Source organism: Capricornis sumatraensis, chromosome 16 (assembly GCF_032405125.1).
Source record: "Capricornis sumatraensis isolate serow.1 chromosome 16, serow.2, whole genome shotgun sequence".
Classification (NCBI taxonomy): domain Eukaryota; kingdom Metazoa; phylum Chordata; class Mammalia; order Artiodactyla; family Bovidae; genus Capricornis; species Capricornis sumatraensis.
This window is the reverse complement of record NC_091084.1, coordinates 31,440,575-31,508,775: the sequence shown is the minus strand read 5'-3', so window position 1 is coordinate 31,508,775 and position 68,201 is coordinate 31,440,575. Positions and strand designations below refer to the sequence as shown.

Genomic DNA, 68,201 nt, shown 5'->3' with positions numbered 1-68,201 from the left:
GACTGCTTTATCTTTTTTGGAATATTTAATGTGTTGATTTTAGCTTCTTGGCCCACCAGTCTGCCTTGTCTCTTATGTGCGTGCTAGGCTGCTTCAGTCATGTCTGACTCTTTGTGACCCCATGGACTGTAGCCCACCAGGCTCCTCTGTCCATGGGATTCTCCAGGCAAGAGTACTGGAGTGGGTTGTCTCTTATAGGCTGTTCAATTTATCTTATTTATTTTTGAAGTCTTTATTGAATTTGTTACAATATTGCTTCTGTTTTATGGGGGTTTTTTTTGGCCCGGAGGCATGTGGGATCTTAGCTCCCCAACCAGGGATCCAACCCCCACCCGTGCCACCCGTATTGGAAAGGAAAGTCTTAACCATTGGTCCACCAGAAAAGTCCCTCAATTTGCTTCATCTATGTTTTTGCATTTATTCGTTTCTTTTTGGCTGTGCTAGGTCTTCATGCTGCACAGGCTTTTCTCTAGTTTCAGGAAGCGGGTGCTACTCCCTAGTTGCAGTGTGTGGGCTTCCCATTGCGGTGCTTCTTGGTGCAGAGCACAGGCTCTAGAGCACAGGCTCAACAACTGCGGCACACGGGCTTACTTGCTCCACAGCACGTGGGATCTTCCTGGATCAGGGACTGAACTTGTGTCTCCTGCTTTGACAGCCGGATTCTTTACCATTGAGCCACCAGGGAGGCCCTGTTTTACCTAAATTAAAAAAAAAATAATTTATTCTTATGGTGGTTTCTTCCCTAGAGTTTGCCCCCTTGAACTCATATTCCCCTAGGGATATTTGCTACTTTGGTGCGTGACTCGTGAGAAAGAGCAAGCATTCTGGTTGCTAGCACAGGCCCCTCCTGGTGAAGCAGGCTTGTATTCGGAGGAGGGTATGAGATGTGAAGGAGAGACGTTAAAATTATCCAGGGCAGTACAACTGCCTTTTGATGAGTTCTTTTCCTCACTTAGAATCATTCAGATTTTGAGGTAGTGAATTAAATGCTGCTGCTGCTGCTGCTAAGTCGCTTCAGTCGTGTCCGACTCTTTGCAACCCTAGAGATGGCAGCCCACCAGGCTCCCCTGTCCCTGGGATTCTCCAGGCAAGAATACTGGAGTGGATTGCCATTTCCTTCTCCAGGGATCTTCCTGAACCACGGATTGAAACAGGGTCTCCTGCACTGAAGGCAGATTCTTTACCATCTGAGCTATAGGGAAGTCCATTTCTTCAATGGTACTGTTTATCTGGGGTTTATTCTGTGTGGGGTTTGCAACAGATATCTAAATGGATTTTTTTCCTAAATAACTAAACAATAATCTTACACCATTAATTAATTAATTACCTCCCCCCAGTTGATTTATCATGGTTTAAATTATACATGTGAAGGCTGCTAGTACATCTTGTTCCTTTTTACTGTCTGGCTAGTGACTTCATTGGTGGTCCAGTGGTTAAGAATCCGCCTTCCAATGCAGAGGATGCTGGTTCAAACCCTGGTGGAGGAACTAAGATCCCACATGCCTCGGGGCAGCTAAGCCAGAGTGCCACAACTACTGAGCCCACAAGCAGGGAGAAGCCCGTGCACTGCAGTGAAGATCGCTGCACACCACAACTAGGAGCTGGCACGGCCAGATTAAAAAAAAAAAAAGGCCTGGCTATGCTCTACACCACATAATTACCATATCCTTATAATTGCTAATGTTTGGCAGTGGAAATTCTCCTCTTTACTCTTTAATTTGTCAAGTTTCTTACTCTGATTTTTTTATTCTCCCAGATGATCTCTAAAATAATTTTGCCCAGTTTCCAAGAAGTTTTACTGGGCATTTTGATTGGACTGAAATCACTTTTAAAACCTCAAATGAAGAGGAGTCTCTGATTGTGTAGCAGTTGGGACTTCGTACTTTCACTACTTGCATTCATTCCCTGGTCAGGGAACTAAGATCTTGCAAGCAGCATGGCCCCCCAAAAAGGAAACAAACAAACAAACAAAACGCCAAATGAATACAGAAAGGATTGATATTTTTGCTGTATCAAAATCAGGTTATTTTTTAGGCATATAGTATGATTTGCACTTATTCACACTAGGTTTTAGTATCTAGAGTTGGACTGTGAAGAAAGCTGAGCACCGAAGAACTAATGCGTTTGAACTGTGGTGTTGGAGAAGGCTCTTGAGAGTCCCTTGGACTGCAAGGAGATCCAACCAGTCCATTCTAAAGGAGATCAGTCTTGGGTGTTCTTTGGAAGGACTGATGCTAAAGCTGAAACTCCAATACTTTGGCCATCTCATGTGAAGAGTTGACTCATTGGAAAAGACTGATGCTGGGAGGGATTGTGGGCAGGAGGAGAAGAGGATGACAGAGGATGAGATGGCTGGATGGCATCACCGACTCAATGGACGTGAGTTTGGGTGAACTCCGGGAGTTTGTGATGGACAGGGAGGCCTGGCGTGCTGCAATTCAAGGGGTCGCAAAGAGTCGGACACGACTGAGTGACTGAACTGAACTGAAAACCTGCTTACTTTGGGGGGATGTCATCTTCTTATTTCCTTTCCTGACTTTTCTTGGGCTTCTCTTGTTGCAGAGCATGGGCTCTAGAGTACACAGGCTTAGTAGTTGGCTGGGTTTCCTCTTGGCATGTGCAAGAGGTCTTAGTTCCCTCATCAGAAATCCAACCCAGATCCCCTGCATTAGCAAGGAGGATTCTTAACTACTGGACCACCAGGGAATCCCCACAAGCTGATTCTTAGTTTTTTGTGTTTCACTCCACTCAGCTCAAAATTCTTAACTCTATAGAACATATTTATAATAGGAAAAAAAATCAAGATATAAAAGTATTTAGATGGTGTGGGCAACTGTTCATCTAGCAATTTACAGATTATGACAGTAGTGTTTTATATCAAATACTATCTGGGCACTGTGGTGAAGGGGCCATCGTCCATACTCAGGGAATTTATTTAGTTGGGGAGGCTAACAAGTAAATGGGCAATTTCAACTCAACAGGGAAAATTATAGGATTATATTTATATATGCCAAGGTATATATATGTATGTATATAGAAAAGAGTAAAAATAGAAACACTCAATTTTACATGACAATCATCAGCTAGTGTTTAAAACTTCTTTTTGGTGTTTTCCAAATTTGCTGTAAAGATAATGTATAACATGAAAAAAATTGAAAAGTTAAAAAGAAATGGGGCTCCCTCTGGCCAAATGTGGGACAATTTGACCATTAATAAAAATAATGGTGGACTTCCCCAGTGGCTCAGCAGTAAAGAATCCACCTACAGTGCAGGAGTCATAGGAAACATGGGTTCGATCCCTGGGTTAGGAAGATCCCCTTCAGGAGGGCATGGCAATCCACTTCAGTATTCTTGCCTGGAGAATCCCATGGACAGAGAAGCCTGGTGGGCTACAGTCCATGGGGTCCCAAAGAGTCAGATATGACTAAAGTGACTTGGTACCACATGGCATGACATAGATAATGGTAGCATGGAATATAATACAGCAAATACAAAAACCTAGGAATCCACATTGATCCTAATCTTTTCAAGGTTGGAGGAGGGGGACAAGGTCTTCACAGGAGACTGCTGCTGCTGCTGCTGCTAAGTCACTTCAGTCGTGTCTGACTCTGTGCGACCCCAGAGACGGCAGCCCACCAGGCTCCCCTGTCCCTGGGATTCTCCAGGCAAGAATACTGGAGTGGGTACTAACTCATAAATACAAAAAGAATGATAGAATGAGAAAACCTCCAATTTGCAACCACCCATCACTGCAGATGGTGACTGCAGCCATGAAATTAAAAGACGTTTACTCCTTGGAAGAAAAGTTATGACCAACCTAGATAGCATATTCAAAAGCAGAGATATTACTTTGCCAACTAAGGTCCGTCTAGTCAAGGCTATGGTTTTTCCAGTAGTCATGTATGGATGTGAGAGTTGGACTGTGAAGAAGGCTGAGCACTGAAGAATTGATGCTTTTGAACTGTGGTGTTGGAGAAGACTCTTGAGAGTCCCTTGGACTGCAAGGAGATCCAACCAGTCCATTCTGAAGGAGATCAGCCCTGGGATTTCTTTGAAAGGAATGATGCTAAAGCTGAAACTCCAGTACTTTGGCCACCTCATGCGAAGAGTTGACTCATTGGAAAAGATTCTGATGCTGGGAGGGATTGGGGGCAGGAGGAGAAGGGGACGACCGAGGATGAGATGGCTGGATGGCATCACCGACTCGATGGACGTGAGTCCGAGTGAACTCCGGGAGTTGGTGATGGACAGGGAGGTCTGGCGTGCTGCGATTCATGGGGTCACAGAGAGTCGGACACGACTGCACGACTGAAAAAAAAATGTTAATAAATGATTCAGGCAAGAATCATCAATGGATACTGAAACCACTGGGTGGAAAATTGTTGAAACAGGAGGATACATCTGTAGTATCAAAGTATGGTCCCATAGATGACTAATTACAAAGAGGAAAAGTTTCCTACAGTATAGAAATCAGGTGGGTGTCATCTTAACTATAAATGACCAAATTTATCACATGCCTCGTGATGTGTGGTCCACTGAGGACACATCACCATCTATACAGTACTTCTGCCAAAATTATTTAACATGGTCCTTATTGCAAAAACAAGCAGACAAATTCATAAGAGGGACATTCTTGCAAAACAACTGACCTAGACTTTTGAAAAATATTAAAGTCATGAAAATTTCTTTTTCTCTTTTTAAAAAACGTGTTTATTATATCTCCTTTTAGAAGTGGCATCTACATCCTGAACCTAAACTCAAATGGACTGAAACAGGTAATAAAGTGTTTTGAAACACTGGTTTTGTGTGCTTGCTTAGTCTGACTCTTTGTGACACGATGGCCTGCAGCCCACTAGTCTTCCCTGTCCATGGAATTTTCCAAGCAAGAATACCGGAGTGGGTTGCCATTTCCTACTCCATCTTTCTTTCCTTCTCTTCCTTTTCTTTCTTTAATGGGAAACTGATTTCTTTTATTTAGGCCTTAGGAAGAAAGTTAAATTTGGTCAGTAATATTATTTTTTTAAATACCCAGTTTTGGACTGCAGCACGCCAAGCTTCCCTGTCCTTCACTATTTCCCGGATTTTGCTTAAACTCATGTCCACTGAATCAGTGATGCCATCCAACCACCTTATCCTTTTAAATATCTAGTTTGGGGAAGAAAATTAAATTTGATCACTAATATTACTTTTAAAAATATCTAGTTTGGGGAGGTCTAGTGATTAGGATTCCAGGCTTTCCCTGCCGTGGCCTGGGTTCAATTCCTGTTAGAGGAACTAAGATCCCTCAAGCTCTGCAACACAGCCAATATGAAAAAGAAAAAAAAAAAAAGCTAGTTTTACATAGATAGGACCAAAGTATCAGAGAAATAATTTCTTATGTAAAAATTGGCCAAATTTTATAAAACATCTAACATACAATATAATTCAAATTATATAAAGCCTGCTTGGGATCATATCATTCTGAACATATGACAGTTGCAATGCCGTTCTATTAGCTGTGAAAATACTTGCTCTCCTGTGGCTTCGGTTCAAAAGACTAGAGTTGAATCTGCAAGAATAAACTTAATATCTATGGATGAAGAATGCTGTATCAGTAAACAAAGGATGTTGAAGTCATCAACCCCTCAGCCACTGCTGCCACCCCCAACTGGGCACCCTGAGAGAATTTTGTTGTTGTTCAGTTGCTCAGTTGTGTCCAACTCTTTGCAACCCCATGGACTGCAGCACGCCAAGCTTCCCTGTCCTTCACTATTTCCCGGAGTTTGCTTAAACTCATGTCCACTGAATCAGTGATGCCATCCAACCACCTTATCCTCTGTCAACCTTTCTCCTTCTGCCTTCAATCTTTCCAAGCATCAGGGTCTTATCCAATGAGTCGGTTCTTTGCATCAGGTGGCCAAAGTATTGGAGCTTCAGCTTCAGCATCAGTTCTTCCAATGAATATTCAGGATTGATTTCCTTTAGAATTGACTGGTTTGATCTCTTGCTGTCTAAGGCGATTTAGGGTGGAGTAAAATAGGATACTGGCCCAAATAGTTAATGTGCATAGGAAAGAAACGATTTCAATGAGCCCAGACTCTTCTTACAACTTCCCATACATAAGGAAGTGCTAAATTCATTAACTTGAGATATCTGTTTTTTCTTTAATTAACAGTAATCTTTTGATGTTCTGGACTACCTGTTTTTATTGCAAAGAACTCCTATATAGCCTGACTCCTTCTTCATCTCTTTGGGGCAGTCTCTCAGAGCTGCTCTGAGAGACTGTCTTCCAGGATTAAATCTTCAGCAAAGTTGGCCAAATGAAACACAATTCTCAGCTTTTAGGTTGTGCTTTTTTTTTTTTCTGTCGACATATTCAATCTTTTGCCAGCATTAATTTAGACTGTTATTAGTAGCAGAAACATCCATGATGAATAATTCTACTATAACAAAATATTAAAAAAGAATATTTATCATGAAGACATCACAGTATCAGATAAACTTTTAAAAATAATTTATTTTATTTGGTTTCTCCGGGTCTTTGTTGCGGTATGTGAAATCTAGTTTCCTGACCAGGGCTTGAACCCAGGCCCCCTGCATTGGGAGCTCAGACTCTCAGCCACTGGACCACCAGGGAAGTCCCAGATGAACTTTTTATAAGAGAAAAGTATGAAGGAACAAAAAAATATAAATCAGCTTCTACAAACAAAAAATTAGTGTCTTCTCCCAAACTCCATAACTCTATTTGAAGGGATAGAAAAGTGCGATTGATGATGCTAATAAGAAAGGAAATTGAGTATTGTACTTATTTCTTATTTTGTGCAATGCTTACTCTTTACAACAGTGTTTACAGTCACACCCGTAACAGTGTGACCAAAGGCATCTGAAAGAAAAGTCTTTATAGTTATTTTAAAAGGACTTTTAAAATTAGAATACAAAGCTCTCTGCTTTTTGAGCAGTCTTCCACTGTGCATTGTAATGGTAAGGCTTACTTTTATTTATTTTTAAAAACTCATTTATTTTCGCTGGATCTTTGGGCTTCCCTGGTGGCTCAGTTGGTAAGGAATTCGACTGCAATGCAGGAGACCCCGGTTCGATTCCTAGGTCAGGAAGATCCCTTGGAGAAGGGATAGACTACCCACTCCAGTATTCTTGGGTTTCCCTTGTGGCTTAGCTGGTAAAGAATTCGCCTGCAATCCAGGAGACCTGGGTTTAATCCCTCGGTTAGGAAAATCCTCTGGAGAAGGGAAAGGCTACCCACTCCAGTATTCTGGCCTGGAGAATTCCATGGACTGTATAGGCTATGGGGTTGCAAAGAGTCGGACACAAATGAGCGACGTTCACTTTCTGGATCTTTGTTGCTGCACACGGGCTTTCTCTAGTTGCAGTGTGCATGCTTCCCAGTGCAGTGCCTTCTCTTACGCAAGGGGCGTTAGCGCTTGCAGGCTTCAATAGTTTTGGTGCATGAGCCTAGTTGCCCCTCAGCATGTGGAATCCTCCCAAACTAGGACATGAACCTGTGTCCTCTGCATTGGCAGGCAGACTCTACCACTGGACCAACAGGGAAGTCCTACTTTTAATACAAAGACTAAGTGTTTGGGAGTTTTGAATGACTGAATTTAACAAACATCATTTTATAGTTGCTTTAAGCATCTCTTTTGTTTTGAGGATTCTTCGTTTCATTGAGGCTATCAGTAGCTTGGAGTTCTTCACCACATTCTTGTTTGTCTGACTGTGAGTCACTTTCAGAATCATCTGGACTTTCAGAGTCAGGAGAATCCTCCTCCTCATCATTACCACAATTATCTCCAGTCACATTGCCTTCTCCATCATGATTTTCTACTTCACTGTGGAAGGCAAGTCCACAATGTTGTTGATATCTTCCAGATAATTTACTGTCCATACTTCGCTAATACTAAGACTCCAGTCAGTCAATTCAGTTGCTCAGTCATGTCTGAATCTTTGCGACCCCATGGACTGCAGCACGCCAGGCTTTCCTGTCCATTACCAACTCCTGGAGCTTGGTCAAACTCATGTCCATCGAATCAGTGATGCCATCCAACCATCTCATCCTCTGTCATCCCCTTCTCCTCCTGCTTTCAGTCTTTCCCAGCATCAGGGTCTTTTCCAATGAGTCAGTTCTTTGCATCAGGTGGCCAAAGTACTGGAGTTTCAGCTTCAGTATCAGTCCTTCCAATGAATATTCAGGACTTATTTCCTTTAGGATGGACTGGTTTGATCTCCTGGCTGTCCAAGGGGCTCTCAAGAGTCTTCTCCAACACCACAGTTCGAAAGCATTAATTCTTTGGTACTCAACTTTCTTTATGGTCCAACCCTTATATCCATACATGACTACTGGAAAAACCATAGCTTTGACTAGATGGATGTTTACTGGCAAAGTAATATCTCTGCTTTTGAATGTACTATCTAGGTTGGTCATAGCTTTTCTTCCAAGGAGCAAGCATCTTTTAATTTCATGGTTGCAGTCACCATCTGCAGTGATTTTGGAGACCCCCAAGATGAAGTCTGTCACTGTTTCCCCATCTATTTTCCATGGACTGATGGGACCGGATGCCATGATCTTAGTTTTCTGAATGTTGAGTTTTAAGCCAGTTTTTTCACTCTCCTCTTTCACTTTCATCAAGAGGCTGTTTAGTTCCTCTTCATTTTCTGCCATAAGGGTGGTATCACCTGCATATCTCAGACTGCTGATATTTCTCCCAGCAATATTGACTTCAGCTTGTGCTTCATCCAGTCTGGAATTTTGCATGATACTCCTTGACATACTCCTTTCCCAACTTGGAACCAGTTCATTGTTCCATGCCCAGTTCTAACTGTTGCTTCTTGACCTGCATATAGACTTCTCAGGAGGCAGGTCAGGTGGTCTGCTATTCCCATCTCTTGAAGAATTTCCCACAGTTTATTATGATCCACACAGACAAAGGCTTTAGCGCAGTCAATGAAGCAGAAGTAGATGTTTTTCTGGAATTCTCTTGCTTATAATGGATGTTGACAATTTGATCTCTGGTTCCTCTGCCTTTTCTAAATCCAGCTTGAACATCTGGAAGTTCTCAATTCACATACTGTTGAAGCCTGGCTTGGAGAATTTTGAGCATTATTTTGCTAGCATGTGAGATGAGTGCAATTGGGTGGTAATTTGAACATTCTTTGGCATTGCCTTTCTTTGGGATTGGAATGAAAACTGAACTTTTCCAGTCCTGTGGCCACTGCTGAGTTTTCCAAATTTACTGACATATTGAGTGGAGCACTTTCACAGCATCATCTTTTAGGATTTGAAATAGCTCAACTGGAATTCCATCACCTCCACTAGCTTTGTTCATGGTGATGCTTCCTAAGGCCCGCTTGACTTCACATTCCAGGATGTCTGGCTCTAGGTGAGTGATCACACTATTGTGGTTATCTGGGTCATTAAGATCTTTTTTGTACAGTTCTTCTGTGTACCTTGCCACCTCTTCTTACTATCTTCTGCTTCTATTGGTCCATACCATTTCTGTCCTTTATTGTACCCATCTTTGCATGAAATGTTCCTTTGGGATCTGTAATTTTCTTGAAGAGGTCGCTAGTCTTTCCCATCCTATTGTTTTCCTCTATTCTTTGCATTGATCACTTAGGAAGGCTTTCTTATCTCTCCTTGCTATTCAAAGCTAGTGGAGGTGATGGAATTCCAGTTGAGCTATTTCAAATCCTAAAAGATGATGCTCTGACAGTGCTGCACTCAATATGTCAGTAAATTTGGAAAACTCAGCAGTGGCCAAAGAACTGGAAAAGGTCAGTCTTCATTCCAATCGCGAAGAAAGGCAATGCCAAAGAATGCTCAAACTACCGCACAATTGCACTCATCTCACATGCTAGCAAAATAATGCTCAAAATTCTCCAAACCAGGCTTCAACAGTATGTGAACCGTGAACTTCCAGATGTTTAAGTTGGATTTAGAAAAGGCAGAGGAACCAGAGATCAAATTGCCAACATCTGTTAGATCATCAAAAAAGCAAGAGAGTTCCAGAGAAACATCTACTTCTGCTTTATTGACTATGCCAAAGCCTTTGTGCGGATCACAACAAACTGGAAAATTCTTCAAGAGATGGGAATAGCAGACCACCTGACATGCCTCCTGAGAAATCTGTATGCAGGTCAAGAAGCACAGTTAGAACTGGAGATGAAACAACAGACTGGTTCCAAATCGGGAAAGGAGTATGTCAAGGTTGTATATTGTCACCCTGCTTATTTAACTTATATGCAGAGTACATCATGCAAAATCCCAGCCTGGATGAAGCACAAGCTGGAATCAAGATTGCTGGGAGAAATATCAATAATCTCAGATATGCAGATGACACCACCCTTACGGCAGAAAGCGAAGAACTGAAGAGCCTCTTGATGAAAGTGAAAGACTGGAGTGAAAAAGTTGGGTTAAAACTCAACGTTCAGAAAACTAAGATCATGGCATCCGGTCCCATCAGTTCATGGCAAATAGATGGGGAAACAGTAACAGGCTTCATTTTAGGGGGCTCCAAAATCACTGCTGATGGTGACTAAAGCCATGAAATTAAAAGATGATTACTCCTTGGAAGAAAAGCTATGATCAACCTAGACAGCATATTAAAAAGCAGAGACATTATTTTGGCAACAAAAGTCTGTATAGTCAAAGCTATGGTTTTTCCAGTAGTCATGTATGGATGTGAGAGTTGGACTGTAAAAAAAGATGAGTGTTGAAGAATTAATGCTTTCAAACTGTGGTGTTGGAGAAGACTCTTGAGAGCCCCTCGGACAGCCAGGAGATCAAACCAGTCCATCCTAAAGGAAATCAGTCCTGAATATTCATTGGAAGGACTGATGCTGAAGCTGAAACTCCAGTACTTTGGCCACCTGATGCTAAGAATTGACTTATTGGAAAAGACCCTGATGCTGGGAAAGACTGAAAACAGGAGGAGAAGGGGATGAAAGAGGATGAGATGGTTGGACAGCATCACCAATTCAATGGACATGAGTTTGAGTAAACTCTGGGAGTTGGTGATGGACAGGGAGGCCTGGCGTGCTCCAGTCCATAGGATTGAAAAGAGTCAGACATGACTGAGTGACTGGACTGACTGACTGACATGCAACAATATAATCCTTGATTGGATTCTGGATTTTGAAAAAGCTCTAAAAGACATCTTTGGAAAAATTGGAGACATTTAAATATGGACTATATATTAACAAAAACTTTTTTTTGAATGTGAGAATTATAGTTAGTTATATAAGAGAATGCTCTTGTTCTTAGGGCAATACAGGCTAAAATATAGAGGGGTGAAAGTTCACAATGCCTTCAACTAACTTTCAAATGATTCAACAACAAACACATGTATAGTTATACAGAGATTTTCAAAACATAGCAAAAAATTTAACATTTGAGAGGTGAAGGGTATTCTTGCAATTTTTCTATTGGTTTGAACATTTCCAAAATAAAGTGATAGGAAAGTTAACTTAATCTAAGCAGTAGTTATAAGGGCATTAACGTATGTTTTTAAAAAACAAAACATTGAGCTGTACACTTGAGATTTGCACTTTTTTTTTTCATACCTTTTGTATTTTATACCTTAACAATAAGTGAGGGGCGAACAATGGCTCCCTGTCTTCTAGGTGAAATACGGATTCTGATATGGCTTGGTTTTGGAGAGAATCGTTTTCCTGGCCCTGGGCTCTACCTCATGAAAGCACAGTGCCTGATACACACTAGGCCCTGGCTCAGTAGATATCTGTTCAGTTAATCAAGTTCAGCCACCAATTGTCCCATCTTATCTTGCCTCTCCTCCACCTCCTCCCTTTCCTGATCATTTTTCTGCTGTTAAAAAACAAAATTCAACTGAGTAAATTCTAAAGATCTTATTGACTTCATTCAACAATTTATAAATCAGGACACATCCAGTCTAGCACTTGGAAAGGCACTCTGAGGAGCTGTAAAAAATGAAAGGCTTTTATAGGTAGAAGGAACAAGAAATTAAACTAGGCAAAAGGCAGATTGGTTATTACCAGGTTACTTTCCTTTAGGGAACGGTAGAGGATCTGTCAGGTAGATGACATAACTAGTACTGATCAGGCAACTCCTGATTAACTTATTTAAGATCTCATTTCTGGGAGAGGCAAAACTGTAATGAAGTCTCCCTCTGGTGATGTGGGGCTTAGCTAAGCAACTCAATTTTGGACCTGCTGCTGTGTTTTTAACATCACTCTAAAAGAGCTTTACTCTTGGGACTTCCCTAGTGGTCTAGTGGTTAAGAATCCACCTGCCAGTGCAGGGGACACAGATTCGACCCCTGGTCCAGGCAGATCCCACACGTCATGGAGCAACCTGTGTGCGCCACAACTACTGAATCCATGCACCCTAGAGCCCATGCTTAGCAACAAGCAAAGCCACGGCAATGAGAAGCGGCACACCAAAATGAGAGAGCAGACCCCGCTCACCACAACTAGAGAAAGCCCACAGCAACTGAAGACCCAGAGCAGCCAAAAAATAGATAATAGATTAAAAAAACAAAACAAAACACAACTTTACTCTCAACTTTGAAGCACTTAAAATAATTTCAGCAATTCTTTTATATACTCGGTGAAAGCAATTATCTAAATTTTCGGAGTTCTAAATCTGTTCAACCCTCACAATCACCCTATGAGGTTGGTAAGAAACTGGGGCTCATACAGATTATTAATTACCCAGGGACACGCTGATCCAAGTAGTGGGTCCGGAATTCGAATTTAAGCTTTACTCAGGGTCCACACTTTAAACACTCCAGCTATTTTAACTATGTCCCCAACAATCTGACCACAAGATAAATCTTCAAATTGTGCTTACTGAGGCCTGCACTAATTTTTACAGAAAACACAAGACATCTCCCAGACTGTGAAAACAGTGACTGGTAGCCGGAGGCACTTACTAAAAAATGGTTTCTCGAACCCGATCAGTTAAGAAGGGAACATACGACTCCAGCCCCTAAGCGGCGCTGTCCTCATCCGAGGACCAGGGTGACCCGCAAGATTAAACCTAAACCATTAGAGCAGGATCGACTCAGGACTGGAAGTCGCAGGCGGAGGCCCCGCCCCATTCAGGGCGCGCGCATGCGCCCGACAGGCCCGGCCGGCCCCGCCCCTTGCTACTCCGGCTCCCACCTCCGTTCAGGTAGGGGGCGGTGTGCGGGCGAGGGGCGTCTCCTGAGGGCGGGACTGGAGCGCGAGTCTCAGGTGTTGCGGCTCTTTCGTCGGAGGCCCAGCTTTCTACCCCGCCCGGAGCTGTTTCTGCGGCTGCCGGTTCAGGGGTGGGGGCACTCGCTGGGTCGAGGGGCCGCCAAAGCGCTGTCTGGGACCAGTCCGCGCCGGCTCCTTTGTGTTACACGAGTCCTGGGGTCTCCGCACCACTCCAGCCCCTGCACTCGGGCCCTCGTCCATTCCCAGCCGGAGTCGGGTGTCCTAGGTAGCTTGAGGACACGGGGCTGGGCAGGTGCCGAGAGCACGCCGCCTCTCTCCCTCCTTCTCCTTCTTACCGCTCGGTTCCACCCGGTCAGGCCGAGCCACTAGGCCCCCGAAGCGAGGGGCCTCTGGGGCCTCCGAGCGGCCAACTGCTCCGCTTGCGCCCACGCCTTCTGCTCCGGTTGCTTTCCCCACCGAGCCGAAAAGCCGGGGACGTATTGCCGGGGCCCTGGGAAGCGGGGCGCTTGGGCACTGCGCCGGGAGCCCGCCGCTGCACCTTCCCGCCTACGGGCTGTCCAGTCACGGTCCCTGAAGCCCCAGCCTACCAGACCGGAGCCCATACTGACGTCAAGGGTAAAGGCGATCAGACCTCAGCCCCTAGCAGGGCTTTCGATGTGACACTGTGTGTCTTGAGCTGGGGAGTTTCTCCTGCCTCCCCTTGCTTACAGTTCTGCAACTATCAATAAACAGTTACGCCCCACCGTGTGCCAAGAAGCATCGGGAGTTAAGGGCTTGAAGTCAGCTGTGGAAGACTTGGAAGAGAGGTTGTTTGGAGTTCGTGTCTGATTGAATGTGTATGTGTAGAAACTAACCCAGCACCTAGTGCAGTGCCTCGCAACCAGTAATCCCTCAATAAACTTTCCCTGAATGAATGAGGTAAGTGGCTGAGGAAGCCGGCTGGATCATCCCACCCCTGCCTCCCCTGGGCGCAAGGAGACAAAAGTAATTAGGCTAAGTCTTTAATCACCGCTGGTCTCATAGGCTCGCGGAGGCGGAAGCGCCGTGAAAGAAATCCTGGGGACACCGGGTGCTGGCCCAGGTCAGGGACACTGCCTTCCCTCCTGAACCCCCTCCAGCCCCTACAGCTTGGACGTCAGTAATCTCCTATTTTCTTGTCTCCCTCAGGACACCGGGTTCCCTAGGAGCCGCCCCAGGCTTAATGATTGTCCAGAAGGAGGCTATAAAGGGAGCCGGGGAGGCTGGGTGGAGGAGGGAACAGAAAAAGCCTAACTCAGCAGACCTGGCACTGAGAGCCCGCCAGCCCCAGCCGTGGTCAGAGACTCTGTGTCCCAGCCAGTAGGGCCTGCTCCTTGCCACGATGGCAGCCCGAGGCTACGGCTATTACCGAACCGTGATCTTCTCGGCCATGTTTGGAGGCTACAGCCTGTACTACTTCAACCGCAAGACCTTCTCCTTTGTCATGCCATCGTTGGTGGAGGAGATCCCTCTGGACAAAGATGACTTGGGTGAGTCCTGGCAGGGCAGGGTGATGGGCTCAGGAACACAGGACCAGCAGGACAAGCTGAGTGTCTGTGCAGTGTGGTGGGTATAGGCACGGAACGTGTGTGGATTGTCTGCACAGCTGAGGCCAAGGAACAGTGCATGTGCAGGATGAGGAAGCTCTGAGATCCATGTCAGTGGGCACAGGTAAAGGACAGTGGGTATAGTCTGTGCATGTCTGACGGCTGCGTTTCTCATGTGTGTGCATGTGTGCCTGTGACCAACAGGTGTCCCAGAGACACTGTGTGTCAAGGGGATTCTGAGCAGTTTCTGCATCTCTGTGGGTGCAGGCTTAGACCACAGGGTGAGTGCCGGCTGCTGACATTGTGAGCACTGGAAACCAGGGAGTTGGCACAATGACTCTATGTGGTCGAGCAGGCTATCCCTTCAGGAGGAATAAGGTCCTTGACTCCGATTCTAAGCCTTTGCCCCATGTTCAGAGATAGGGCAACAGAACTGCCAGAGGCCCTGAGGGGGAAATCAGGTATATGAGAATCACAGGGAGGAGGGCTGGCCTGCCCCCTGACAGCTGCTGCTAGGACTCTCCAAGAGGCTGAAAAGTCATGGGTCAGCCTGGGGCTAATGCTAATAGAGAGACAGAAGGAACACCTGGCACCATGAATGAATGTCAGGAATCCTTCCTCTTGGAAGGAACCTGTCTCACCCTGCCAGGCACCTCTGCACACCTGACCCCATGACGTCCTCCACCCTCCTGTGCCTTTGGCCCACCCCTAACCCCCCAGGTGTCCTGCTCCCCGCTCTCCTCCTCTGCAGGGCTCATCACGAGCAGCCAGTCCGCTGCCTACGCCATCAGCAAGTTTGTGAGCGGGGTGCTTTCTGACCAGATGAGTGCTCGCTGGCTCTTCTCTTCTGGGCTCCTCCTGGTCGGCCTGGTCAACGTAGTCTTTTCCTGGAGCTCCACAGTGCCTGTCTTCGCTGCTCTCTGGTTCCTCAATGGCCTGGCACAGGGGCTGGGCTGGCCCCCATGTGGCAAGGTTCTGCGGAAGGTGAGTGTCTGCTTCCGAGGAGCCGGTTCAGATTGGCAGAGAGGACACCTAAAGACCACACAGGCGCGCCGGCACCTCCACCCCAGAGCAGGTTCCTCAGGAGTTTCAGCCCAGCTCCTGTTGCTTGTCAAGATATTTTAGGAGGCCGAACGTGGTGGGATCAGGTGGCAGATGAGGGAATTGGCCTTGCCAAGTAGAAGCGCCCTCTCCCTCCTTCCTGTAATGTGAGCTCCTGGGTCTGTCCCACCTGACCCCACCTTCTGAATGGACTGGGGTCTGGGCACCTACTCTGTTCCTCTCTGCCCCACAGTGGTTTGAGCCATCTCAGTTCGGCACTTGGTGGGCCATCCTATCAACCAGCATGAACCTCGCTGGAGGGCTGGGCCCCATCCTGGCAACCATCCTTGCCCGGAGTTACAGCTGGCGCACCGCGCTGGCCCTGTCTGGGGCACTGTGTGTAGCCGTCTCTTTCCTCTGTCTCCTGCTCATCCGCAATGAACCTGCTGATGTTGGCCTCCAAAACCTGGACCCCACCCCCTCCAAGGGCAAGAAGGGTGAGTACCCACCGAAGCCAACCTCTGGGAACCTGTATCATTCACCTGGCAGACTCTCACTGAAGATGGCTGTATGCTTGGCCCTGTGCTAGCCAATGGATGTCAGGGGAGGGATGGTGATGGAGTGGGTGCTGCTGCTGCTAAGTTGCTTCAGTCGTGTCCGACTCTATGCGACCCCATAGACTGGACGATGCAGCCCACCAGGCTCCGCCATCCCTGGGATTCTCCAGGCAAGAACACTGGAGTGGGTTGCCATTTCCTTCTCCAGTACATGAAAGTGAAAAGTGAAAGTGAAATCGCTCAGTCGTGTCCAACTCTTAGTGACCCCATGGACTGCAGCGCACCAGGCTCCTCCGTCCATGAGATTTTCCAGGCAGGAGTACTGGGGAGTAAAACTCTATCCTGAGAGACAGCAGTACCAGCCAAGTGGCAGAGCCAGCAAATGCTATGACTCATGTTATAGCCTGGTCCTTCCTGATAACAAAGCCAGTTCCTTGTGTGGACAGCATCCTAAGCTTAAGTGTCTTGGGTACCGCCTCCATCCTCACTGGTTCTCACATTCTCGTTCATTGGTTGAGACTTGCAGTGGAGGGGAGAGGGCAGAACGGTAGGTGAGGGGGTACCTTTGTGCTGATCCTTGTCTATGTGGATGGACTCTGTCCCTGTGGCTAGTTAATGAGTGGTGGGGGCTTGAGGGGGGCAGGGCAGCTGGAGCGGAGTCTGAGGCCTGGCCTCCTCCCACCCCCAGGCTCCTTGAAGGAGGAGAGTACCTTACAGGAGCTGCTGCTGACCCCCTACCTGTGGGTGCTCTCCATCGGCTACCTTGTGGTGTTTGGAGCAAAGACGTGCTGTACTGACTGGGGCCAGTTCTTCCTCATCCAGGAGAGAGGACAGTCTGCCCTCGTGGGTGAGATGAGTGTTGGGATGGGGCAGGCCTAGGGAGCAGGAGCCAGTGCAGTGGATGGGGAATTCAGGCCCAGATCCCTTTATCCCCCCGCCTCTGTCCTGAGGCCAAAGACTACTCAGGCAGCTGTAGACAGTCACTCCTGGGGACCCTGTGCCTCTCTGGGTTTAAGCCAGTCTGGGACAACCCCAAGGTGTAACACCCTTCCACCCTTCCTTTCCCTCTTCCCACTGCAACTCCTCACTGCAGGTAGCTCCTACATGAGTGCCCTGGAGGTTGGGGGCCTTGTAGGCAGCATCGCAGCTGGCTACCTGTCAGACCGGGCCATGGCCAAGGTGAGTGGGCAGAAGGGACAGGAAGGAGGAGGGTCCCTTTAAATCTTCCCAGCATGACTGGGACACCAGAAGTGGGAGCCCTGGGGCACATGCAGCTTGGCATGTGCTGGTTTAGGCTGGCTGAGGTGGGAATGTTTCCAGGATATTTTTTCTTCGTTAAGAATGTGGAGATGAAGCTAACTGATGTCAAGGAGAGCCAGCATTTCTCTCCACCTAGCTTCTCCACAGCCCCAGGAAAACTGGGTGCAGCCTGCCAGCCAATGTCCTCGAGCCTGCCCCAGGTGGAGGAAGGGATGTTGTGGAGTTTGGCCTCAGAACATAATAAGCAGGTCCCAGGGCCTCCCAGAGCTGCCCTGGGCCAAAAACTGCAGTGGGATTGCCAAAGACCAGTCAGCAGAGGCCTGCTGTGTCAGAGTCCAGGGGTGGGGGTTCTCTGCTGCTCCTGGGGCCTGATGTTGCCAGGACTGTGCCCACAGGCAGGGCTGTCCATCTACGGGAATCCCCGCCATGGCCTGCTGCTGTTCATGATGGCTGGCATGACGGCGTCCATGTACCTCTTCCGGGCCACTGTGACCAGTGACTCCCCCAAGGTAAATAAAGAGGGCCTGGCTCACAGCAGGGACAAGGAAGAGAAAGCAAGGGCCACTGTCTCCCTCTCCCTGGCCTTTCTCGGACTGTCCTTTTCAGCTGTTCATACCTCAGTTCCCCTCTTCTGTGCTCTGGTGCCCCTCCTTGACTCTGGGCCTGGTTTCCTCTCCTCTCTGTGCTCCTCTAGGATATTGCTTTCTGGACTCCGGCTCTTCACCCTCTTGCTGAGCTCACAGGCTTTACAGAGAATGAGGTGCTCCATCTTTATCTCTGCTTTTCCTCTTGGTGTGTCTCACCTTTATCCTACCTCGCTCTGCCTCGTCCCTAGCCAATCTGGCTTGCACAAATCTTGAGGGGACAGCATCTAACTCAAGAGGGATGGCTTCTGTACCTCCCTCACCTACCCACACAGCCCCCCAGGTTGGTTCAGTGTGGCCCCTGCTCTTCCAGTCCTGTAGTCAGTTGTACTGGGAAGTGGTCTGTGTGTGGGAGCCACCCTCCTTGTTACAACTGTTTGATCCTGGGGCCAAGCACTCTCTCCTGTGGCAGGGGCAGGTAGGTAGCAGTCTTTCTCAGACTCTAATTGCCACCCTGCGCTGCCCTTACAGCTCTGGATCCTGGTGTTGGGAGCTGTGTTTGGTTTCTCCTCTTATGGTCCCATTGCCTTGTTTGGAATTATAGCCAATGAGTGCGCCCCTCCCAACTTGTGTGGCACCTCCCATGCCATTGTGGGACTCATGGCCAATGGTAAGTGATACCCCCACTGATGCCTTGCACTCAGGCCAGTGAGGGGCTGGATTAAGCCTCTCTGGCTCCAGCCTCACAGTGACACGGGCTCTTCTCCTCCCTGACAGTGGGCGGCTTTCTGGCTGGGTTGCCCTTCAGCACCATTGCCAAACATTACAGTTGGAGCACAGCCTTCTGGGTGGCTGAGGTGATCTGTGCAGCCAGCACAGGTGCCTTCTTCCTTCTACGAAACATCCGCACCAAGATGGGCCGAGTGCCCAAGAAGGCTGAGTGAAGACAGCGCAGGCTCGGAGCATCCTGTCCTACTTGGGGCCTTTCCCCTCCGTGGGGGTAGGGAGGAAAAGGAGGGAGGGGGCTGTCTTGACTAACACCTTTGACTTTCCCTTTCTGCTCCTTTTTCCTTATCTACGTGGCACTAGAAGTTATCAGTAGTTAATGAGGTCCCAGCTCATCTCATCTCTATTTAAAGGACAACCTTTGTTCTTGGACTCCATTAGCTCCTATTTCCTGCCTTCAAATAGGAAGCCCCTGCACTTAGGGTGTCTCCTATACCCTTCTCCCTCTCCTGAACCCCATCCTGTCTCCATCTCACCCTCCTCACCTGAGGTGAGCCATCTCCTGCCTGCAGCGGCTGGGCAGCCATGGCCCAAGACTTCTGCCAGAAGGCCTCAGCAGGGGGGCAACTGCTCCTGCCAATACCTTGGACTCCAGGGCCAAAGGGTCACTCTCACCAATACAAAGGGTACAACAGGTGGGAGGGTAGAAAGATTTGTTATAGAGAATTAAAACTAGATTTGATACTAACCTTGTCAGTGAATCATTCTTTCAAAAGGTGTAATACAAGCCAGAGATAGCTTTTCTTTGGGAAATAACCTGCATTCTCTACCCCACGACAGACTTCATTCCCCTGGAATGGGAAAGCTGAAGGGTAAATGGACTCCTTTAAGCTCTTGCCTCTTCTGCCTTCAACTTCATACTGCAGAATTCAATAAACATTTTAGAGATGATGCTACTGGGTGTCAGGCAGTTTAAATAACTTGCTGGAAGGAGGCAACAGTATAGTCAGAAAGTCTAGGTTCAAGGTCTGCTGGTAACTAGCTTTGAGACTCCAAAGCAGAGAGTTTGTACTTTGCTAAATCTCATCTGTAACACAAACAGGATGAACATCCTGAGCTAAGGGAGAGAATGCAGTGAGATAAAGCAGGAAAACCTGGCTGTGAGCCCTTGATAAATGTTCCATCATTGTTTTCATTATCATCATCACTACACCACCCAGGAAGTCAGTGGCAATCCAAGGCTCCTGCTTCAAAGTCCCATGTTCATTCATTCACTTAATGAATATATATTTGTTTTGTTTTCTACTGGAACACACTATCTCAGCTTCCTTGAATTCCCTTATCATTCCTGTTTCCCCTTCTGAGGCTTTCTCCCCCAAACCATCAATTAGGATAGCAAACACTGAACTCAAAGGAATGTTTATTACAACATTTATGGGCCTACCTCCTATAAATAATTTGTATAGAGTTGGGAAGTAGGACCATGATAGATATAGGAGGAAAGAGAGAATGGTATTAAGGCTCGGGATCCTCCCATTTTCAAGTGCAATAACAATGCTGCCGGGATCTCCATCAAAGTGGAAACCGCAGGATTCCTGCTGTAGGATCTCTTAAGAATTTGGTGGGGTCCTCTGCAGGTTCAGCCTAAGACCCAGGTCCAAAGGTTCCAGCCTTCTCTGCCACCTCCAGGGCTAACTTCAGGTTCTGGTCAAACAGTTCACACCTAGGCCAGGCCCAGGAGGCACAAGTAAGGACAAAGTGTTAGGCCTGGCTCTCTCCCCACCATGAGTACAGAGGCAGAGCCAGTGGAAACTCTGCTTGAAGGCCATGAACCTCAGGGAAACTCCTTGCTTTCTCAAAGAATAAATAAGTGAAAGGCTAGTTACTTTTGTTTTATTTTTAAATAATTCTATTACACTTTATAATGACATTGGGGAAGAAAATACAGGGAGAGGAAACAAGGAGGCTTGACTAGAACCTACAGACTGGGACCGCTTACCTGATGGGCATTTCCAGGGAGTAAAATGGATTCTTCAGGGCAAAATCTGAATAAATCTCATAAATTTTTCGGAGAAGAGAATCTATCCCAGCCTGCCTAGGATCTGCCAGCACCACAAACTTTATCCCTGGAGAGAGACCGGGAATGATTACCAAAGGGTAGAGAATCAGCAAATAATATTGTCCTGTTTGTACAGCACTTTATATGCTCATTTTTACTTTATCCTTATTGCCTCATAAAGTATGAAAAGCAAGACTTTGAATCTACAGGTGAGAGCAGAGAAGTGAGATGACTTTATAGCACCACCAAGCTGATTGAGTGACTAGGCTTTGGGTTCTAGCTCTGGCCTGGGTGCCCCTCAGCAGAAAGCGCCAGGCAGGGAACAAACTCAGGCAGTTTTCAGTGCTCTGCCTTCACGAAGTGAGGACATGCCACTCAGGATCCAAAGGCCATTTTCAACTGGCATTCCAGTTTCATTTTGGAACAACACTTACACCTTCCAAAATGTGTGCAACATGAGAGAACACTAAGGTGAGTTTATCTGCGCACAGGATGACGAGGGCTGAATATGGACAAAACTGGCGGTAAGATTAAATATTGGCTTTAGATTCACAAAACAAATAACTGTGCACTTGTCCCAGAAAAGGTTAACCACCACCCCCTTGGTTACCAGAGCCAACTTTGGTCAATGCCTTCCTCCAACCAGACCCATCGCATGCCTTTGGCCTGTCTGGAAGTGCGTACCTGTCAGTGTCTGGAAGCAGTGCAGTTTGAATGTATCTGTTTCCAGCATCTCAATGCCTGAGCTGCCCTGTTCAGGAGACAGCTGGGAGCCGATTGCGAACAGCCTATTTGCAAGAAAGGCAAAGTTGGGAATGCACCTCAATGCTATAAGGGAAGAGTGCTTCTCAAACTTTTCCACCAAGGTGACCCTTATGTTCTGAACACTTAAATTACAGCTTGAAATAGAAGCAGCAGTATCAAAATTTCATAAGGATCCATTTGAATTCTGCATGTATTTTACATTCACACTGTGCTACAAAACACAGTACATTGAAAACTTTGGGTAAAATTAACACTCTGGGATTACGTGCCATGTTTACCCACCAGCTGGGTATGCATATCCAACCCATCTTGTAATACAACTGACAGCAGGAAAGGATCTTAAAGATCATTTAATCACCTTACTTTAAAGATGAACACATTAAAACTCAGGAAGGAGAAGGTGACTTAGGCAAATAAAATCACACCACTGCCAGCATTACCTAAAGCCTAGTCATACTGGATCAATTCTTTACATGACACAGAACTGACGATTTAGGAGGAGGCAGAGAAGGCTGATGGGACCCTACACTCACAGCAAGAATAGAAGACATTGGAGGTGGACAACTTGCCCAAAATCCTTGACACGACTTGTACAATCATTTATAATATTTTCTTGACTTCGTGAACCTTGGCACACAAATCAAATGTTTTTCTATCACAGGCATGATCCTATAGCTAGTTCAATCCAATTGTTGGGTTTGTGACCAATTACCTATGTCTAGTAGTTCTGGGTTACCTTGGTGGATTTCTCCCCTCAAATGCTCTAACTGGCTGGCCCTGAGAAAATTTACAGAAAAATTATAGTTATGTTCAGATCACTCTTGGTATGACTAGATGGACTCCCCTCACCTGGCCAATTGATAAGGATTGCTCTAACCCTGGTCATAAATAGGAATTTTCTTCTACTACTCAAGCTCAATCAGAAAAACAAGCAAAGGTTTAGCCAAGGAATAAAATCTCCCACAATTATGGAATGGATTTATGTAGATGGGGGGGCGTCCCTGGTGGCTCAAATAAATGGTAAAGAATCCATTTGCAATGCAGGAGACCCAGGTTCCATCCCTGGGTGGGGAACATCCTCTGGAGAGAATGGCTACCCATTCCAATATTCTTGTCTGGAGAACTCCACGGACAGAGGAGTCTGGTGGGCTATAGTCCATGGCGGGTTGGGGGGTCACAAAGAGTGGGACACAGCTGAGGGACTATGTTATTTTTTTAGAGAAAGGTAAGCACCGCCAGTCAGCAAGTCTCTGAACGCAGAACTACACTAATCCAGTCAGCCTATGAGCCAAGAGCAGACGGACAGAATCTAGGAAGAGTTGTGGGACTTACGAGTGGAACATCGAGGCCAGCATGAGCTTCTCATTGGAGGTGAGGCGAGGCCGGCCGAATCGAATGGACACAGGGTAGTTAGCAGGGTTGCCCAGGTACTCGAGCACCTCTTTCCCATCGGCCGTATACTTGCCATTCACGTCCACACCATTGATAGCCAGCACTGCGTGGCCCACTGCAATGGCGAAGCTAACCGTCAACCAAGGCTCAGACTGCGGATCCCGCCAACGGTACAAATGACCTGGCCCCTAACTTCATCCGTCCTCCGGCCCAGAGACAGCAGCCCACCAAGGCAGCACCCGGCCCCGCCTCCCCATCCCTCCACCTCCCCTCGCGCCCCGGGACCGAGCCTAACCTACCCCGGATGCCGTCTCGCTGGCCGAAAGCTACCAGCACGCGCTCGTCGTGCAGCTTAAGCAGCAGATCCAACGGGTAACTGAACGTTTTCTCAGCCTCGGCCCGTGGGGCGTAGCTGTCCAACTGGTAAATAAGGCCGCCAGCTTTGTTCACCACATAAACACTGAAAATTGCCATAGCTGCCGCCGAAGGTGCCGGACTAGGATACGGCCTCTTTCTCCCGGCCCCGCCCCGGAAACGCAGCACGGGGCCCGCCCTCGGGGCTCCAGGCCTCGCTTCCCTTCCCGCTGAGGCGCTTGCGCACTTGGAGTACGCCTGGGTGTCACTAAGGGACTTTAGTTGCCGGGACCTATACAATTGTTCTCCTTTCCTTTTTACCGGATCTTAGCGCCAGGAAAGTATAAAACGTGACTGCCTCTCAACTGGCCGCAAAATCTAAAAGCCAGGGATAACGCCAAGAGCGTGACGTTGCGGAGGCGGACCCTGCTTCCGGCAGCCAGTCCCGGGCCTGAGCCCGACCTGAGCCTCCGGACTTCCTCCGCGCGGCTCCGCCCCTTGTCCCGGAAGCAATTGCTGCGGCCGGACGTTTCTGGGCTTGCTCGCGGGGCGCATTTCCTTTTTGTCCGACATCTTAGTGAGGCGGCAGTGGTTGCAGCTGCTCTCCGGGCTTCGCTATGGTCAGCTTGGTGTAGGGGAAGCTGGCGTGGTTCTGGGAGCGGGCGGTGCCGGCGCGCTTTTGGGGCAGCATCAGAGGAGGGTTCACATAACTGCCGGGCCACGTGTGGAGATGGGAGAGCTGTAGCTTGCCCCATGTGCTCCGGTAGTGGAGTCTGGGCAGGGCTGGGGGCAAAGGAGTAGCGGGAGCGTGGAGGGCTGCCTTGTGACCTGGCCGCATTCCGGCTTTTCTCCTACAGCCGCCCAAGGACGACAAGAAGAAGAAAGATGCCGGAAAGTCGGCCAAGAAAGACAAAGATCCAGTGAACAAATCTGGGGGCAAGGCCAAAAAGAAGGTAGGAGTCTAGCCCCTCAAACGGTGACGGATGTTGGGGACGTCTAGTCTCGTTTCCTTATACTGTAGCAAATGGCTTGTAAGGTTGTGGGGTTTAGAGTCAGGTTATTAAGAGTTTATACTCACATCACCGTTTTAGTTTTGACTCATATAAAGAACGGGGGTGTATATGCTACTCGAAAATGAAAAAGTGTGTACTGAGCTACTTTAATTGGGCTAGTGGGGCTCAGCCAATATCCGAAAGCCTCAAAGATGGTTTGTTTTCCCCCCAAAGTAGTGTCTCCAATGCCTTCAGCAGTAACCAGAGTCTCTTTTACTTTGAATTTGGCTCTATAATTATTTCAATCTTAATTTGCTGAGTGTTTGCAGGTTCTGAATTTTATAGGTTTCTGCAGCCCAAAGGACAGACCCACTCTTGTATAGCTCTGCAACCGTGTAGCAATTCTTTGAGTCAGGTTGTTCCTGAGAACGGAAATACTGGTTCTTTAGAAAGCACTGATTTTTTGATTTTTTTTTTCTTTTTTTGGTGAGCAGAAGTGGTCCAAAGGCAAAGTTCGGGACAAGCTCAATAACCTAGTCTTGTTTGACAAAGCAACATATGACAAACTCTGTAAAGAAGTTCCCAACTATAAGCTTATAACTCCAGCTGTGGTCTCTGAGAGACTGAAGATTCGTGGTTCCCTGGCCAGAGCAGCCCTTCAGGAACTCCTTAGTAAAGGTGAGAGGATGGAGTGTTGTACTGGTTTGTATGCTTTTTGCACCTTAGTTTGGGCTGACCATGTTAGCCATTTTAAGTGCAGTAGGTGGACTTCCCTGGTGGCACAGATGGTAAAGCATCTGTCTACAATTCGGGAGACCTGGGTTCGATCCCTACCTTGGAGAAGGAAATGGCACCCCACTCCCGTACTCTTGCCTGGAAAATCTCATGGACAGAGGAGCCTGGTAGGCTACAGTCCATGGGGTTGCAGAGTCGGACAAAACTGGGCGACTTCATTTCAGGTGGAGGTTAGCAATACAATTCTAGCATGTAATCTAAGCTATTGGTAGTGCCTAACAGTGGAAACTGATTTTCAGATTACAGTAAAGTGTTGTGAGGGTAGCCATCCCAAGAGTAGGTAACTCACCCTTTAAAGTAGTCCCTTCTTTTTAAGGGGTGAGTCAAATTAGATTATCACCAAGAAATGTAGGCATGTCTCTTAAAGTCATGTTTAAATTAAGTATTTCTAGTTTGTTGAGTTTTTATAGTACTATTGTGTGAAAATCTTATCCTCTCTTCCTAGGACTTATTAAACTGGTTTCAAAGCACAGAGCTCAAGTGATTTACACCAGAAACACCAAGGGTGGAGATGCCCCAGCTGCTGGTGAAGATGCATGAACAGGTGAGCTGGTGAAGATTCGTGAACCTGGGCTTCCTATACGAAGTACACATCCCCTTCACAAGGGTCTATAGTTCTGATTTTTTTTTTTCTTTTTTTAAACAGGTCCCACCAGCTGTACATTTTGAAAAATAAAACTTTATTAAATCAAATAACTGGGTTTGTCTGGTTCCTAAGAAAGGCAGTTACAAGATAATAGTTTATAGCAGATTTGTTGCCTTGGCTTTGAGCCTTATGGTGGTTGGAAGTACATCAGGAAGCCATTAGTGTTTTTCCTTTATGTGACTGCTGTTTGTTTCTTGCTGCAGCTTCCGTTTTGAACTGATGCCTGAAAAGAAACGAAAGCTTAGCAGCACAAAGAGTGCGATCTCCACAGCGGGGAGCAGGTTGAGGTCCTGACTCTGGGCTGGTACCTGGATTGCCAGCGGCGTCCATTATTCCAGACCCGGCCAAAAGAGGGCAGCCAGCCGGCACTGGTGCTGGAGCTGTGGTCAAAGTTGGCCCCAACTCTGTCTGGTGGGAGTTTCTTCAGTTTCTGTTTTTCCTCTACAATGAGCAGTTTTATTTGAGTAGGAAGAGTTACAGAGTAGGAAGCCTCCATCACCATTCCTGTATTAACTTACTTTCTTTAAGAAACTCTTCATAGGAGGGTCCTATTTGTTGGTTCCCAGAACTACAGTCCTCATCTTGGACCATCCAGGGGGGTGTGGCACCTGGAAAAGGAAGACCCTTTAAGAAGAAATGAAAACACTTGAGTTCTGGACCATGGGAATTAGAGCAGCTTAAGCTTACTGGAGGCATGACATAACTGCACACATTTAAAGTGTACAATTTGAAATGTTTGGGGTAAAATCACACCGTGTATCCTTGTGCCCCTTTAAATTATTTTTTAGCGCATCTCCTTTATACCCCTTTCCCAGGCAACCACTGATGTGTGTTCTGTTGCTATAGTTTGCCTCTTCTATAATTTTGCATAAATGGAATACAATATGTACTCTTGTCTACCTTTTAGCGTAGTTACTCTGAGATTGTGTGTTACAGGTATCAGTCATTCCCTCCTTGTGGAGTATTCTTTGAGTTGTTCAGATTTGTTGGGGTATGTTTTGATTTTTTCAACTTTTAAACTGCTAAACTCTTCCCTAGTAGTTATGCCATTTTGCATTCTCATCAGCAGTCTATAAGAGTTCTGCTGCTAAGTTGCTTCAGTCATCTCCAACTGTGTATGATCCCATAGATGGCAGCCCCCCAGGCTCCTCCGTCCCTGGGATTCTCCAGGCAAGAACACTGGAGTGGGTTGCCATTTCCTTCTCCAACGCATGAAAGTGAAAAGTCAAAGTGAAGTCAGTTGTGTCTGACCCTCAGCAACCCCATGGACTGCAGCCTACCAGGCTCCTCCGTCCGTGGGATTCTCCAGGCAAGAGTACTGGAGTGGGGTGCCATTGCCTTCTCCAAAGAGTTCTGCATACATTTTTTTTTTTTTTTGCTGTGTGACATGGTCAACTCGTTCCCTGTCGAGGGATCAAACCCACACCCTGTGCACTGAATGCAGAGCCTTAACCACTGAAGCATCAGATAAGTCCATAGTTTAGCTATTTTGATGACCAACCTTTTATATGCCTTTATTGAGTTTTGTGCTATGCTTAAGGTGCTTGAGTTGTGTCTGACTCTGGACTGTAGCTCACTGGGCTCCTCTGTCCATGAGGTGGAAAACCTTTTCCAGGCAAGAATACTGGAGTAAGCTGCCATGACCCTTGCGGGGGATCTTCCCAACCCAGGGATCAAACCCATCTCTTAAATCTCCTGCACTGGCACACAGGTTCTTTACCACTAGTGCCACCTGGAAAGCCTATTGAGTTTTGAGAGGTCTTCATATATTGAAGATACAAGTTCTTCATCAGATGCTTTTCTTTTTTTGAAAACGTTTATTAAGCTAAAGTTTTGCGGTGTTCCGTTTTTCAAGCAAAATATTTTTTCCCTTACTGGAAACACAAAGAGGCTGTCTGGCTGTGGCAGGTCTAACGCTATGGTGGGCATTATGTAAGGTACAGAGACTCTGACCCTCAACTGCAAGTAGTTTTAGATATTAAATACCGTTCCCTGTGCTATATAGTAGGACCCTATTTAGTTGATACCCTTATTTTTATTTCCTTCTCCACAACTGCATGTGTTCTTGCTATAAAAGAAATATCCTTATAGTTCTTATTTCTCTTTAATATAAAAATATTAAGTAGTAGTTTAAAAAATACAGAGGTTGAACAAAAACCCACATAAGAATTACCATGTCCCAACATTTACTAACTAAAACACCTCAGATATGAAAGTAAAAAAATCTGCTAAGCAGGTAAACGTATGTCTGTTACTTTTCTGAGTTAGATACATTTGACATATGTGTCGGGTACCCTCCTACCAGTGAAAGACCTACAACTCAAAAACCTCTTACAGTTTAAGAAACATTGCCATGGGCCTTACCTGAGTGTATGTTACCAATTCCTGGTGTATCCTGTAGTGGAAAATGGGGGGAAAATTGTAAGAAAGCCAAGAGATGATAAGGATACTCAGCCTAGAGGAAGAAATTGTACAGAAGGTGGATGAAACCACTGCCATATTGCTAATGCTGGCACTGGGCTTACGTTAAATCTCACAGAGTGTAGTAAATCATTGAAAGACAGTCTTGTCCCCACCAGACTCAAGGGCTCAAGCTGGAGATGTCCAAAAATAAAGTGCCTACTACATGGTAAGTAAACAAAACTCCTTCCTCACAGAGCATACATATTACTGGGGAAGAGAACTAAGTATGAATTACACAAATTACATTCACAGGTTTTTACATGGTATGACATACATTTATAAGTTTTCCATGAAAAAGTGACATCTGAGCTGAAGAGGAAGGTAAGGGTAAGTAGAGGAGGGAAGGAAGATGTTATTTAAGACGGGAGGGAAGTTAAAAGGGAGGGGACATAGTTACGGCTGATTCATAATGTATGGCAGGAACCAACAGTATTATAAAGCAATCATCCTTCAATTAAAAAAGCAATTACATGTTCAAAACTAAAGAGCACAGCAGGAGGCTGGAGGATAGGATGTAAGATAGCAGGTGATGAGGTTATTTTCTCATGTTTGGCCCAAGATTGCAGGAGTAGAGACTGTCCCAAGGTGAAATAAGGAGACAAGGCATACTCACTGAGCAAATGCGAGAGATGAAAAAAAGGAGGTGGGCATACTCATTGAGGGAATGTGAGAGATGAAAAAAAGGAGGGGACAGTCTGTCTACAGTTCCTAGAAAGAGGAGTGTGGGGGTTAGGTGCCTGTGGGGTGTCTGTAAGTGTCCCTCTGTTGGGCTGGAACTGGACTCTGCATGGGATGATGTAGGAGTTGGCGCTCCTACGTGACAGTGGGGGTAGTGTGGACACCATGGAGGCTGAGGAATGAGTACATGACGCTGTGGAACAGGGCAGCCAGAGGGAAAAGCCTGCAAACACAGCAAAGGCCAGAATACACAGAAAAGCCAGGGGAGATGGGTGTCGTGGGAACCGCGGGGGCACTAGCCATTTCCCATCGTACCTGATGGCCAATGAATGTCAGAGGCTGTCCTGTCTCCATCCAGTCGAGCTCGGGGGCTGGTGGCAGGTCCAAGTATGAGGGCTGCTGTGAGGTGGAGGCTACTTGGCTGAAAAAGACAAACAGGAGCCAGGCTGGCAGACAAGGTCCTTTAGCCATGAGGACAGCAAGAATGAGATTTGTTTCCATGTCCTGATCAAAGTTACAGAACATTCTAAGAGAGAATGTCCAGTAAGAGGTTTCCTAACAGTCTTTTACCTGCTCGTCCCATTCCAGCTTCCAGGTGCTGAAGAGCCCTCTTCTGGGTCTGGCACTGTCTGAGGCTGAGTTTGATTCAGGAAAAATAAATGTGTCTAGAATGCTTAAGAATTTGCCTAGGCCATGCTCCCCACCTCCAGAAGTAAACAAATTGACAAATTGAGGATACTGCCCCATCTGGCAACCTCCCTCCCTCCCAGCCCTGCCCACATTTTCTCCACTGATAAGGCCTGCCCCCTGGTGGGCAGGGAAGGGAATTCAAGACAAGCAGATGGAGTCCATTAATTTTTCATCAGAAGAGCTGGTAGGTGAAATGCTGGACCTGGGAGAACCAGGAATCAGTGGATTTGGATACTGCTCTGGCTCCTCCGAGGGAAACCAACCTCTAAGACAGACCGAACCATCTCCTGCCGGCTTTGCTCCACCTCTCGGATCTGAGCTGCCATCTGTGGGAGAGGGGTGACTTAGACAGGTACCAGAAGGTGGGGCTGGGTCCTTCAGAGGCCTTTCCTTTAACTCACCTCTTTAATCACTTCATCCTCTTTTTCCTCATAGGAATCCAGACTTTTCACCATGGATTTCTTGAATCTAAAAAGGAAAGGGGCAAGTCACCCCAGAATCCCAGCCCCTGCCAGTTGTGAAAAGATCCTCAGTAGATAATTTTTCTCTAGATTCTGAAGTGTCAGGCTCCCAGAAACCAAGTCTCAGTAGTACAATGAACACCCATGTACCTCTCACCCCAGATTCACTGTTAACATTCTGCCATACTGGCTCCAGTTCTCTTTTCCTTTCTCCCAAGAACATGAGACTAATTCTAAATGTTTCAGTATGCATTTCCTGGGGAAAGGAACAGCCTATAAAACCATTACCATACTTAAAAAAAAAAATCAATTACCCTTTCTGATCTCCAAATTGTCCCATACTTGGGACGACATATTTGCAGTAGTTTTTATTCTACAATATACACAAAGGTATCTGAATAATATCAGTACTACTATCAATGAGACTACTAAGCAAAGCTCAAGATTTCTTTGCAGTTCTTTAGTCCTTAGACAATATCCTTCTAAGGGTATACAGAGTTTTGTTTTCAAATGTTACTTGAATTCTGGGCTTCCCTGGTGGTCTAGTGGTTAAGAATCCATCTTGTAATGCAGGAGACACCAGTTCAATCCCTGGTCCTGGAAGATCCCATATGATGCAAGCCAACTAAGCTCGTGCCCCACAACTACTGAACCAGCACTGTGGAGCCTGTAAGCTGCATCTAGGGAGTAGCCCCCCATTCTCCACAACTACAGAAAGCGCACACGCAGCAACCAAGACCCAGAGCAACCAAAAAAAAATTTTTTTTAAGATGTTAAATTCTTATTCTTTCGTCACTGTTATCAATTTAATAGTTATACGATAATTTGTCTTTGCCTAATTTTAATACGTAAAACATTTATATAGGGGAATGGCTCTCCCATGGTGCCCTGGCAGTCCTGACAGGCAAAGCCTTGAACTGCAACTTATCAAAGTCTTGGCAGAAGGTCTGCATGATCCTCCCAGAACACAAGAGGACAGGAGGTCTGAAAGGAACTGCTAGGAGGCCATCTCCCATTCGTCTCCTTATCTCTCACGGGAGGTCGTTACAAAACAGTTTTTCATTAACTCGCAGTTCTGATGGGGTAGGGGGCTTTCTGTTCTCAGATTAGAGCTGCAGATATAAAGCCTGTGGCTTCAGCCTAGTCTTGGCTCCCCAACAACAGTATCCCACAGTTCATGCTACAGTCACCCAGCCCTATTTCTATCACTATGGTTCTTTTTGGTGTGTGGGACAACCTGGGAAGCTGGCACTTTGGGCTTACTCTTTTCACTGCCTATGTAAGTAATAAGCTGCCTGAATCTAAAAGTGGCTCATTTGTATCTTTACAGGTCAAATCGGTCAAGCTTGGCCTGGCCTTGTCTTGTGTGAGCTTGAAATTATAAAGTTTAAAAATCAAAACTATATTTAAATAAAAAGTTTAGAGAGTCCGTCCATATAATTCTCAATTATAACCTTTCTGCTAACTACCCTTTATTCATCCACCAAAAATTCTATAGAGCTGGGTCAGGCTGTGACAAGTAAGTGGCCTGTTTTTCTTTTTTAATTAAAAAAAATTTTTGATGTGGACCACTTTTTAAAAAGTCTTCCAGGGACGTCCCTGGCCTCAGTTTCTTATCTCCTCCCGGTCTGAACTGGGAAGACAAGGTGATGGGATTTAAGTACTTCTTGAAGGTGAAGTTGAAGGTGAAGTCACTCAGTCGTGTCTGACTCTTTGCGACCCCATGGGCTGTAGCCTACCAGGCTCCTCTGTCCATGGGATTTTCCAAGCAATAGTACTGGAGTGGATTGCCATTTCCTTCTCCTGGGGATCTTCCCAACCCAGGAATTGAACCCAGGTCTCCCACATTGTAGACAGATGCTTTTACTGTCTGAGCCACCAGGGAAGTCCTTCTTAATTCCTCATTATTCTCCACACTGAGTAGAAAGGAATGATAAACACTATGTACTTTCTTAACTTTGGCTTTGGGATCCCCTTGGGTTCCACTCTCCATAATCTCAATACAGTCCCAATAAAAGTGGTGATGTGAGGCTACCTGAGTCCTCTTTCTGAGGCAGTCACAACTCACTCCCTCTGTGCTACCAAGCTTCCTGTACTCCAGGTAGTTGGGGCCCTCCAAGGCCAGTTAAAACTATTAAAAGTGGGTACTGGGTGAGCATCAGTTTTTTGCACTCTATAAAAAGCATCTTTTATTTCTAAAGAAATTTAGTAGTCTGTCACATATTTAAATAGTTGACTATGGTCACCTTTTATTATACACTTCTCTATTTGCTAAATACATTGTAAATCCCACCCCCTCAACTAGATTATAAACCTTTCAAGGACTCTGTCATATTTCATTTTTGTTCAACATGGTGCCTAGAATAATGAGTGCTACAAAGTCAATGGGCACTAATGAAGTCCTTTCTAAACGGTCCAATTAGTAGAGGAAGCTCCTGACACAGATGCAAAGAATCTACACTCTGCCACCTCATCATGTGAAGGAATGACTTACCGTGCAAAGTCCTGGGGGGAGATCAAAAACTTCTCTTTCATCTGGAACTCAGCCTTGTTTTCCCACCAGAATTTGTTGGTTGCTTTCTTGTGCTCTGGACTGAGAATGGAAAGGACAAGTAATCTCAATGATAGATTACAGAATATTACATGGCATTTGATAAACAATGCAAACTGACACCTGGGTCTCTGGGCAAGGCTGAGAGAATACTAACAGTAGTTTCAAGATCTCCAGTTTTCCCCTTCCAATAAAAATGTGACAATCTGAGAGGAAGCGATGGGAAAGAAACTTGATTGAGCCAGTTGTCCAATCAAGGCCACCCCCAGCACTGGGACCACTGGGACCTTAAGGCCGCTACCCCTCAGGGTTGGCCATGCCTACAAGATGACGGAATCATCCAATCTGATCAAATCACAAAAACGTTCTTCCTCTCACCCACCCTAAACCCTCCCTCCATTCATTTATAGATTAATCTAAACCTATTATACAACCGCTGTATCATACAACTAGCGCTGTATGCGGTTCCGGGCCCGGCGCTGACCTGGCCAGATGCTCCAGCAGCCCCCCGTGCAGAACGGTCAGGTTTCCGTGGCTCAGGTGTTTCCGCACCTCACAGCCGCAGCATAGGCACCAGCACCATCGTTCGTGCTCGGGCACGTAACGCTCCACCTGAGCAGCGCGGACGGCCTTGCGGGCGGCCTCCACCTGCGGCGGAGAGGATGCCAAGGCGGGCAGGCTAAGTAGGACCCCGGCGGGATCCGCAGAGCCCACCCTTTCGGGCCTTCACAGCCCCGCCCCAGGCCGTCCATGGTCCCCTCCAGCCTCCCGTCCGTACCTGCGGCAGGAGCCGCTCCAAAGCCACCTTCAGCTGCCGCTGGTGCTTGCGACTGTAGACGTGCCCGCGACCGCAGAAGAAAGTCTGGCGGCAAAGAGGACAACGCTGCGCCGGCGCCATCTGCCCAGGACTGGGAAGCCGCGACGCAAAGCTTCTCCTTCGCGGCCCCGTGACCTCTGACCTCTGGGGGCGGGAGAACTCCGGAGCCCCGCGGCCCCCAGCGGCTGGTAGGCGCCACTGCAAGTCCTTTCGCGGCTGCGCACGATTTTCTCCCGGCTCCTCCCTGTGCGCAAGCCCAACCAGTCACCAGCATCGCCAAATGCTGTCTGGCTGGGAAAGGTGAAAGGAAAGAGCGCCCGCAATAGTTAAGGGAGACCGCACACCTATCGGGAACACTGACAAGGACCCGTAAGTGAAAGTGAAGTCGCTCAGTCGTGTCCGACTCTTTGCGACCCGTGGACTGTAGCCCACCAAGTTCCTCCGTCCATGGAATTCTCCAGGCAAGAATACTGGAATGGGTTGCCATTTCCTTCTCCAGGGGATCTTCCCGACCCAGGGATCGAACCCAGGTCTCCCACATTGCAGGCAGACTCTTTAACCTCTGCACCACCAGGGAAGCCCCATACAATGTAACAAATCGCAGCTCTTGTTTATAGGGTGCTCAGTATGTGTCCAGAAGTTGACACGTACTCTGTGATCACAATAACTCTCTATGTGCATGCATGCTGAAGTCGCTTCAGTCGTGTCCGACTCTTGTGATCGCAAGGACTGTAGCCCACCAGGCTCCTCTGTCCATGGAATTTCCCAGGCAAGAATACTGGAGTGGGTTACCATTCCCTTCTCCAGGGTATCTTCCTGACACAGGGGTCGAACCCGGGTCTTCCTCATTGCCGACGGATTCTTTACCCTCTGAGCCACCAGTGACCTCTTGGGAGCACAGGTGGATGGCCTAATCTAAGACCTAGTCACTCACACCCATGCTGCCACAGGGGCGATCTGAACGCTGCCCCTGTAAAGCTGTAAAGGGAAAGCTATAAGGGGTTCAGAATCATTGCTGACATCTTTAATCTATAAACGTGCTAAACTAGTGGAATTTTTTCTTCACAAGCCACTCACTTCTCCTAGAGTCAACAGCCTTCCTGTCTGTCTAGCTCCCGTAAGAACTCATAGGTTGAAATCCCCAGACTGTGACTGTGATCTGCACCCTAGAGCTCCCTCCAAAATATCTGAGGCCTGGCCCAGACTCTACTTGTAGGACTTGCAAACAGAGCTGTCACAGGGTCCCCAGCTTCCCTGACTGTGTGTTACCTGTACTGGTGCATTAACCTGGATGGGTTACAGTGTCTGTGGGTGTATACAGTCAACTCTACATTATTCAGACCCAGGAAGTAGGCAGACTCCCCTTCAGAGCTTGACTTCCTGTTGGAGCTTCCCCTTAGACTCAGGCCTTCACTAGATGTGATCCATTTTGATGACCCTTGCAGTTCTCAATTCCTTGACCTCTCATCACTCCCCTGGCAGGGGTGATCCCGAACTTTTTTCACCAAAAACTGCACCTTCTCTGACTTCAAACTCTGAAGTTCTTCTCTGACCACCGTCTTCCATCCTCCCTTGTGGCCCTACCTTCCAGCTAGTCTTTAACTGCAAGGATGAATATAAGCACTCTTATCCATTCACTGAGAAAATTATTCAGCATTTGCCAGATGCTAAATACTTTGCTCCTTTAAAGATTCTAAAATCTTTAAAGTGTGGCCTCCAGGTCAGCAGCATCAGCATCTGGGAACTTGTTAGAAATGCAAATGCTTGGGCCCCACCCTAGACCTACTGAATTGGAAACTCTGGAGTAGGGCCCAGAAATCTGTGGTTTAATAAGCCCTTCAGGTGATTCTAATGCCCAGTCAAGAATTGCTGGTCCAGGACTTCCCTGAGGGTACAGTGGATAGGAATCTGCCTGCCATTGCAGGGGACATGGGTTCAATCCCTGGTCTGGGAAGATTCCATATGCCTTGGAGCAACTAAGCCGGTGTGTCACAAGTACTGAGCCCACGTGCCAAGAACCGGTGCTCCTCAACAAAAGAAGCCACTGCAGCGAGAAGCCCATGTACCACAACTGGGGAGTAGCCCCGGCTCACTGCAGCTAGAGAAAGTCTGCACGCAGCAAGAAAGATCCAGCACAACCAAAAATAAATAATAGAAACAATAAAAACCTATCTCTGCTAAAAAAAAAAAAAAAGAAAAAAATCACTGGTCTAGGTCTTAGGTCCTTTTGGCTTTGCTTTACCCACTGGAACCCAGAAATATTTTCACCTCACTCTCATGGCAACCTATCACTTCACTTGACTTACCAAGACCTCTCATTCTGTCACACCCCAACTGTCAACCCAGCTATCTCATCTGTCTCCGTCATTTGTTCCAAAACTGCATTAGGTAGTCTACACTGTCTGCTTCAAATTCTAACTTCGCAGCCCTCTGCAGTTTGGCTTTTGAAACTGTTTCCCTAAAGTCCTCCACCACTATTTATTGGGCTGCCATTTGAACTAGATTCTGTGAAACAGAACTCACCATCTTCCTCAGATCTTCCCTGTTTTCATCCTCCCAGGAAATAATACCACCAAGTTAAAGCCTGGAGTTTTGGAGTGAGTTATCTTTGACACTCCTTTAGTCCCCACATCCACCCTGCACAAGTTGTCTTATTAGATTTCTGAGATGTTTAAAATCTGTTCTCCACCTTTTACACTCACAGAGCACTTTATTTCAATTCCCTTCCTTTCTTGTTTTGATTCATGTAAAATCTCTCTGACTGGTTTCCAAGTGTCCGGTGTACTTCACCTCCATTCATCCTCCAGACTCTGGTCTGAAGGTAGTCTCTAAAATGACTTTCCTGATTAATTTAATGTCTAAATTGCCTTCAAGAAGTATCTAAGTTTTGCAGCAAGAATTTTACACTAGGTTTCCTAACCTCCTTTTCAGTCTTATACCCCACACTTCCCTCCCCTTCTCCAGGCAATATTCCTACAGTTCCACAGCTTCTTTGCACTTTAGCATCTCCAGCCCTTGGTTCCCCAGCCTAGAATTTACTTCTTTCCAGCTCTGCCTGACAAATTCTATTACATATAATAGAAATAGGAAACTGCTGTGAAATATGAACTAGAATGGAATTTCCCTAAGGCTGGTGATTTTGTCTGGAACATAGTAATATGTCAGTCTATTTATAAACTCTTGGATCAACTCATGATTGAATGAATGAAATGTCACCCCTTTTGTGAAGCCTACCAGAGTGGATCCTGCAGGATTAATTTTTCAATTCCAAGATCCTTTGCTCATCTTGTCATTTTTTTCAGTCATCAGTTGAAAATCTAACAGTTGAAAGATCAAATGTAGGGACTCTATCTTGGTCGTGCCTGACTTGGTAGAACTAGCAGAAAGGGGTCTTCAATGCATGTTTGTCAAATTAAGTTAAAATCATCAAAACTCCAGGAACCCTTGTGTTGACATGCCCATGGTATGGTAATCTGTGCTGGGAAAAGCCTCAGAAACATGCAGCTAACAGCCTCCTAATTACGTTGCAGAAAGAGAGACCTATTCCAGGGCCTGAGAGGGGCCTCTTTTCTAACATTCAGAAATGAATTGTCCAAGGAAATACACATGCTGACAAAGCAAGAGACTTTATTGGGAAGGGACAGCTGGGCAGAGAGCAGGAGGGAAGGGACTCCAGAACTACTCTTCCACCTGGCTCACAGTCCCAGGTTTTATGTTGCTAGTGCTAAGTTGCTTCAGTCGTGTCCAACTCTTTGCTATTCTATGGGCTGTAGCCTTCCAGGTTCCTCTGTCCATGAGATTCTCCAGGCAAGAATACAGGAGTGGGTTGCTATGCCCTCCTCCAGGGGATCTTCCTGACCCAGGGATTGAACCCATGTCTCTTAAGTCTCCTGCGATGGCATGTGGGTTTTTTACCACTAGCACTTATGGTCATAGAATTAATTTCCAGGTTGTCTCTGGCCAATCATCTTGCTTTGGCCCATATTTGATCTCAGGGTCCTTTCTAGTGGCCCACGCATCTCTCAGCCAACATGGATTCCAGTGTGAAGGATTGTGGGAGGTTGGTAGGACAATATTATGGCATCTCCTCTCTCCTTTTGGCCCCTCCCAACTCTCCCCGTTTTTGGTGGCAGCACCATGTTCCTTACTGGGACCTCCTGTTGTGAGATAACTTAAGCAAGTGGTCATCATTGTGCCTGGCCAAGGTGGGCAGTTTCAGTCAATGCTTCCCTAACAATTAATAGTATCAAACTACAAAACAGCCTAGTGGATAAGTTTATTTTAAAATTCTAAAAAGTAATTTATTAGAAAAAAAAAACTGTACCAAGGTTATAAATAAAAAAGATTGGCCTCCATCTCTTTGCTACCTGCCAGTCCCCAAAGATGACTATTACTGTTTGATATCTATTTTCTTCAAGGCGCTTTCTGCTTCAACAACATATGTGTATCTATATAAACATAGTTTCTGTCACATTTGGAATCATTTCAAACATACTGTTCTGCTGTTTTTTTCACCCTAAAAATGCATGGTGGATATCTTTCTATATCAGTACATTGAGTGTGATTTAAGTACTGTCTATATATTCCTGTCAAATGTGTTTACATCTTCAGCTCAGGCTTATCTTCTGAACTCCAGACTTACAACAATTATCATCTTGACATAACCACTGTGATGTCTCAGATTCTAAACACAAAACTGCTCACACCTGCTGCTCATTCACCCAATCACTCAAAAAAAAACCTCAGAGTCACTCTTGTCTTCGTCTGCATCTAATCAATCCTGTTGACTTGTTGATTCTGTCTCCACCCTACAGCATCAAACTAGGCTGCTTCTCCCCTTTCTATTGCCATCTGGATTCTGCAGTCATCTCCCTACAGGCTTCCTGCTTCCACTTTTGCCCCTATAAGCCACCTTCAGTGAATAGCTAAGCATCATTTAAAAAATTAAAGGGAGTTATGTCAGTTATTTCAATTACTTTCCGCTATACTTGGGAAAAAACCAAAACCTCTCAATTTCATATCATAGCTTAGAAGGGTCTGGTCTCTGCCTCCCTTCCCAACATCAGCTTAGTTACCATATTCTGTGGCCCATCCCCATTCTCTCAATAGGCCAAGGTGAGGAGGTTCCTACCTCCTGAGCTTTGTCTATTCTTTTCCCTCTGCTAGAACACTTTTCCTTACCATGCTTCAGCCTGGCTACTCATTAAACAGGTCTCAGTTAAAACACCTTTCTTAGAAAGGCCTTCTCTGACCTCCTCTCCAGTTAGGGTTGAGTATCCATATTGTCTCACAATAACCTAAGTCCACCTTAAGATTTATCATCATTGTCCATTATTAGGGTGTCTGTTTAATATCCTTTGAGACTGTGAGGGAGGAGTCATTCTGGGTTTCACTCTATCCCTAGCAGCTGGCACAGGGCCTGGCATAATGAAAGCTCAAAATGAATAGTTGTTGAATGAACAAAGAGGAGGAGGCAGGTGTAAGTATAGTAGTCTATTAGAGAACAAATGAGCAAAGGCAGATTTTTCTCTGAGTTCCTTTTCCCACAAAGGCTATATTGTTGTATTCTTTCCTTCTGATCTGTTGCCTTTTGGGATCCACTTGTGGCTTAAACCAAATATCAACAAGAATGTGGACAGGGATAAAGATGTGTACATAGTACAGGTGAAGCAAGCTAAGGCCAGATCAGTTGAAACCAGAGCTTAGGATTCAGGACCCTCTTCTTCCTGGGACCTGTATAGATAAGGGTGGTCAGTAAGGGGACTCTGGCTGCAGCGTGTTGGGTGGGCTCAGAGCCGATGACACTAATGACCTGGCCCTCCACCCCTCCTCTGGTGGATGCCACATTAAAAAAAAAAAAAAAAACCAGCATCCAGATAGCCCAGAGAAAATCACTCCAGGTGGGCCAGGGAAAGGCAGTTCTCTTTTTTTCAAAGAATATTCTTGGTGGCTTCCCTGGTAGCTCAGTGGTAAAGAATCTACCTGTCAATACAGGAGACATAGGTTTGATCCCTGGTCTGGGAAGATCCCACATACTGGAGAGCAACTAAACCCATGTGCCACAACTATTAAACCTGTGCTCTAGAGCCGGGGAGAGGCATCTACTGAGCCTAGGCACTGTAACTACTGAGGCCTGAGCTGTAGAGCCCATGCTCTGCAACAAGAGAAGCCAGCACAATGAGAAAGCCCTGCTCTCTGCAACTACAGAAAAGCCCCCACACTGATGAAGGCCCAGCACAGCCAAAAACATTTTTTAAAAAGGGGGTATACTTGTTTTGTTTTTCCCCAGTGGCTGGAGACTTTATTTTGGCTGTGCATGCAGGATCTTAATCCCTCAACCAAGGATTGAACCTGTGCCCCCTGCATTGAGAGCAGAGTCTTAACCACTGGTCCACCAGGGAAGTCTCAGGAAGGCAGTTCTTGACTTGCTCCAGCCGGGAATCTGCATGAGTTTGTCATCTCTTTCTTGGCACCAGTCACTTTCTCTTCCCTGATCGACCCCACCTCCCCAGCCTCCTCTACTGCTTGCCCAAAGCATCCTGACCCCTCACCCAGCAGGGCAGGGCTGCCTTTAAGCACATCTGGAGAAGAACTAGCTGTTGTTTTCCAGACTGGAAAAAAAACCCTGTGCTCATGTCTTCTGTGAGAAGTCTTCCCCAGTTCCTCTCAAGCTAATTGCTCTCTTCTCTGTGCTTCCAGAGAACATGGACTCTGTTAAGAGAAATTATTAGTGACAAGTAATAGCAAACAGCATTCATACTACCTAACGGGCCCCATGCTAGGCTCTGGAGTTTGGACATGAAAGGGACTTATTCCATTGTATTTTCCTCAGTGGTTGCCAAAGTCACTGAGGGTTAGCGCCTCTGGGACAGGGGACTATATCTTATACATTCCTTGGTTTGGTGGTTTCCTATTTCATTAGCCTTAACTCCCTAGAATGGAGCAAATACTCTAAGACCATCTTTATTGCTACACATGGGCTTTCTCTTTCTCTAGCTGCAGCGAGCAGGGCTCCTTGTCATTGAGGTGCTCAGGCTTCTCACTTCCTTGGCTTCTCTTGCTCAGCACAGGCTCTAGGGCAAGTGGGTTTCAGCTGTTGTGGTACATGGGCTTAGCTGCCCCATGGCACATGGGATCTTCCTGGACTAGGGAGTCAAACCCGTGTCCCCTGCATTGGCGGGTGGTTTCTTAACCACTGGACCACCAGGGAAGTCCCGTACAACCATCTCCACCACCCTGAAGAGAACGTTGCTGACAAAATAACCTACCTATACATATCATTAACAAACAAACTGGAGGACTTCCCTGGTGGTTCGAAGGTTAAGAATATGCCTGCCAAGCAGTGGACTTGGGTTCGATCCCTGATCCTGGAAGATCCCACATGACGGAGAACAACTAAGCCCATGCATCTTACCTGTTGAGCTCTGGAGTCTGGGAGCCACAACTACTGAAACTTGTATGCCCTAGAGCCCAAGCTCTGCAACGAGAGAAGCCACCACAACGAGAAGCCCACACCCCGCAACGAAGAGTAGCCCCCGCTTGCCGCAACTAGAGAAAGCCCGTGCACAGCAACAAAGACCCAGTACAGCCAAAAATAAATCATAATATAATTTAAAAAAATAAACTGTAATGCTATGTAATATAACAGAAAAAATAAAGAGAAAGAAATTTATAATGAGTATATTGGATGAGAGTACAATGGATAAACTATATTTGAAAACATGAAACAGTTGAACATTTGCACATTCTTACAGTAAACAGCTGAAATTTAAGAGATGTCATTCAGATGATTATTGAAAATCCATTTCCTTTATACTGGCTACCTTGACACCACCACATATTTGTTTATACATGTAGAATCCTTGTGGTCACAACAGATACAAACACAGGCCAATACCGGGATGTGGTACTGGTGACTTAAATACCAGAGCAGCTTTGCTGTCAGTGATTTCCCAAAATGGCAAACAACACTTGGTAAACTTCCAAACGAAAAAAAGGACAGTCTTCCTTCATTTTACATAAGAGTTGCATTCCTGGAAAAGTCAGTGTATAATAAAACAATACAACAAATAGTTTCTGCTTAGACGTAAAACTGGGTTAGGTTCTTGGCTCAGCTCATTCATTATCAATGGCCTTAGGTATAAGGGTCAGCTCTTCAAGATGAGACACTATCTCCTACACTGACATTGGACACTCCTGGGCCTGCCAATCCCCCAAATCACTGCACAACCATAGTGCTCCCCAGGGTCAGTGAGAGCCGCTGGCCTAGCACTACTTTTGGTGCATGTTCCAGAAGGAAGGCAAAGCTGCAACGGTTCGTGAAGAGATGGCTCTGGTGACAGACTGGTGACCAGGGCGAGACTTCATTTCTGTTACCAAAAATGTGGAAACCACACATGAACTGGGGCCTTTCTTTCAAGGTAGAGATTTTGGTCAGGTGGGATACTGCTTGTACTTTTCAAGAATAGCACTTCTCAGGGACCAGGGAGGAAGCAGTCTGATTTTATAGTGATACAGACTACAAGTGATTAAGAGCTGAATAAATGGACAGAAAATGAAGGCAACTCCTTAAATATAATGACCACCGCACGCAGTGAGCTGAGGAGAATGACAGCACGCGTGTGCTCAGCCACTTCAGTCGTGTCAGACCCTCTGCGATCCCACGGACTGTAGAGCCCTCCAGGCTCCTCTGTCCACGGGATTCTCCAGGCAAGAATACTGAAGTGGGTTGCATGCCCTCCTCCAGGGGATTTTCCCAACCCAAAGATCAAATCTGTGTCTTACAGCTCCTGCATTGGAAAGCCGGTTCTTTACCACTAGCGCCACCTGGGAGATTAACAGTACCTACTCTTTAAGGCTTTTTAATCCAGGTTTAATTGTATGGATTAACCCTGAAAACACACATAAAATGATGTCTGGTCCAACTGTAAGCACTCAGTGTTAATGTTAATAAGCCAGACATGGAAGTATACACTTTCCATTGTCCTATTTAGTTTCCAAATCAAAATCTGTGTGTACTTCTATTATCCCTGATTTGCATGCAAAAGAAATGGAAGTTTAGAAGTGTTAAGAAAACTTGTGCTAAAAAAGATACAATGAGAGAGGACAGGTGATCTGCGGAGAGGGAGCTGAGCTGGGAGTCAGAGATGGAGAACAAGACTTTTGCTGGCAACAGCAAGGTCCCTGTTTCCACTGACAGTTGCCAAGCGCTGAAAGTAGATATAGGCTGTTGCTAGCCCACCAGCCTCCAGGAGCAGGGAGGGTGTCCTAACTAGACACCACAAAAAGCAATAAAATAGCTACCCTTTATTTATAACTAAGTTCCAGTTTCGGTAGGAAGCACTCTACTCCATCCCCGTCGATCTCCACACTGGTACAGTGCTAAGAAAGCCATCATTAACTCATTTTCCTCATCTAGACACTGAGAAAGTGGCTGCCTGAGGCACGTTCTTCTACAATGAGGATGCAGGAGAAGCAAGTGGCTACATCAGAGCTGAGAAACAGGAAGGCGAGCAGGAAGGAAAGGAGAAGTGAGACTATCCTTGTCCGGGAGCTGTCCGGACAAGGGGTGCCCTTCCTGAGACTCAAGCACCACCCACTGCCACCTCTGGGGAGGAGTGATACCCAGTCCCCTGGGACCGTGTCTGAGGCTGGAGCCATACTTCTGTGCAGGCCAACTTCGGGGTAAGGGAGAGCAGCAGCAGGACAGGTATTTCAGCCCCGTGGGAAACCCAGAATGATCTTTGAGCACTGTGGGGAACACCTATGGCATCCTGACACAGCTCTGAATCTTGTTCCCTTCTTATCCATCCCACTGGCTTCTCTCCCTATTGCTCAGATCTGAGGGTGGCAGCTGGCCTTGCCCTGGACGCAGTCTCCCGCAATCCAGAAAGCCACCTCAGCCCAGCTGAGATCTATAGCCTCTGGGGACCCTGAATCCCCACGTGCTCTGGCTTCTACTGAACCCTGAGGTATGAAAGGGCCATGCCCCTCAGCTCCGAGTTCCCCTCCCTCCCTCCTAATGCTTAAGTGGGAGAAATGAGGCTTGAGTCCAGCTACTCCTTTTCTCAAACTGTTTTCCTTTGGGACTTCCCTGGTGGTCAAGAACTCATCTGCCAATGCACAGGACAGATTCAATCCTTGGTCTCAGAGGATCCCACACGCCACAGGACAACTAAGCCCATGTGCCATAAAGACTGAGGCTGTACTCTAGAGCCTGGGAGCCACAACTACTGAAGCCCGCCCACCATAGAGCCGGTTTTCTGCAACAAGAGAGGCCACCACCATGAGAAGCCCAAGCCCCGCAAATAAAGAGTGATAGTGAAAGTTGCTCAGTCAAGTCCGACTCTGTGAGAGTCCTCTGTCCATAGCATTCTCCAGGCCAGAATACTGGAGTGGGTAGCTGTTCCCTTCTCCAGGGGATCTTCCTGACCCAGGAATCAAATTGGGGTCTCCTGCATTGCAGGCAGATTCTTTACCAGCCTAACTACCAGCCCTTCCTTACTTGCCACAACTAGAGAAAGCCCAAGCACAGCAATGAAGACACAGCGCAGCCAAAAATAGTTTTCAAAAAGAAATTCTTCCCTCTCACCTTTCTCATTGCTCCCTCATGGCCTCCCAGAAGGTATTCCCTTCAACTATTCCATAAACGATACATTCCCCTAGGCCTCTCCTCACTGTCCCCAGCTGATTACATCCACTCCTGTGAGTGGGTGGTGATTTGGGGGGCCTTTTTCAGGGCTGGCTGCTTTATGCTAGCCATCTTCCAAGAAAAAAAGAGAAATCTCGAAAAGGCTGAGTATTTTCTTCCTTTGAGGAAAGAAGAGTATGGGCTCCCTCTGCTGCACACCAGGCAACCGGCCCATTGCCTCTGGAGCACCCAACAGCTCTGAGGGCAACCCATGTCCACCCTCAGAGCTGACCTGCACCTCCCGTGCTACCTCATCCTCAGACCACACACACACACCAGGCTGCTGCAGATTCTTTAATAAGGCATGGGCTGCTGGCTGGTTCTTGGAACTAAAGGTCAAAGAGTGAGGACATCACATCTGAAAGGAAAGAAGAAAGTCAAAGGGATCTGTCTGCCCCCTGCAGCTGCTCTTCCCTAAACCTGGACCACTCTTTCACGGCAGATGAAGGAAGTACTAATGCCACCTGGTCTCCAGGAGAGGAAAAAGCCCCCTTTTGCAGAGAATTTCCCATACCATGCTTCTCACATCGTGTGGTCACCGCTTCCCCAGGCTGTGGGGCTGTGAGCAGCACCAGCTGTTTCGCCTCAGCTCCCGATTCCTCATGTGCCATGCTTGTCTATGTGAGGACCCCTCAGGCAGGCACCACCCAGCATCTCAGAACACCTCTGGCTTCTCCCCTTCCTCCAGAAGCTGCCCCCCACCCTCCACCTTGGTGTGACCCTGGCTCCTTTCATGCACACCCAGCCTCGGGTCAGGATCTTCAGGTCCCCTCCCCTGGGCCTCGCGTGTGACAAGGCCTCACACCTGGCTGACTCATGCACTGTCGGATCCTTTCCAGCCGGGTGGAGGCCAAGGCACGGGCCTCTTCTGCAAAGCGGCGGTGTCCCTCGTCAGTCAACTTCCAGAGGCAGGATCGGGGCCGTGAGCTGGCCCCACCCTGCATGCTGACCGGCACCTTCTCGAAGCTGTCTCGGAAACAGAGATTGTGACGCACGGTATTCTTCCAGCCTTCAGGAGCCGTCCGGAAAAAGGGGAAATGTTGTCTGCGGACATGGAGGAATGGTCAGGAGAGGGGCGGTCTTCCTGGGAGATGCCTCTCCTGGAGAACATTCTCACCCAGGGGCCAGGAGCCCTCAGCCCTCCTCTCAAGGTGGTGAAGCAGAAGCTGGCCCACGAGGCACTGTGCTGACGAGGCCTGTGGCTGTGCAGCTGGTACAAAGCCTCACCCTCTGAACTCAGTCCACTGCCCCTACACTCCCAGGCTCGCTTTCCTTCCTCCCTCCCTCCAAGGGTTCAGGACTGACAACTGAACAGAGCTAAAATCAGGCCAACAGCTTCTGTCAGAGGAATCCTGGTCAAGGAGGACACCTCTTGAGGATTAATATTCTGTGACTGACTCTTCTAACAGAGGGAAAAGGTCCAAAAAACTCCTCATACTCATGGGTACCTGACTGTCAAAAAGCAATGTAAATCCTTTCTCAGCTTGGCTTCCCTGGGTCCCTGGGGTACAGGCCGTGCCAGATTAGTTTAGTCCAAAGGGAAAACGTGAGAAACTGCTGGGGAATCTTGAGGGAAGATGACAGAATTTATGAACCAGGTGAAAATGTTTTGAAGAACTAAGATAGGGACTTCCCTGGTGGTCCAGTGGTTAAGATTTCGCCTTTCAATGCAACTGGAGCAGGTTTGATCCCTGGTCAGGGAGCTAAGAGCCCACATTCCTCATGGTCAAAAAACAAAACATAAAACAGAAACAATTATTGTAACAAAAACTTTAAAAAAAAAAAGAACTAAGCTATAAAAAGGTTGGAGTCCCTCAGATGTGAGGGGTGGTGGTGGCTATCCTGTCTATGTGAGGTGAGGACACATATTCGGGGACAACCTGGAACCAGGGCCTGGGGACGGAGAGGGATCCTCTGGGATACATGTGGGGGAGCTGAGGCAGCAGCCCAGGGCCCCCAGCCAACTGGAAGGTATCAGAGCAGGGCCCTGCCCCCTCCCTTCGCCCTCCTCACAGGGCCCCTGGCACATACCGAGTGAAACTGTAGATCTGTTGCACGTTGAGGCCACAGGGGGCACTGTTTCTTAATGCCAGTGCAATTAGGTGGAAGTAATTGAGAGGGGGCCGGGACCAGAGCCTCCCCTCCTGGTTGTTGGCTTGCCGAAGCCTCCGACTCTGGAGGGGGGCCGGTTTGTGAGAGGACGGGAGAGCCACAGAGGAGCGGTCATCCTGGTCCTCGGCCTCCTTCTCTTCTGTGAGCTGGAGGAGCACAGAGTAGGAACTGGTCCTGACTCCATGGTCTCGACTCCAGGGGTGCGGTGGCAGGAAGGGGCGGTGGGCCAGGGCCACCATCTGGGCTTCTACCCACCCCAGAAGACGGGGGGCACAGCTAATTTCTGAACCCATTAACCCTTTGTCAGTCCTAAGAAAACAGAGCCCTCGGCTGCGTCATCCCTGGGCCCACCCCCTGCCTAGAGCCCACCCCAGAAATCCCTACCTCCCAGTTGCTGGGGGAGGTGGCAAACTGCTTCCAAGGGGAAGACTGGTCTCCAGGGGGTGACAGCGACTCCACCTCTGTGGCCTCCAGACATTTGTCAAAGTCTTCTTTTGGGACTGGCTGAGGGGAGGGAGCTGTGGTTGTCAGATTCTTCCCCTTACTGGGTTCTGGGACCTCCAGCTTTCCAGGGTGGAACATGATGTTGGGGTCTACCCACACCCACAAGTTGGGCTCAAAATCTAGACCTGCAATAGAGAGAAAAAGAGACTGTGGCCCATAGCTCAAGGACTTTGGGTATCCCACCCAGGCCACAGGGCCATGTCACTTCCCTTCACTCACCATCTTTCTCAGGGTTGGGTTTTTTTCCCAGAAGTAGCATTGGTGGCTCAACTATTCGGAGTTTATATCTGGCAACTGGCAAAAAGAGAGAGAGTCAAAACATCCTAGGATTTTCATTGTGGCCCCAGGGTCCTGGGCCTTGAAGCCTCCCTAGAAGATGGCTATGGGCCCTGCCTGGGAAGTGATGTCTTATTCTATGGGTTTCCCCTTACCTCTCTGACCTTCTCATTATCCTCTGCATTCTTCCCTTCTCACCCCACATTATGTCCTTGAACCATCTCATTAATGCCTGTTACTTCAGTCAGTCACCATCTATAAACTCAAAGCTTCCATATCTTTATTTCTAGCCTAGACTTCTCTGCTAGCCCTTAAGTATAACTGTCTATGGGATAACCCACAAGCACTTTAACCAGGCAGGCTACAGTCAACAAGGTCAAAAGAGAGTCAGATACAACTTAGTGACTAAACAACAACACACATATATATATATTCTTTTTCAGATTCTTTTCCATTATAGGTTATTACAAGATACTGAATATAGTTCCCTGTGTTGTACAGTAGGTCCTTGTTGGTTATCTTTTTTATATATAGTAATATGTATCTGTTAATCCCAAACTCCTAATTTATCCCTCCCCTCACTTCCCTTCAGGGCTTCCCTGGTGGCTCAGACGGTAAAGAATCCACCTTCAATGCATGAGACCTGGGTTTGATTCCTGGGTTGGGAAGATCCCCTGGAGAAGGGAAAGGCTCCCCACTCCAGTACTCTTGCCTGGAGAATTCCATGGACAGAGGAGCGTGACAGGCTCTAGTCCATGGGGTCGCAAAGAGTCAGACACAACTGAGAGAGTTTCACTTTCACTTCCCTTTTGGTAACCATAAGCTTGTTTTCTATGTCTGTGGGTGGAAATCATTCTTATCTCCTCTTTGCTATAGAGCCACACCCAATCAATCACCAAGTTCTACCATCCCAGTCTAAGTCTATAACCTAAAAGTTTTGTTTACCTTTTCTTTAACTTATCATATTGCAGTTTTGAGCCAACTCATTGGAAAAGACCCTGATGCTGGGAAAAATTGAGGGCATAAGGAGAAGGAGGCGACAGAAGATGAGATGGTTGGATGGCATCATCCACTCAGTGGACAGGAGTTTGAGCAAACTCCAGGAGATAGAGAAAGACAAAGAAGCCTGGCATCCTGCAGCCCAGGGGTGGTAAAGAGTTGGACACAACTGAGCAACTGAACAACAATTGCAGTTTTGAGTGATCTAAAATGTTAATCCAATTTTGCCACTCTTCACTGTAAACCTTTGGATGGATTTCCATTGCCATTGGGCCAAATCTAAACTCCTTAAGATAGTCTATAAGGCCCTGGCTCCAGGCTCTCAGGCTCCCTCAGTCGTGTCCGACTCTTTGCGACCCCATAGACGGTAGCCTACCAGGCTCCTCTGTCCATGGGATTCTCCAGGCAATAGTACTGGAGTAGGTTGCCATTTCCTTCTCCAGGGGATCTTCCCAACCCAGGGCTCGAACCCGGGTCTCCCACATTGTAGACAGACGCTTTACCGTCTGAGCCACCAGGAAAGTCTAAGATAGTCTATAAGGCCCTGGCTCCAGGCTCTCCACCCATCTCCAACAGACCTTATCTAGAAGATCCTAGGTCTTCCCATAAGCTGTTCCCTTTCCTGGAAACCCTCTTCCTGCTTGCCTCATTAATTGCTACTCACCCATTAGGTCTGTTTAAACATCTTTCTAAAGCAGCCTTCTCTGACTATCTGTCCTCTCATAGTACACATTTTATTCTAATTGCTTGCTTAGAGTCTCTCTCCAGGTCTGTTTCCCTCACTGCCTGGGACATAGGAGGAGCTCAATTTAAACTAATGAATGGATACATGGCAAGCTCATCAGAGTAAATTAGGTATATATTAGAGCTAGCTGCGTGGTATGAATCTAGCTTCTGGTCCAGGTAGGGGGAACTGGTTTTGTCTCCCTCATTGTTCCCATGAGTGTCATATTACAGAAGAATCTAGGTCTTTGGCTGGAAAATGATGGTATACTTATTGGAAAGCTCACTCTAGAAAGGAAAAAGTAGTAAGAGATATAATAAAGAAAAAGGCAAAACTATAATCATTTGCAGGGGAAAAAACAGATTAGCATAAAAAACCATATAAAATTGATATAGTAATAAAAATTATTAGAACTAATAAGAGTCAGCAGGTTTGATAGATATTAAGAGCAACATACTAATCACCACTGTTCCTTTATACCAGCTTTAAGAAACTGGAAAATAGAATTTTTTCCAAAAAGATGCTGTTTACAGTAGCAATCAAAGATATAATGTGGACCTTTATGTGAAAAAAAATGTAATTACTATTTGAAGACCTAAAAGACTTCAATAAACCAAGACATATAATACATATTATAAAGATGCCAATTGGCTTCCCAGGTGGCATAGTGCTAAGAACCCATTTGCCAATGCAGATGAGGGTTCAATCCCTGGGTTGGTAAGACAACCCATTCCAGTATTCTTGCCTGGGAAGTCTCATGGACAGAGGAGTCAAAGCGGGCTACAGTCCACGGGGTCGCAAAAGAGTCAGACATTATTTAGCAACTAAAACAATGATAAAGCTGCCAATTCTCAAATTAACCTATACATTTAATGCAGATATTATAACACATAAATTAGAAGGGTCTGCACAGTAAAACTCACAAGGGGGAAAAAAAATAGATAAGAAACCAGAAAAAAAAAATCATCTCCAAAACTCAATTCTCTGACAGACAACTCCTACAAATCAAAAAATAAAAGGCTAAGACAAAACTGTTTGTGGGTAAAAGATACGAATCAGTATTCAGAAGGAGGGGATACCTGAAGATGCTCAACCTCACTAGTCAGAGGAACACAATAAAAGAATGAGATAATACTTTACATGGAACTGACAAGAATTATAAAGACAGGCAAAAAAAAAAAAGCTTTGGCAAAGATGCAGTGAAACCAGATCCTTTATTACACTGCAGATCTGAATAGCAACTGGTACAGGTGAAGAATAATCAAGCAGCACTATAGATTACTGTCTGCCCCTTGGTGTGTCTATTCTAATTAACAGAGGAATTTATACACTAATCTTCATTGTTGCCATCATCTACCAAACTCTTGTCCACTCATTTAGAAGAATTTAGTTCCTGGCTCACAGTCACTAATCCTACTCCTGCCTTAAATCTTGGCTATTTCAATTGATACATAGATGATTCTCCAAAGACCCTGGCCTGGAAGTTTTTTGAATTCTTCTGCTCCCCAAATTTGCCTTCCATCCCAATATAAACAGTCCTTCTCACTGTAATAACCTGAACCAGTAACCGCAACCTCTCCATAACCTCATTGCTGCACCCTGTAAAAGTGTTGCATCACCTCCCCTTTCCAGCCATCTTCTTCTCAACCCCAACCATCTTTTGATACCAGTGATAACACCAATCCACAGATCTATGGCTTTGGAGCACTAGTTTGGAAGAGCTGGATTTAATCAGGGTCCTGATTTGGCGTAGCAAGTGTTCCAGAGCCAAAGGAGTTGACGGTGTATGCAGGAGAGTGATTGTGTTTGACTGCGGGATTCCAGGTTAAAGAGAGGACTTCCTCTCTAACTCCACTCTTTGAGAGCAAGAAAAACGGTGACAGGATCAACAGACTGGTAATCTCAGTGGATCAAAGGACAAGGTCTCTGTCCCTTCTGTCCTTGCTCGGACACAGGCGGCTCTGTGCCTCCTCAAGCATACACAATGTACCTTTTTTTTTTGGTGGGGGGAGCTCTTGGAGGTTCGTGGGATCTTAGTTTCCTGACCAGTGAGCAAACCCGGCCCTGGCAGTGAAAGTGCCGAGTCCACGCTGGACTGCCAGGGAATTCCTGTCTCCTCTCTTTCCTGATGCTGGGAAAGATTGAAGGCAAGAGGAGAAGGGGGAGACAGAGGATGAGATGGTTGGATGGCATCACCAACTCAATGGACATGAGTTTGAGCAAATTTCAGGAGATAGTGAAGGACAGAGGAGCCTCACGTGCTGCAGTCCATGAGATCGCAAAGAGCTGGACATGATTTAGCAACTGAACAGCAAGAGCAACAACAACTCTTTTCTGTTATTAATTTCTGTCTCTGGACCATATCAGCATTCAAATATGCTGCTAATTCTCTGATCTTATTAAAAAGAAGAACTTGTTGGGACTTCCCTGGTGGTCCAGTGGTTAAGACTTCACGCTCCCAATGCAAGCGGCTGGGTTTGATCCCTGGTCAGGGAACCAGATCCCGAATGCTGCAACTAAAGATCCTGCTGCTACTGCTGCTAAGTCGCTTCAGTCATGTCCGACTCTGTGTGATCCCAGAGACGGCAGCCCACTAGACTCCTCCATCCCTGGGATTCTCCAGACAAGAACACTGGCGTGTCAACAAAGGCCAAAGATCCAGCAAACTGCAACCAAGACCCAGTGAAGTCAAATAAATAAATACAAATATTAACAAACAAAAACTTTTGTTCCTACTGTCTGTGCAGGCCACTACTCTATGTTTTTGCTTGCTTTTGAGGCAGAACTCCTTGAAAAAATTGCCTGTACTTTCTGTCTTCATTTCCCCTCCCTTCCACTCTTTTTTCCTTGCCAATCAGACTCCTCCACCACTCCCCCAAAACCACTATGCTTAAGGTTGCACTCCACCAAAACCATATAATCAAGACTCTGCTTTGATAACTCGAAGTCAGCCCATCCCTGATCTCTCCTGTAACCACTCCTTCTTTGAAACACTTTCTTCACTTGGTTTCCAGGAAAAGACAATCTCAGCTTTGATTCTCAATGGTCATTTCCTCAGTTTTTGTTGGTTATCTCTCTTCTCTCCAATCTCTTTAGAATGGAATGCCCCCTAGGGCTCACTCTATTTTCTCCCCTCAACTGCCACAAGTGTAACAAACTTTCAAAATTCCTATCTCTATCCACAATTAAAGCATATCTACCAGCTTACTCAACATTTCTACTTGAATATCTAAGAAATATCTCAACCTTGGCATGTAAAGAACAGAATTCCTGATTTTCCTCCCCAGATCTTCCACATCTCCGTACAAGACAAATCCATCCTTGAACCTGGTCAGCCAGAAGCTCTGGAGGAGTCATCCTCTATTTTTTTTTTTTTTTTCACATAATACATCCAATCCATCAAGAGAATCCAGGTGGTTTCTTCTCACCACATCCTCCACCACCACCCTGGTGGTCCAGTCCACCCTCAGCTCTTTTCTGGATTACTGCTATAGCCTCCTAAATAGTTTCCTGGTTCCCAGTCTCTCTACACTTCAACCAGCAGCCACAATGATCTTTTCAGACTCTAGATCATTCAGGATAAGCTGTGTAATTTGCAAGTGAAAATGAAGTCGCTCAGTCATGTCTCATGACTCTTTGCAACCCCATGGACTGTAGCCCACCAGGCTCCTCCATCCATGGGATTTTCCAGGCAAGAATACTGGAGTAGGGTGCCATTGCCTTCTCCAGGAGATCTTCACGACCCAGGGTTTGAACCCGGGTTTCCTACATTGTAGGTAGACGCTTTACCGTCTGAGCCACCAGGGAAGTCAAATGTGGGGTTCCTTGTTCAAAAATTATTAAAAATCTTCTTGACAGTGATAGCAGGACATTAAACCCAGTATAAACACCCTATGTAATGGCACAGGTCACTCACTATATTGGCAATCAGGTCACTCCACTGTTCTAAACCTTTCAACGGTACTAAATCTTACTGCTGCTACTGCTAAGTCGCTCCAGTTGTGTCCGACTCTGTGCGACCCTATAGATAGCAGCCCACCAGGCTCCCCTGTCCCTGGGATTCTCCAGGCAAGAACACTGGAGTGGGTTGCCATTTCGTTCTCCAAATCTTACTGAGTCAACCCTAAGGCCCTGAGAGGGGAAGAGGGCTCTTCCTGACCTCTGCTCTACACTCCACACCCTCTGAACTCTTCTCTTTATTTACTTTGATCCAGCCTCACTAGCCTCTTTACGAGTTCCTCAAACACTCCAGGCATATTTCTTTCTGAGGGCTTTCTACACGAGCTATTTCTTCTGCTTGAGAAACTTTTTCTCTAAGTATGGTCTAGCTCACCATCTCACCTCCTTTAGTTGTGCTCAAATATGTTCCTGGGACTACCCTGGTGGTCCAGTGGTGGTCCATTGGCTAACACTTGGTGCTCCCCACACAAGCGACCCTAGTTCAATCCCTGGTCAGGGAACTATATCTCACATGCCACGACTAATATATATAATATATATATACACATACATACATACATACATACACACACACGTGTGTGTGTGTATACATATTAATATAAACTGCCTGTGTGGCCCCAGTAGAATATCAGCTCCATAAAGAGTTGTCTCTTTTGCTCATGGTGTATCAAGAGTGTCCAGAATAGTGCCTGGGAAAATTGGAGGTGCTCAATTAATATTTCTCTTTTTTTGGGGCATGCCTTGTGGCATGCAGGATCTTAGTAACCAGGGATTGAACCTGGGCCCCCTGAATTGTGGAATCTTAACCACTGGACCACCAGAGAAGTCACTTGATAAGTAAATATTTCTGGAATCAAGACACAGGAATGTTCAGCATTACTCATGATGACAAGGAGTTCCAATGGAGTTTTGTCTCCTTCAGTAAGGGAAATTAAAATACAAAAAGATAATATATGCAGATGATAGAATATCACACAGCTATCAGAAATGATGAATCAGATCTTCATTTAGCAACCCCAAATTACTCTCAAAAACATTGTGAATGGGGGGAAGCAAAGAGTATTATTGTACAAGTAAGGTTACCTATAAAAGCAAAATAATGCTAAACAGTTTTCAAAGATACATTTATCTATAAAGACATTAAATGGATTGGGAGTGTGGGAAGAAAATGAGTTAATCCAACTACTTTGCCCAAACAGATGGCAATCATATATCAAGAATGTAGTAAGCAATTACCTCAACTCTCAACACCTGAGAACCAAACTAAAAAAATATCTTTTAAGACAACGGTCAACTATCCATACAGCAAATACTGAGCGGCTCTAGGTGTCAGACAATGTATTAAGAGGGGATACGGCCACAGACAAAATTGATTTTAAAAATTCTTTTTAAAGAGAAAGATGATGGAAGATCAGTAGTGTGCCCAAAGGGCCTGGGCGCCACGGAGAAAAGGCTGAAAAGAGACCTAGAAAATTTTGAGACGGCGCCCGTGAACGAGGGTGGAAAAGCAGTGTTCAGGCAGGCCCCTGCCTCCCGTGGGCTTCCAGTCGAGGATGGGGCCCCCCTCGCCTCTTGGTAAAAAGCAGGGGCCGGGTAGCGGCGCAGCAAAGGGGGCAAGGAGTCCAGAATCGCAACATTGTAACGGGGCTCGTGAGGGCGGGCGGGGCGGCCAGAGAGCCGGAGCCTCCGGCCTGGCGCGCCCGCGAGCGCCCCCTCAGCCGTCGCGGCGCGCCCATGCCCCACGACCCCGTCCAGGACACTCACGGTTCTGTTCAGCTAAGGGCAGGTGCGACGTGGCGAAGGCCAGAAAGGACTCGTTCCCCATGTCCCAGTCCAGCAACCCCGGGACCTGGCCGTGGAGGCTGGCCCAGAAGTCGACGCGCTGCAGTTTCAGGTCCACGGTTAGGGAGAGGCGGGCCAGCCAGCACAGGGTGGGAGAGCCAGGAGAGACTGAGGCTGGGGCCCGGGAGGCACGTTCTTAAATCCCCTGGTGCTGATTGACTTGAGTGGAGCCCGCTCAGGTGGGCCTCATTTGACACCCTCGCCCTCTCGGGCCTACACTGAGCGCCCCCCCACCCCCTCGCCTTTTCCACAACCCCCCTCGCTTTCACTTTGGGGTTTGGGGACCTTGGGGATTCAGAAGGGAGGGATCCCAGGCTCTCTTTCCCCTCTACATTTACCCCAAGCTCTTTTTTTATTTGGTAAATCAGTCTACCAATCAAGAATGATCCTATGATGGTATTAGTAGCTACTTTCTACCAGTTTGGAGGATTTCATGGTTTATCCAAGATCGCATCTGTAAGTGTAAAGTGGAGATGGAATTGAATGGTGGTTTTTATTATTTTGTCATTTTTTTGGAATGGTTATTCTTAAATTTTGTTTTTCATACTTTCAAATTTACAGAAAAGTCCCAAGACTGCTATAAAAAAATTCCAATATACCTAAGTCCTCTAACCAATTATACCAATTATTAACGTTTTATCACATTTTTGTTTTTCTCTCTGTGTAAGACATACATTATCTTTTTCTGAACTACTCAAGAGTAATTTGCTGACATCATGCCCCTTTACCCATAAATACTTAAGTGTGTATTTCCTGAAAACCAAGCTATTGGTTTACATAACCAGAAAATCAGAAATAACAAAATTTAAAAACTTAACAAGGATTCAATGAAAGTGAAAGTGGCTCAATCGTGTCTGATTCTCTTTTTGTTTGTTTTGTTTTGATAGGTAAGAAGTAGATTTATTCAGATTCAGAGAGAAGCACACAGAGTGTGGGCCATCGCAGAGAGCGAGTGCAGCTGTGTCTGACTCTCTGTGACCCAGGCCAGAATACTGGAGTGGGTAGCATTCTCTACTCCAGGGGATCTTCCCAACCCAGGGATCGAACCCAGGTCTTCTGCACTGCAGGCAGATTCTTTACCAGCTGAGCTACCAAGGAAGCCCTTATGGGTTCAATACTGTATTTAAAATACAGATCTTATTCAAATTTCACCAGTTGTTCCAATAATGTGCTTTATATGACCTTGCTTTATTATCTAGAATCCAATTCAGGATCATGCAAGGCATTTAATTTTTATGTCTCTTTAGCCTCTAATCTGGAGCAATTTCTCAGACTTAAATCTTTCATAACATTGGCATTTTGAAGAGTACAGGCCATTTATTCTGTAGAATGTCTTTTAGTTTAGGTTCCTGTTTCCTCATAACTAGATTATGTAATTTTGGCAAGAATGTCAGAGAAGAGATGCTGTTTCCTTATTAGTACATCACACCAGAAGACCCGTGATGTCAGTTTGTCTCATTATTAGTGGTATCCATTATGTTTTTCAACTGTGAACGTACCTTTTTTTTTTCCTCTCTTTTGTAATTAGTAAGTAATTTGTGGGGAGATGTATTAAAGTGATCTAAAATCTTGTTTCTCATCAAGTTTGTACCCACTAATTCTAGTGTCCATTTATGATTCTTGCCTAAATCAATCATTACTATGATGGGTGTGAAATGACGATTTTATTTTATTTTATTTTGACTGCACCTCCAATCTTGTGGGACCTTAGTTCCCTGACCATGACAGTGGAAGCACTGAGTCCTCACTGCTGGACTGCCAGGGAGTTCCCTGATTTTTCTAAATCTATCATTCTATCTCCATTTATTTTAGTTGGCATTCTTTTGTAAGAGCTTCCTGGGTGGAGAAGTGATAAAGAATCCACCTACCAATGCAGGAGGTGCAGGTTCAATCCTTGGATCAGGAAGGTCCCCTGGAGAAGGAAATGGCAACCCACTCCAGTATTCTTGCCTAGGAAATCTCATGGACAGGGAGGAACCAGAGCAGGCTACAGTTCATGAGGTTACAAAAGAGTCAGACAGGACTAAGCACAGCACAGCACATTCTTTTGTAAAGAAGAACTTTTCTTTATCACATATTTGTTATCAGTATGGACTCAAATCAATCAAAGGATTGATTCTTATGTTACAGAAAGTGAAAAGTGAAAGTGAAGTCTCTCAGTTGTGTCTGACTCTGCAGCCCCGTGGACTGTAGCCTACCAGGCTCCCCCATCCATGGCATTTTCCAGGCAAGAATACTGGAGTGGGTTGCCATTACTGGAGTGGGTTGCCATTTCCTTCTCCAGGGGATCTTCCCAACCCAGGGATCAAACCCGGGTCTCCTGCACTGTAGGCAGACGCTTTACCATCTGAACCACCAGGGAAATCACATGTTACAGAGTGGATTATAATTCAGTACTGTATTTGTTTTATCCTTAAATTATTCATATTTGGCCCGAGGGTGAGGCAGCCCCCTCTGGTTCCTTTGTGCATTCTGGGTTTTCCCATCAGAGCCCATCCACCCTGTACTGTGTTGCCAGTTGCTTGCCTAGTAGACTGGAAACTTTGAGAGTAGTACCTGGCATGTAGGAGACCCTCAATAAATGTTGTTTTAACTATGGTGAAAACAACAACTTTCTTTTAAAAAATTTACTGGCACCCTACCTTTAATATCAATAATAACAATAACTTTATGATAATTTCCCTAGTTATAAAAATAATACATGTCTGATACAGGAAACTTGGAAATATAGAAAGCACAAAGAAAAAGACAAGAAAACAAAAATCATTCTTGTTAGCCACTAGAGATAATAATTAATTACATTCTGATGTATAGTATTCCAGTCTTTTTCCTGTGTTTCATTTTGTTTTATATAAAAAGTTATTGTAATGCATCTACCCTTTTATAGCCCCTTTTAAATTAATGTATCATTTGAAAATGTTAATATGTAAATCATATCTCTGATGAGGTTAACACCCATAATGTATAAAGAAATCCCACAAATCATCAAAAAATCCAAACAACCCAGTTTAAAAATGGGCAAAGGACTTGAATAGACATTTCTCCAGAGAAAAAATACAGATGTCCAATAAGCACATGAAAAGATGTGCTTTCATCTCATTAACAGCAGAGAAATGCAAATAAAAACCACAATGAGATACTACTTCATATCCATTGGGATGGCTATTATAAAAATAAACAAAGAAAATACAGGAAATAACAAGTGTTGACTAGGATGTGGAGAAATTGGAATCCTTGTGAATTACTGGTGGGAAAGTAAAATGGTGCAGGCTCTCCAAAAAAAGAAAAAAATAAAAGGATTACTGTATGATCTAGCTGTCTCATTTCTTGGTTAATACCCTGAAGAACTGGAATCAGAGGTTTGGATAGATATCTTTATACTCATGTTCAAGACTGCCTATTCACAGTATCTAAAATGTGGAAACAGGGACTTTCATGGTAAGAATCTGCCTTGCAATGTAGCGGACTTGGGTTCGATCCCTGGTTGGGAACCGAAGATCCCAAATCCCTGAGGCAACTAGAGAGAAACCCACATGCCTCAGTGAAGAGCTCACAAAAGATCCTCTGTGCCACAACTAAGACCCGAGGCAGCCAAATTGATAAATTTTAAAGATGTTTAAAATCGTAAATTTTAAGTTTGTATTGTGTGCTTTGTCACTTAGTTGTGTCCGACTCTTTGCCACCCCATGGACTGACTGTAGCACAACAGGCTCCTTTGTCCATGGGGATTCTCCAGGCAAGAATACTGAAGTAGGTTGCTACTTCCGTCTCCAGGGGATCTTCCTGACCTAGAGATTAAACCTGCATCTCCTGCACTGGCAGGCATATTCTTTACCACTGAGTCACCAGGGAAGCAAAGAATGAATGTGCTGTGCTGTACTTAGTCGCTCAGTCATGTCCGACTCCCTGCAACCCCATCGACTAGAGCCTGCCAGGCTCCTCTGTCCATGGGGATTCTCCAGGCAAGAATACTGGAGTGGATTGCCTTGTCCTCCTCCAGGGCATCTTCCCTACCCAGGGATCAAACCCAGGTCTCTCGCACTGCAGGCAAATTCTTTACTATATGAACCACCAGGGAAGCCCTTTATGTTTGTATTATCATGATTTTCAGTTCAGTTCAATCGCTCAGTCACATCCGATTCTTTGTGGCCCCATGACTCACAGCATGCCAGGCCTCCCTGTCCATCACCAGCTCCCGGAGTTCACCAAAACCCATGTGCATCAAGTCTGTGATGCCATCTAGCCATCTCATCTCTGTTGTCCCCTTCTTCCCCCAATCCCCCCCAGCATCAGGGTCTTTTCCAATGAGTCAACTCTTCGCATGAGGTGGCCAGAGTATTGGAGTTCAGCTATAGCATCAGTCCTTCCAATGAACACCAAGGACTGATCTCCTTCAGAATGGACTGGTTGGATCTCCTAGCAGTCCAAGGGACTCTCAAGAGTCATCTCCAACACCACAGTTCAAAAGTATCAATTCTTCGGCACTCAGCCTTCTTCACAGTCCAACTCTCACATCCATACATGACCACTGGAAAAACCATAGCCTTGACTAGATGGACCTTTGTTGGCAAAGTAATATCTCTGCTTTTTAATATGTTAACTAGGTTGGTCATAACTTTGCTTCCAAGGAGTAAGCATCTTTTAATTTCATGGCTGCAATCACCATCTGCAGTGATTTTGGAGCCCAAAAGATAAAGTCTGACACTGTTTCCACTGTTTCCCTATCTATTTTCTATGAAGTGATGAGACCAGATGCCATGATCTTAGTTTTCTGAATGTTGAGCTTTAAGCTAACTTTTTCACTCTCCTCTTTCACTTTCACCAAGAGGCTTTTTAGTTCCTCTTCACTTCCTGCCATAAGGGTGGTGTCATCTGCATATCTGAGGTTATTGATATTTCTCCTGGCAATCTTGATTCCAGCTTGTGCTTCTTCCAGCCCAGCGTTTCTTATGATGTACTCTGCATATAAGTTAAATAAGCAGGGTGACAATATACTCCTTTTCCTATTTGGAACCAGTCTGTTGTTCCATGTCCAGTTCTAACTGTTGCTTCCTGGCCTGCATATAGGTTTCTCAAGAGGCAGATCAGGTGGTCTGGTATTCCCATCTCTTTCAGAATTTTCTACAGTTTATTGTGATCCACACAGTCAAAGGCTTTGGCATAGTCAATAAGGCAGAAATAGATGTTTTTCTGGAACTCTCTTGCTTTTTCAATGATCCATCAGATGTTGGCAATTTGATCTCTGGTTCCTCTGCCTTTTCTAAAACCAGCGTGAACATGAGGAAGTTCACAGTTCACGTATTGCTTAAGCCTGGCTTGGAAAATTTTGAGCATTACTTTACTAGCGTCTGAGATGAGTGCAATTGTGCGATAGTTTGAGCATTCTTTGGCATTGCCTTTCTTTGGGATTGTAATGAAAACTGACCTTTTCCAGTCCTGTGGCCACTGCTGAGTTTTCCAAATTTGCTGGCATATTGAGTGCAGCACTTTCACAGCATCATCTTTCAGGATTTGAAAAAGCTCAATAGGAATTCCATTACCTCCACTAGCTTTGTTCGTAGTGATGCTTTCTAAGACCCACTTGACTTCATATTCCAGGATGTCCGGCTCTAGGTGAGTGTGAGTGATCATACCATCGTGATTATCTGGGTCATGAAGATCTTTTTTTGTACAGTTCTTCCATGTATTCTTGCCACCTTTTCTTAACATCTTCTGCTTCTGTTAGGTCCATACCATTTCTGTCCTTTATTGAGCCCATCTTTGCATGAAATGTTCCCTTGGTATCTCTAATTTTCTTGAAGAGATCTCTAGTCTTTCCCATTCTGTTGTTTTCCTCTATTTCTTTGCACCGATCGCTGAGGAAGGCTTTCTTATTTCTCCTTGCTATTCTTTGGAACTCTGCATTCAAATGGGAATATCGTTCCTTTTCCCCTTTGCTTTTCACTTCTCTTCTTTTCACAGCTATTTGTAAGGCCTCCTCCGATAGCCATTTTGCTTTTTTGCATTTCTTTTCCATGGGGATGGTCTTGATCCTTATCTCCTGTACAGTGTCAGGAACCTCTGTCCATAGTTCATCAGGTACTCTGTCTATCAGATTTAGTCCCTTAAATCTATTTCTCACTTCCACTGTATAATCATAAGGGATTTGATTTAGGTCATACCTGATAGCATATTGAAAAGCAGAGACATTACTTTGCCAACAAAGGTCCATCTAGTCAAGGCTATGGTTTTTCTAGTGGTCATGTATGGATGTGAGGGTTGGACTGTGAAGAAGGCAAAGCACCGAAGAATTGATGTTTTTGAACTGTGGTGTTGGAGAAGACTCTTGAGAGTCCCTTGGACTGCAAGGAGATCCAACCAGTCCATTCTAGAGGAGATCAGCCCTGGGTGTTCTTTGGAAGGAATGATGCTAAAGCTGAAACTCCAGTACTTTGACCACCTCTTGCGAAGAGTTGACTCATTGGAAAAGACTCTGATGCTGGGAGGGATTGGGGGCAAGTGGAAAAGGGGATGACAGTGGATGAGATGGCTGGATGGCATCACCGACTCCATGGACGTGAGTTTGAGTGAACTCCGGGAGATGGTGATGGACAGGGAGGCCTGGCGTGCTGCGATTCATGGGGTCGCAGAGAGTCGGACACGACTGAGCGACTGAACTGAACTGACCTGAATGGTCTAGAGGTTTTCCCTACTTTCTTAAATTTAAGTCTGAATTTGGCAATAAGGAGTTCATGATCTGAGCCACAGTCAGCTCCCGGTCTTGTTTTTGCTGACCATATAGAGCTTCTCCATCTTTGGCTGCAAAGAATATTATCAATCTGATTTCGGTGTTGACCATCTGGTGATGTCCATGTGTATGGTGATGACCGTGGTGATGGTGATGACCATGATTTAAAAAATGTTTATATCATCCCCCTAGTGAAGTCACTCAGTCGTGTCCAACTCTTTGGGACCCCATGGACTGTAGCCTGCCAGGCTCCTCTGTCCATGGGATTCTCCAGGCAAGAATACTGGAGCAGATTGCCATTTCCTTCTCCAGGGGATCTTCCCAACCCAGGGATCAAACCCAGGTCTCCTGCATTGCAGGCAGATGCTTTATCCTCTGAATCACCAGGGAAGCATTCCCCTACCCACATCCATTTGACAGAACTCTAGAAGCAGAGCGCAGGCAGGAAGGAAACTGAAAATTAATAAATAAATAATGTATATATCAGTAATTTCCAAACTTTGCTTCATGTTGGAATCCCCTTTAAAAAGTACTAATGCCTGACTCCCACCCCCCAGTCATTCTGATTCTGGTGTAGGATATGGCCTGAGTGTTGGGATTTTTAAGTCTCCTGGATGATTCTAATGTGTGGCACAGTTTGGGTCCCTGTCTGGTACTCTTGTTGTTGTTGGCTGAGTCACTAAATCATGTTCAACTCTTTTGGGACCCCATGGATTGTGGCCTGCCGGGCTCCTCTATCCATGGAATTTCCCAGGCAAGAATATTGGAGCGGGTTGTCATTTCCTTCTCCAGGGGATCTTCCCAACCCAGGGTCTCCTGCTTGACAGGCAGATTCTTTACCGCCATTGGCCACCTGATACGAAGGGCCAACTCAGAAAACACCCTGAAAGGCTGAAGAAAGATTGAAGTCAAAAGGAGAAGGGGCCAGAGAAGGGGGCAGCAGAGGATGAGATGGTTAGATAGCCTCACAGACTCAATGGACCTGAACTTGAGGAAACTCCAGGAGATAGTGGAAGACAGAGGAGCCTGGCTTGCTGCACTTCATGGAGTTGCAAAGAGTCAACAAGACTTAGCTACTGAACAACAAGGACAACTGATGCTCTTCCCACAATACAAGAAGAGTGGGCACCATACCTCCCTTGGCTGGTACAGTTAGGATGGGAAGAAGGGCCTGATGGATTCTCCCAGACCCTCCTTCCTGACTTCAGGCCTCAGGGAAGCTGGACCCACCCAAACTAAGGAGGGTCCCGTGTTCACCTCCTGTCATCTATCATGACACTGCAGTTTTATTTACCTGTTCACACTTTGGGGAATCTCTCTTTCCCTAAATTCTCTGTAAGTTCCATGAGGGAGGAAGAGTGTCTTTTCACAGTTTATTTCTAGCACCTGGCACACAATAAATGCTAAGTTAGTGTTTGTGGGATTAATAAATACTGTTGTTCTTCTCTTCCATTGCCTCCCTCTCCAGGATCTTCTAGCTCTGTGTTATTTATTATTGCGTTTTCAGAATTTTGGGCACTTTTCCTAGCCCCCACCTTCTCTTCAGGGGCTTGTTGATTTATCCATTTGCTCACTTGTTCTACAATATATATTGAATATCCACCATGTCCCAGGCACCACAAAGGTACTATATAGGCCCTTGGGAGCAAAGAGACAACTCTCAGGGAACCTAAAGTCTGGAGGGAAGACCACTGAACAATCACACAAACAGTAATAAACAATAGTAATGCCGTGAAAGACAAAATGGGAGAACCCAACCTAATGGTGGGGTGGGGTGGAGGTCAGAGAAGGCTTCCCTGGAGAAGCTGGGTTAACTATGCAAATAGAATGGAACCGGGGGTGGGGGTGGTCTTAAAAGCAGTGTAGAGCTAAGGAAGGGGCTTCCGTGTGGCTCAGATGGTAAAGAATCTGCCTGCAATGTGGGAGACCCAAGTCTTCCCTGGATTGAGAAGACCCCCTGGAGTAGGAAATGGCAACTCGCCCCAGTATTCTTGCCTGGACAATCCACGGACAGAGGAACCTGGTGGGCTACAGTCCATGGGGTCGCAAAGAGTCAGACATGACTGAAGCGACTTAGCACGCACACAGGCTTAAAGAAGAGTCTGTACAAAGGCCTCGAGGCAAGAGGGAACGCAGGACATTAGAAAGAATATAGTGAGAGCTGAGGGATAGTTAGGGGACAGACCCAGGGCTGGCCTTGAAAGTCACCACAAAAATTTTGGTCTTTACCCTAAGAGTAAGGCAAAGATCACTGATCCTTAGAAGGAATAACATATTGGAGAGAATACCAGTGAGCACTCCCACTCTTTCCTCTTGGTTACTCACAGTACCATTTTTGCTCCCTCTGGCAGGGGGTTCCACTTCTCTCTTCCCCTAGTGCCCTTTAGCCTGTTCTTCACTCCCCCGGTAACTGTAACCCCTCTTCCCCGCTCCCTGCCCCATCCCCAGTACCCTGTCCTTGGGACTCACTCTGGTAGCCTTCTGGCTTTTTTCCCTTCACTGTGCTGGTTATTCATCACGATGAAGAAAGCCAGGGCTTTCTCTAGTGGCAGAGCACAGGCTCTCGAGTGCTTGGGCTCAGTAGTTATGGTGCTTGGACTTCTCTAGTTGTGGGATCTTAGTCCCCCCAGGGATCGAACCAGCACCCCCTGCATTGGAAGGCAGATTCTTGACCACTGGACTAGCAGGGAAGTCTTGGCCCTCTGGGTTGTTTTTTGGTCAGAGCCTCTCTTTCTGCAGCACTTCTTGCTCTCCTGGCTTCCAGAAAGGCCCTCAGGCCTCTGGGTCCCATGTGGTGGACCAGCGTCAGCTTCACTCCCACCCCAGGGGCCTTGGATGGTGTAAAACCCACAGTCCAGGTATGGGTTTGAGAACTCTGATTCTTGGATTCTTATCTCATCCGTACCTTCCTGCTTCCTGGGAAGCAGTAACTTTGGGGTTTCAGGGCAGAGGGAGGACTGGGAGCAGCCGCAGCCTGGACATAGATTCTGTACATTTGCCCAAAGTGAAAGTTAAGTGAAAGTAGCTCAGTCATGTCTGACTCTGCGACCCTATGGACTATACAGTCCATGGAATTATCCAGGCCAGGATACTGGAGTGGGTAACCCTTCCCTTCTCCAGGGGATCTTCCCAACTCAGGGATCGAACCCAGGTCTCCCGCATTGTGGGTGGACTCTTTAACAGCTGAGCCACCGGGGAAGCCCAAAGTGGAGCCCACTGAAGAGAAACACCCACAGCAACTTGGCATCAGGCTTTATTGTAGGGACTAAATTCAATGAGGGAGGGGAAAATTCCTGTCTGTCAAGGGTAGAGCGGTTAAAGAAGTGAAATGGGAGAAAAACCAATTCTGACGGGAGTGGGGTGAGGGCAGGAATAGGGAGTGTTGGGCCAAGGGGACACCTTAGGGGATGAGGAGGGGACGGAGGGAGGAAAGGGCTGTAGTGAAGGGAGGGGAGGGGATGGCACTGAAGGATCCCAGGCCTGGTGCCTGTGGCCTGGGAGCAGGCCGTCTTCTCAGCAGTGGAGACAAGAGCAGACGCAGAGCCCCGGGCTGAGAGCACGGACAGTGCCTTGGACTTGCTGCCTGTTCCCCGGGGCTGTCCTGCTCACTTTCGGGCGCCCAATACTAGGGCAATGATCAAGCCCAGAACCAGCAGGAACATGGCGGCCGAGAGCAGCACCGTGATGACCACCATGCCCCCTGTCCGGGCCATCGCCAGCCCAATGGATTCTGCCTTCCTTCCTGTCAGAAGAGAGGAGGGAGGCAGTTCTAGGCAGGAAGGGCCTCCACCCTGCCGAAGCCTCCCAGCCCGGCCCCTCATCCATTCATCCAGCCAGGCATCCCCTCATCCATGTATTCATCCAACCAACCAACGAACCATCAGATAAACATTTATGAAGCATCTCCTATGTGAGGCACTGAGGATTCAGAAATTAATCGGACACAGTCACTACCGACAAAGTTTAGCGGTGCGGGGAAATGTGTCAGCGGCCGCTTAAAATGCCGGGGGCTCAGTGTGAGGATAGAGGAAGGCAGAGAAGCTAAGGGAAGATAGGAAGGGGCAGATGGGGGATGGGGCGGGATGGGCCAGGGAAGGCTCTGGGGCCCTGAGACGTTACTCACGAGGAAGTGTGGACATTGGAATTTCTCTGCTGGACTCGGTGGATGCCCCCTTTGTCACGAGGTAGGAAACGCTTTTGTGGTGACGTTCGGGAGAGGACAGAATCCTCGGTCAGTGTCCAGGACTTAGAGTATGAGGGAGGCCAGGCCTCCCCCTCCACAGCTGTGCCCAGCAGAGGCCTGTTCTGTTAGCTGTGCCCCTGCTCTCTCTCCCATACTCACCACCTCCCACCACCACTGCCACCAAAGTCAGGGCCCAGCTCCTCTTCCTATAGCCCTTCCCACCCGTGCCCCAGGCCCGGGCCTGGTACTTACTAGTATTTGGTTCCTGGTGCCAGGTTTGTCACCTGGTATGCACTGAGCCGGGTGACCGTGAAGCCAGACCCGCTGTCCACCACACTCACCAGCTCCCTGCGTCCGCGGCACGGAGGCACCACGAAGCTAGATCTCACCACTGGGCGGGAAATTGGTGATGAAAGGCAGGGTCAAGCCTCGAGAGGCCCCAGGGAGAAGGGCAGTATTTAGAGTATGGATGGTGGGAAAAGGGGGTCAATAGGAAGGGAGAGTGGGAGGAGGGATGCCTGGGTATCCTGGGAAGGGATCTATGGGGACTAGGGGGTGCTGGGAGCGAGAAGCAGACCTTTGCTGTCATTGGCTCTCCGGACAGTCAGTGTGGCGTTGCCCCCTGTGAGGTGACACGGGGGCAAGGCAACTAGCAGGCTTTCCGTCATCACAGGGGACAGCAGACCAGAGAGGCTTGAGATGTTGAAGTCAGCTAGGGGGCCAGGAAGGAGTTCGGGGGAGGATCAATCCCTTTCTCGCCAACAGACCAGCCACCCCACTCCACCCGTGGGGGTCCTCTCTAAGGACGAAGAGTCCTCTCCACTCTAGTCTGTTTGCAGAACATGAGTCTTTGCCTATATGACCACCAGGTGGCAGGCTTGGGCTGCAGAAGCTGGGTACTCCTCCAAGCCTCCAGATGCAGGGGTGCTAGGAGGGGGCAGCTCCCAACCCCACCGCTGTCGAAAGCCTTGGTCTCTTCCCCACTCCTGCCTGCCTCCTGGATCTGGAAGGGGACAGGCATGTGCCCTGGGCCCAGTGACTGATGCCTGGTCACCGCCGTCACCAGTTCCCCAGCCCCAACTGGCCAGACCAGCCCCTCTTTGACAGCCCTGGAAGGCACAGTGCATCCTCTCCAGACCCCCTCTTCCAAGCCCCTCCCCACCCCGGCCAGAGATGGTAGAGACCTGCAACCCCGGGGGCCAGGATAGCCAGCAGAATCAGGATCCAAGACAAGGTCCGCACAGGCCACGGAGATGCCATCGCTGGGCTGGGAGCTGGGGTGGGTGCTGGCAGGCTGTGACTCCCTAAGGCAACTGAAGCCCTGCCCTGGGGGCTGTCTGATTTTGTCTTGGGGGGGTGGGAGGAGCTCAAGGGGAATCCTGCCCAACCTGCCCCTTGGGTACCAACAGCCTCAGGGGAGGCCCCCAGACAGGTTTTTCAGGATGGGGAGCTAGCCCTCAGGCCAGGACAGGGAGGGCCTGGCTGGATCTCGGTGGCTTAGTCACCCACCGCAGAGGGGCAGAGGAGCTGAGGTGGGGGTGGAAAATCCTTCTTCTGGGACACCCTCGTGTAAGAGCACGAGTTTCCACCTGCACGAGCATCTGGAGCCCGGCCTGTAGAGGACCACCCCTCCATGTGGTGGGGGTCTTCCCATGAGGGTGGCAAGAACTGAGTTTTCCCTGGTGTGTGGGGAGAGGGGAGTCACCCTGAGGGGCTCCTGAAAGGGCCTTGGCTGGGCAGGAACAGGAGAGAAACAGAGAAACCAGCAGGACAGGATCGGGGCATCAGAGCCCAGGGCCCCAATTCTTGGCATCCACTGAGGCCCAGGCACTGAACTCTGGGAGAGGCAGAGGGGTATGGGTGCCAGGAAGCACATAGGGCTTCCCATTCCTCTGGAGAGTGGGCCAAGGATGCCATAGAGGCCTTCCAGAGATCAGAGAGGTGGGCACTGACCTGCCCAGTGCGGGTGGGGGAGGCACACTGTCAGCTTTGGTCAACGACATTTGTGGAACTGTTTGAGAATAAAGCGGAGAGAGAGATGGAGGGAGAAAATGAAAGAGAGACAACTTCTCCAAAGGCCCTTCCACCACTGTGCTCGGTGAGAGAGCAGGGAGACAGGAGGAGAAAGCACCTCTCCTGGGCGCAGGAAGGCACTTTGCTCTACACTCACGCTCACCGCCAGCCCGTGTGGTGGACATTATTGGCTCCTTTCGTGGATGTGGAAACTGAGACTCAGAGCCACTTGTGGAACATGGAATACTTTGTCAGGAGAGGTCGTAGACCTCCGCAGAGACCATTTATGTGTGTCTTTCTGCCCGTGGAGCCACTCTGGCGCCCCCAGTCCCAGAAGAGGGCCAGGGTCCCACCAGGGAATTGAGGGGCTGGTGAGGGTGTGTCCGTACCCCCACAGTGAGAAGGTCAGCTCCCGTCCTGGGGTTTGAGCAGGGGGTGAAAATAAAGACAGGACTCCTGGACCAAAGCGGAGAGTGGGAGGGCCTCAGACCAGCGCTTCTCCAAACTGAATGTGCGTGTGAACCACCGGGGATCTTGTTAAGATGCAGTATCTGATTCAGTGGGTCTGAGGTGAAGCCTGACATTCTGCATTTCTAACGAGC

General features: G+C 47.0%; 6 protein-coding genes across 13 annotated transcripts; 2 read left to right on the top strand and 4 right to left on the bottom strand.

Moving 5' to 3' along the window:
* The first annotated feature begins 14,340 nt into the window (after positions 1-14,340).
* SLC37A4 (solute carrier family 37 member 4) lies at positions 14,341-19,655 on the top strand. Of its 3 annotated transcripts, XM_068989047.1 has the most exons (9): positions 14,342-14,681; positions 15,490-15,722; positions 16,033-16,276; positions 17,025-17,183; positions 17,430-17,515; positions 17,992-18,105; positions 18,291-18,356; positions 18,712-18,850; positions 18,958-19,654. In XM_068989047.1, the coding sequence occupies exons 1-9, from the start codon at positions 14,534-14,536 to the stop codon at positions 19,122-19,124; spliced, it is 1,356 nt and encodes a 451-aa protein (XP_068845148.1). In that variant the 5' UTR covers positions 14,342-14,533; the 3' UTR covers positions 19,125-19,654. The 3 variants fall into 3 exon arrangements, with proteins under 3 accessions (XP_068845151.1, XP_068845148.1, XP_068845150.1); XM_068989049.1 differs by lacking the exon at positions 18,291-18,356 and having other exon boundaries at positions 14,359-14,681; positions 18,958-19,651; XM_068989050.1 differs by lacking the exons at positions 18,291-18,356; positions 18,712-18,850 and having other exon boundaries at positions 14,341-14,681; positions 18,958-19,655.
* A 735-nt stretch (positions 19,656-20,390) lies between these two features.
* On the bottom strand, positions 20,391-23,686 carry TRAPPC4 (trafficking protein particle complex subunit 4). 5 transcript variants are annotated; one of them, XM_068989054.1, is made up of 5 exons: positions 23,422-23,686; positions 23,170-23,237; positions 21,650-21,698; positions 20,906-21,032; positions 20,391-20,629 (listed from the first exon to the last, which is right to left on the bottom strand). In XM_068989054.1, exons 1-5 carry the CDS (start codon positions 23,594-23,596, stop codon positions 20,551-20,553), a joined length of 498 nt encoding a protein of 165 aa, XP_068845155.1. In that variant the 5' UTR covers positions 23,597-23,686; the 3' UTR covers positions 20,391-20,550. The 5 variants fall into 5 exon arrangements, with proteins under 5 accessions (XP_068845155.1, XP_068845154.1, XP_068845153.1 ...); XM_068989053.1 differs by having other exon boundaries at positions 21,650-21,753; positions 23,192-23,237; positions 23,422-23,682; XM_068989052.1 differs by having other exon boundaries at positions 20,906-20,920; positions 21,652-21,753; positions 23,063-23,237; positions 23,422-23,671.
* A 286-nt stretch (positions 23,687-23,972) lies between these two features.
* Positions 23,973-25,928, top strand: RPS25 (ribosomal protein S25). Of its 2 annotated transcripts, XM_068989057.1 has the most exons (5): positions 23,973-24,096; positions 24,334-24,429; positions 24,963-25,146; positions 25,709-25,807; positions 25,910-25,928. In XM_068989057.1, exons 1-4 carry the CDS (start codon positions 24,094-24,096, stop codon positions 25,801-25,803), a joined length of 378 nt encoding a protein of 125 aa, XP_068845158.1. In that variant the 5' UTR covers positions 23,973-24,093; the 3' UTR covers positions 25,804-25,807; positions 25,910-25,928. The 2 variants fall into 2 exon arrangements, with proteins under 2 accessions (XP_068845158.1, XP_068845157.1); XM_068989056.1 differs by lacking the exon at positions 25,910-25,928 and having other exon boundaries at positions 25,709-25,888.
* A 50-nt stretch (positions 25,929-25,978) lies between these two features.
* Positions 25,979-33,673, bottom strand: CENATAC (centrosomal AT-AC splicing factor). Its single transcript, XM_068989046.1, has 11 exons — positions 33,531-33,673; positions 33,237-33,400; positions 32,696-32,794; positions 30,142-30,208; positions 30,004-30,066; positions 29,621-29,685; positions 29,366-29,471; positions 28,274-28,304; positions 26,428-26,517; positions 26,218-26,350; positions 25,979-26,132 (listed from the first exon to the last, which is right to left on the bottom strand). Exons 1-11 carry the CDS (start codon positions 33,648-33,650, stop codon positions 26,057-26,059), a joined length of 1,014 nt encoding a protein of 337 aa, XP_068845147.1. The 5' UTR covers positions 33,651-33,673; the 3' UTR covers positions 25,979-26,056.
* A 10,915-nt stretch (positions 33,674-44,588) lies between these two features.
* Positions 44,589-54,728, bottom strand: FOXR1 (forkhead box R1). The gene is made up of 6 exons (XM_068989404.1): positions 54,599-54,728; positions 47,095-47,169; positions 46,784-47,000; positions 46,291-46,545; positions 45,065-45,303; positions 44,589-44,617 (listed from the first exon to the last, which is right to left on the bottom strand). Exons 1-6 carry the CDS (start codon positions 54,657-54,659, stop codon positions 44,589-44,591), a joined length of 876 nt encoding a protein of 291 aa, XP_068845505.1. The 5' UTR covers positions 54,660-54,728.
* Positions 54,729-65,008: 10,280 nt separating this feature from the next.
* On the bottom strand, positions 65,009-66,846 carry UPK2 (uroplakin 2). The gene is made up of 5 exons (XM_068987952.1): positions 66,771-66,846; positions 66,164-66,298; positions 65,839-65,977; positions 65,527-65,597; positions 65,009-65,145 (listed from the first exon to the last, which is right to left on the bottom strand). The coding sequence occupies exons 1-5, from the start codon at positions 66,844-66,846 to the stop codon at positions 65,009-65,011; spliced, it is 558 nt and encodes a 185-aa protein (XP_068844053.1).
* Between the last annotated feature and the right edge of the window lie 1,355 nt (positions 66,847-68,201).

Coding starts and splice junctions, on each gene's coding strand:
- FOXR1 (XM_068989404.1), bottom strand. CDS start 54,659: ATGGGGAACGAGTCCTTTCTGGCCTTCGCCACGTCGCACCTGCCCTTA. Junction 46,546..46,783: donor CAGTCTTCCCCTTGGAAGCA/GTTTGCCACCTC, acceptor CCATGGAGTCAG/GACCAGTTCCTACTCTGTGC. Junction 44,618..45,064: donor ACAGTGCATGAGTCAGCCAG/GTGTGAGGCCTT, acceptor CTTTCCTTTCAG/ATGTGATGTCCTCACTCTTT.
- RPS25 (XM_068989057.1), top strand. Junction 24,430..24,962: donor GGGGCAAGGCCAAAAAGAAG/GTAGGAGTCTAG, acceptor TTTGGTGAGCAG/AAGTGGTCCAAAGGCAAAGT. Junction 25,147..25,708: donor TCAGGAACTCCTTAGTAAAG/GTGAGAGGATGG, acceptor CTCTCTTCCTAG/GACTTATTAAACTGGTTTCA.
- SLC37A4 (XM_068989047.1), top strand. CDS start 14,534: ATGGCAGCCCGAGGCTACGGCTATTACCGAACCGTGATCTTCTCGGCC. Junction 17,184..17,429: donor AGGACAGTCTGCCCTCGTGG/GTGAGATGAGTG, acceptor TCCTCACTGCAG/GTAGCTCCTACATGAGTGCC. Junction 18,357..18,711: donor CAGGCTTTACAGAGAATGAG/GTGCTCCATCTT, acceptor CTGCCCTTACAG/CTCTGGATCCTGGTGTTGGG.
- TRAPPC4 (XM_068989051.1), bottom strand. CDS start 23,596: ATGGCAATTTTCAGTGTTTATGTGGTGAACAAAGCTGGCGGCCTTATT. Junction 23,238..23,421: donor CCAGCGAGACGGCATCCGGG/GTAGGTTAGGCT, acceptor TCGCCATTGCAG/TGGGCCACGCAGTGCTGGCT. Junction 20,630..20,905: donor TCCCTGGAAATGCCCATCAG/GTAAGCGGTCCC, acceptor GGCCTGGCCTAG/GTGTGAACTGTTTGACCAGA.
- CENATAC (XM_068989046.1), bottom strand. CDS start 33,650: ATGGCGCCGGCGCAGCGTTGTCCTCTTTGCCGCCAGACTTTCTTCTGC. Junction 29,686..30,003: donor TGGTTCGGTCTGTCTTAGAG/GTTGGTTTCCCT, acceptor AATCAAACTCAG/CCTCAGACAGTGCCAGACCC. Junction 26,518..28,273: donor AATTGGTAACATACACTCAG/GTAAGGCCCATG, acceptor TTCCTTTTCCAG/GTGCCACACCCCCCTGGATG.
- UPK2 (XM_068987952.1), bottom strand. CDS start 66,846: ATGGCATCTCCGTGGCCTGTGCGGACCTTGTCTTGGATCCTGATTCTG. Junction 65,978..66,163: donor GAGAGCCAATGACAGCAAAG/GTCTGCTTCTCG, acceptor TTTCCCGCCCAG/TGGTGAGATCTAGCTTCGTG. Junction 65,598..65,838: donor GCACCAGGAACCAAATACTA/GTAAGTACCAGG, acceptor TCACCACAAAAG/CGTTTCCTACCTCGTGACAA.